The sequence below is a fragment of the Lucilia cuprina genome, chromosome 4, assembly GCF_022045245.1.
Source record: "Lucilia cuprina isolate Lc7/37 chromosome 4, ASM2204524v1, whole genome shotgun sequence".
Classification (NCBI taxonomy): Eukaryota; Metazoa; Arthropoda; class Insecta; order Diptera; family Calliphoridae; genus Lucilia; species Lucilia cuprina.
The window spans coordinates 46,565,159-46,622,056 of record NC_060952.1 but is presented as its reverse complement, the minus strand read 5'-3'; the positions used below and the strand labels follow the sequence as shown (position 1 = coordinate 46,622,056).

Sequence of the window (56,898 nt, the reverse complement as noted above, 5' to 3'; positions counted from 1 at the left end):
TCGTAAAACTTGTACTTTATAATTTCTGAACTAATAAAGATATCTTTAAATTTAGATGTATGATAAAAAAGGCATTAAATAGTGAAGTAAAAAATATCGAACATTAACAAATTTAAACTTTGCAGCGTTGCCATACAAAACATGTGTATATAATACCGGTAGATATAACCGGTTTCGGTGTTGAAAAAATCAAAAGTTCTACACATGTATAATGTATATATTAATACATAATTTAATTCATAAATTTCATTCAATTCATTTCTGAAATACAGAAATTAATAACAAAAGATTGAAATAAAGTTAGCCAATAAATTTATATTGCCTGCAGAACAATAGTTTACTATTCAGACGTATTTAAAATAAAGAACAACGTAAAAGAAAAAACACTAGTTTTAATAAAATAGAAAACAAATGAAGTCTGTCCTACTCTACTATCTTCAAAAAACTTGATTAATAGAGTTTCAGCATATTATTAATTACACGGTGACCTAGTGTAGTTCACAACACCTTATTTAAAATTAATAATATATCAAGGACTTTAAAGAATTTGTAACCGCCTCCGGCCTTTAGATCAGATTAAAGTATTTTGTTCATTAAAATTAGATTATATTCAACAGTATTCTGCATTTTAATTAAAATGTAAATTTTCTCCGTTTGGCAACTTTGGTATTCAGCACTTCGATCCGAAGCTCCGTTACTAAAATAACAACTTATAAAAGAAGAATGCAGAATTCACACAATCGTAAAGAACTGAAATAAAATGGAATTGATTCTTCTTTTTCTTACGATTAAGTTTTTTTTTTTTTTTTGTTGAAATGTCTTAATGGCTAAAAAGTTAACATTTATATTCAATTCCTAATAAGTCACTTATGTATGATCGTACAGAATTTAGTAGTAGTTTGTATATCAGATATGCCAAAGATATCGATTTTATTTGGATAGGTCTTATTTGGTTATAACAGTTTTTAAATTTTACCCCAATTGGATAAAAAAGAACCGTGTCGCAAATCAATTGAAAAGTAGAAAATTTTGTTAATAAATTTTTGAAAAATTGTGATTTTAAAATTACATTATTTTAACATCCTTCTTCTAGAGAAAATTATCTTTTCAAGATATAAAATATTAATATCGGAGCAAAGAGGAGTAGATGATATTTCCAGGATATTCTAGCGACACCTTTTGGATACTTCTGGCGATCGTTTAAGGATCGAATTCTTGAACATTCTACTTTTGTAGTAGGTAGAAACATATCTCCTGTTTTTATTTATATCAGTTAAACTTAGAGCGGATTTTTTAGTTGGCGATCAAATGCCAATTAAAATTTAGATTAATTAATCTAAAAATAAATTTAATCTAATGTCTGTCGCCTTTGATGTTTTTGAATACAATATTAAACTTTGCTGTAATTTGTACTAATAATTTTGTTTAATTTTTTTAATGTACATTATTTTTGTTTGCATCATTGCATTTCTTGCTTATTTTTAAACAACCTCCATTGGGAGCTTAACTTGCAAACAAAATTAACTGAGTACTCAAAAATAACATTCGAGGATTAACTTTAATTTAATCGCTAATCTTATACCTAAAGATTGGACCTTAGTGTTTCCATACCAAATACTATTTAAATGTTCAGAAATGTCTGTAATATAGAATTCATAGTCTAACAACCATAATAAATATTTCTGTTGAAAACAGTTTCGTGGAGTGCAAATGCAATTTACTATTGTCCCTTTAACCCTATCAAAACAAGACCATCACAAACACATCTATGCATGTGTTAGCCCTTCAAACATTTAGAAGACAAAACTATTGCGCATCACCCCAGACGTCGCGTCAGAAACTCTTCTGGACGATTGTCAGACGAGAACGCACATTTTACAAAAACAAAATACATTGATTTCGAATTTTCGTGTTCTAGAAATACACTTTTAAGTTACTTCCGGATGATAGTTAGAAGAGTGCATCCATTTAGCTTAAAAAAAAACGTTGCTGTTGAAATTTTTTCATCTGGAAGTATACGTTTTAGTTACTTCTGTATGAGAGTTGGGTGAGAACACACATTTTACAATAACAAAATACATTGTTTCCTAATTTGTATCTTCTTGATTTGTATGTTTATGTCACTTCTGGAAGACAGTTTGAAGAGTGTTCACATTAATGTTGTATTTTATTCATCTGAAGGTGTGGATTTTAGTCACTTCTGGACGATTGTCAGACGAGAGCACACATTTTATAAAAACAAAATACATTGATTTCTAGTTTTCGCCGTCTGAAAGTATAGTTTTAGGTTACTTCCGGATGAAAGTAAGAAGAGTACGAAAACAAAAAAATATAAATACGCCATTTTTTAGTGTGAACGCGAACAAAATAAAAATAAATAAAGCAGAAATTTTGCTAAGTTCAGTGATGTTTTGTGTTTTGTCCAGTCATGTTTAGTTTTAATTATTCATTGTTAAACTTAAATGAGTTATTGAATTTAATGTTCGTAGAAAAATAGTGTAATTAATATAATGTGAATCTTAAGTAATAAAAAACAATAAGACAGTGTTGTGTTAAAAGTCAACTGTTAATAAACATTTAATAAGGGTTTGTTAATTGGCGAAGTTTATTAAATATACCAAAAAGTAATTATCTTCAAGGATTATATAAATTAAATTAAAAAGTAAGTTGTCATATTTTACATTAAAATTCTATTTTAGGAATAAGTTAACAACTCTAAACGGCTTTCATTTCCATTATTTTTAAACGCTTTAAACATTTAAAGACTTTTTCAAGTTGTGCGTTTCGTCCTTCATTTGATGAACATTGCATTTTTAACCTATTTAGATTTATTTGAGTTAAATCTTATCTTTCAATATTTTTTAAACTATTAGCGCGTTTAGGTCCTGTTTCTAGATTACGTATGATCACTTTGAGCTAAAATTTTATTTGTATTTCATTATCGTAACAAAAACAAAATACATTAAAATTTTTACTTAAAGTATTCAAACGCTATCTGGAATAATTATATTGGAATTAATACTACTGTTTTATACATAAATTATTTTTTAATAAATTTTTAATAAATTTTATTTAATATTGAAATCAGATATTTTTAAACCCACCTTCTTTAAATAAATACAATTTTATTAATTTTCATATAGCTTTGGATTTAATTATTCTAATTATAGGTACTTTTTTAGTTATTAACACCAGGTCTTTCTATGACTTATCATATGATACTAATATTCTTAATATTGAGCATGCCGTTCCCAAGATATTAAACCTAAGTATATAGTTTTTGAACGTGTATAACTCCTTAATTAGAAGAGAGCAAAATAGTATTGCAGTATTAGTGTTAGTGACTGTAAATAATTTTAAAAATAATCCATGGCTCGTAATTTCCAATCATTATAGATGGTTCCAAATTATTTAAAAAATGTTCATGGAAGGCAATGTTTTTATTGATTAAAAACAATAAATTAATTAATTAAATTTTAATTATTTTATTTTTTTAGAAAGTAGTAGCTAATATTGTACCCCCTATTAAAATACTTCTAACCGAATTAAAATATAAAAAAGGGATCTGGTATGTTATATATGTCTTATTTCATCACGCGGTTCCATTAAAAATGTCGATTATTTTGCAGAAAATGTAAAAAATGGATTTGACAGTTTAAACTTTGGTGGTAAATGTATTGGACATAAGATAATCATATTTTATTGCTTCCTAAAGTATAAGAGGTAATTTCAATAAATACAAAAGTATGTATATTCAATATTAATTATAACATTATTTTTATTTATTTTGTTGAAGGATTAATGCGTTCCAAAATATAACTCTTACAATTTGATGGATTGATCATAAAATTTATGAAGAATTACAAAAATATTTTAGAGTCCAACGTTTTACAATTTTTGGAAGTATACCAGTCAGCAGTTGGAATATTAATACAGATTTCCTGAAAATTATCTTATTATAAGGTAATTATTCTTAATTTTTGATACATATGTACATTAGACCGACTCACTCTGTATGGAAAGCAAAAACGTGTTTTTGTTACCCCTCTCAAAATGTTCCTTGTTTTGTTTTATGATGATTCCCAAAATATTTAAATCTAGGGATGACCGTTCGTGAGCTGGACCAAATTAAAAAAAGGTATTTTGGAATTATTTTTTTTTAATTTTTGTTTGTTTTGAAACAAAATATCCAATACGGGGTATCGTTTAAAAGATATTTTAAAGCCGCGTCCAATGATGTATTAATCATAAATAACCGTCTGCTTATAATTGTCATATTCCAAAATATATGTATGCACAATTTTTCAAATTTTGCCCACCACTAGACTTGGCTTCAAAAAACCTTTCAACTGATAACACATACTATATATGTATATTGTTTAAGAAATACTGTATAATTTAAAACAAAATAACTAAAAAGGGACTTTTTTGTAACCGGTTCAGCTCACGAACGGCCATCGAGAGACTAGAAATATTTTGGGAACCATTATAAAACATAACAAAGATTTTTTTAAGCTGGGTTAAAATATTTTATTTAACATGAATCGTGTTCCCATACGATATTTTCTTTAAAACTGTCCAGCACACGAATGGACAACACTTAACCGAAAATATTTTGGGTAACATCATATTACATAAGTGCGAATATTATGAGGGGGGTAACTCAAGCACCATTTTTTGTGAGTAGGTCTAATGTACATATATTACATTTTTTGTTAAATCAATTATTTTTTCTACTATTTTAATTTTAATTATTTCAATAAAAACTATAAAATTTCATTTTATTTCGATTTATTTTTATAGATTTTATTTTGTTGAGTATACAAATAGAAGAAGAGAAAACTAATCTTCTAGAAGAAGAGAAAACTCATCTTCTAGAAGATAAGATAGGAACACTTCTAGATGATACTAAGTAGTCACTTCAAGAAGTGACTTTCTAGTTACATCTAGAAGAGTCTTTGGCAATACCTTACTTCCAAGAGTCATCCACAAGTTTCTTCTGTGGGTCTTCCAGAAGTATCTTCCACGTTACTCTTAGGCGTTTCCCAGCTCGGCATCAGTTGTTCCCGACTGGTGACAAGAATTCTTATACTTCCACAACATCGCTGGCGAGCTTTAAGCACGTTTGGAAGTTTCACACGGGTAACTTCCGCAATAGAAAATGTTTGTAGGGAGTGAAAAAGTAGATAACTCTACATATGTGTTAGTAACAAAAATATATATGTATTGGTGCATTCCAAACACACAGAGTTTTATAAAAGAGTTACAATTTTAAATTTGTTCGAATTTTCAATACCAAAAATTGAAACTCCGTTTGAAAATTAAAATTCAACAACAACAAAAATGAAATGTCAATAATTAGAAAAAAATATTTTTTTCCAGTTTAGGAAAATTAAACAAAATTTTGTATGAAGAGTGAGATAAAATTATTTTAAAAAATTACAGATTTTTTATGCACAACCGTAATTTCGCGTACAATCCTTAAAAGTGGCCAAAAAAGTAAGTTAAACATCTGAGGGTTTTGATAAGTTTAAATTTCTCGCAAGAGAGTCGAATTCACACGACACTCGTAGATGTGAGAGAGTAATTTCCTGTATATGAGAGTCGGACTACTTGTTATACTTTGTCAGATACAAAGTAAATTAATAAAGTAGCGACCAAAGTAAATTAATAAAGTAGCATCACTTGAAGAGCTGACTATTTTTTTTAACTATAGTTTCTATAGAAAAATAATATTAGTTGTCAAAGTTTGTTTTGAAAATTGTTAACATTGTTTATGTCGCCATTTTTAAATTGTGTTTTGCTATTTGTTAAAATTTGTGAAAAGTTGAAAAAATGAATTAAAAGTGGTTTTAAAGTAGTTTAAAATTTTATAATATATAATAATATAATTAAATCCTTAATATTTTCAACTTAAAAGTAATATTTTATATTTAGGTTTTGTTCACTTTGTTGTTAAAAGAAATTTTCTTAAATTTTATTTTGACACATTGCTGGATTATTCCAAAAACAAAATACATGTGTTTGTTGTAGATGTTGTTGTACAACAAGAGATGTCGCTACTTTATTAATTTACTTTGGTAGCGACATCTCTTGTTGTACAACAACATCTACAACAAACACATATATTTTGTTTTTGGAACAATCCAAGAATGTGTCAAAATAAAATTTAAGAAAATTTCCTTTAACAACAAAGTGAACATAAATATAACATATTACTTTTAAGTTGAAAATATTAAGGATTTAATTATATTATTATATATTATACAATTTATAACACTTTTAAACTACTTTAAAACCACTTTCAATTCATTTTATCAACTTTTCACAAGTTTTAACAAATAGCAAAACACAATTTAAAAATGGCGACATAAACATTGTTAACAATTTTCAAAACAAACTTTGACAACTAATTTTATTTTTCTATATAAACTATAGTTAAAAAAATAGTCAGCTGTTCAAGACCCTAGCCCCCATACAAACCCCCCCTTCAAAAAATGTCTTAAACGACTAAAATTGACTTGTAACCATTTGTATCGCAATGAAACTCAACAAAACTAACTGTTATTTAGAAATATATCCTTTTCCCAAATTTACCGAGGATCGCCCCATATTTGACCTATATAAAGCCTCATTTAGAAATTTTAGTTATTTCTATCAATAAATTGCTTAAATATTTTGGAATTATGGTAATATTCAACATAAAAGTTTCTTTATAAATAAAATTAAGAAGTAAAAATTTTAAAAATATATTCATGGTGTATGGTCGGCCATGCCCGACTATACTTTCCTACTTGTTTGTATTAAAAACAGAGTTTTTCTGTTGTAAACATGGTATATGTAATAGAAGGTAGTGCCAATTTTCCGTTATGTCAGTATGATTAATCATTTGACAATAAACGAGATTTGAAATTTATTAGGAAAATAAAGCTACCATATTCTTGAATAGCAATCCCACTTTTGCTTATACATACTTCAAATCTTGTTTCAAACCAAAAACAAATATTTTTATTTTAAAAATTTTAATAGCAAAATATTTTAGTCGCAATGAGCTGCCTTTTTCCGGACTGCGAGAGTACAATTCCAAAGCAAAGAACATCAATTTTTTTAGAATTCCTACACCGTATATGCGCAAAGAGTGGCTAAAGATACATTGGGGAAAATCCATGTGTTTTAATATAGATTGTTAAATTTTAAGAACATTGTCCCATTAAAAGTTTGTATTTGTTATAATATGAAAGCATGTAATGTTCAAGAGGAAGATTTATCAAAGGACCCACTGGTTTGCTCCTTACATTTTTCGAAGCAAAATTTAAAAATTAATGAGAAGAATGTCCGGTTAAGTAGATATGCGGTACCAATGTCCCTAAGGTAAAAATGGTTAATATAAATATAACATCAACACAAATGCAAGTAAGAGTATCGTCAACTGTTCTTTTATGTGTACTTGGACTCCAAGTACAGTACAGAAGGTTATTGTTATGAAGTATTGGTACATCTAACTATAAGATTAGCAAGTACTTACACGAGCGCATACAAGACTCTTCATAATCTATTTGAATAAATATATTAATAAATAACCCCACAGAAAATAAATATATTTTGTATTCGAAAGTGCTTACAAACTTTCACACACTCTGGCTTACTTTACACAGGGTATAGCACTTTAAAATGACACACTACCCCACAGAAAATTTTCAGAGTACTCGGAATTGTAACCAATGTTGTATGCCTTACTTTGTGCTACTTATAATTTGATTTACTTGTATATAAAATCTGGATATGAAGTTTAAATTTTTAATAATTTTGTTTGCTTACCTCTTAATATGTAGGTGTAGGGTATAAAAAGTATAATCTACACATAATATCGCAAACCAAGTATATCAGTTAGTGTGTCATTTTCAAGCGGCCATACCGTATATAAAGTAAGCCAGAGTGTGTGTAAGTTTGTAAGCACTTTCGAATACAAAATAAGCAACACAATATCAATGTAGTAAGCTATAAATTTTCTGTTGGGTAAGCGATATTGTGTGTAGATTATACTTTTTATATTCTACACCACTTTATACATATATTTTAATTTTTCTGTTCTCATATACAATGTTAATCAGAAGTATATTAAGATGTAATGAAAAAAAAATTATTAAAAATTTAAACTTCATATCCAGATTTTATATATAAGTAACCCCACAGAAAATTTTCAGAGTACTCGGAATTGTAACCAATGTTGTGTGCTTTACTTTGTGCTACTTATAATTTGATTTACTTGTATATAAAATCTGGATATGAAGTTTAAATTTTTAATAAATTTTTTTTGCATTACATCTTAATATACTTGTGATTAACATTGTATATGAGAACAGAAAATTAAAATATAAACAAATCAAGTGTGCTGTAATTTAATCAAAAAAAAATTTTTCATTTATCGAAAAATGTTTTTTGGATCAACATTTTTTCAATGTTTAGATGAATTTTAAGCAAAATTTGTTGCTTAAAATAAGGATCATGCTATAGTAATGATTGGAATGGCCTTTTACGTATGAATGAATTTGTAGATACATGTATTTGGATAGCATTTAAAAAAAACGTACATATTTAGATACTTCTTAATACACATGTATTTTAACTAGAAAGTTATTGTAGATACATTTTGATATACTTGTGTTCGAGCTAGGAAGGTGCTGTAGAAACAATTTTACTTACTAGGTATATCGGTAAGAATGTAGGAAAAGCTACTTTTCAACACACAAGTATATTATAAAAAAGTATAATCTACACATAATATCGCAAACCAAGTATATCAGTTAGTGTGTCATTTTCAAGCGGCCATACCCTGTGTAAAGTAAGCCAGAGTGTGTGTAAGTTTGTAAGCACTTTCGAATACAAAATAAGCAACACAATATCAATGTAGTAACCCTACAAACATTTTCTATTGCGGAAGTTACCCGTGTGAAACTTCCAAACGTGCTAAAAGCTCGCCAGCGATGTTGCGGAAGTATAAGAATTCTTGTCACCAGTCGGGAAGAACTGATGCCGAGCTGGGGAACGTCTAAGAGTAACGTGGAAGATACTTCTGAAAGACCCGCAGAAGAAACTTCTAGATGACTCTTGGAAGTAAGGTATTGCCAAAGACTCTTCTAGATGTAACTAGGAAGTCACTTCTTGAAGTGACTACTTAGTAGCATCTAGAAGTGTTCCTATCTTATCTTCTAGAAGATGAATTTTCTCTTCTTCTAGAAGAAGAGTATTCTCGTCTTTTAGAAGATGAGTTTTCTCTTCTTCTAGAAGATGAGTATTCTCGTCTTCCAGAAGATGAGTTTTCTCTTCTTCTATTTATATACTTACCAAAATAAAATCTATAAAAATAAATCTAAATAAAATGAAATTTTATAGTTTTTATTGAAATAATTAAAATAGTAGAAAAAATAATTGATTTAACAAAAGAAGTAATATATGTGCATTAGACCGACTCCCAAAAAAATGGTGCTTGAGTTACCCCCTCATAATATTCGCTCTTATGTAATATGATGTTACCCAAAATATTTTCGGTTAAGTGTTGTCCATTCGTGAGCTGGACAGTTTTAAAGAAAATATCGTATGGGAACACGATTCTTCATGTTCAATTAAATATTTTAACCCAGCTTCAAAAAATCTTTGTTATGTTTTATAATGGTTCCCAAAATATTTCTAGTCTCTCGATGGCCGTTCGTGAGCTGAACCGGTTGCAAAAAAGTCCCTTTTTAGTTATTTTGTTTTAAATTATACAGTATTTCTTAAACAATATACATATATAATATGTGTTATCAGTTGAAAGGTTTTTTGAAGCCAAGTCTAGTGGTGCGCAAAATTAGCAAAATTGTGCATACATTTTATTTTTCTTAGTGAAAAACCTAACAATTTTAAATATTTTGGAATATAACAATTATAAGCAAACGGTATTTATGATTAATACATCATTGGACGCGACATTAAAATACCTTTTAAACGATACCCCGTATTGGATATTTTGTTTCAAAAAAAAAAACAAAAATTAAAAAAAAATAATTCCAAAATACCTTTTTTAATTTGGTCCAGCTCACGAACGGTCATCCCTAGATTTAAAATATTTTGGGAATCATCTAAAACAAAGCAAGGAACATTTTGAGAGGGGTAACAAAAACACGTTTTTGCTTTCCATACAGAGTGAGTCTGTCTAATGTACATATGTATCAAAAATTAAGAATAATTACCTTATAATAAGATAATTTTTAGGAAATCTGTATTAATATTCCAACTGCTGACTGGTATACTTCCAAAAATTGTAAAACGTTGGACTCTAAAATATTTTTGTAATTCTTCATAAATTTTATGATCAATCCTTCAAATTGTAAAAGTTATATTTTGGAACGCATTAATCCTTCAACAAAATAAATAAAAATAATGTTATAATTAATATTGAATATACATACTTTTGTATTTATTGAAATTACCTCTTATACTTTAGGAAGCAATAAAATAGGATTCTCTTATGTCCAATTTAAAATTTAAACTGTCAGATCCATTTTTTACATTTTCTGCAAATAATCGACATTTTTAATGGAACCGCGTGATGAAATAAGACATATATAACTTACCAGATCCCTTTTTTATATTTTAATTCGGTTAGAAGTATTTTAATAGGGGGTACAATATTAGCTACTACTTTCTAAAAAATAAAATAATTAAAATTTAATTAATTAATTTATTGTTTTTAATCAATAAAAACATTGCCTTCCATGAACATTTTTTAAATAACTTGGAACCATCTATAATGATTGGAAATTACGAGCCATGGATTATTTTTAAAATTATTTACAGTCACTAACACTAATACTGCAATACTATTTTGCTCTCTTCTAATTAAGGAGTTATACACGTTCAAAAACTATATACTTAGGTTTAATATCTTGGGAACGGCATGCTCAATATTAAGAATATTAGTATCATATGATAGGTCATAGAAAGACCTGGTGTTAATAACTAAAAAAGTACCTATAATTAGAATAATTAAATCCAAAGCTATATGAAAGTTAATAAAATTGTATTTATTTAAAAAAGGTGGGTTTAAAAATATCTGATTTCAATATTAAATATCTTATATGGGCAATTTCGTGTCGAGTGACCCAAGTCAAAAAATAATTTATGTATAAAACAGTAGTATTAATTTCAATATAATGATTCCAGATAGCGTTTGAATACTTTAAGTAAAAATTTTAATGTATTTTATTTTTGTTACGATAATGAAATACAAATAAAATTTTAGCTCAAAGTGATCATACGTAATCTAGAAACAGGACCTAAACGCGCTAATAGTTTAAAAAATATTGAAATATAAGATGTAACTCAAATAAATCTAAATAGGTTAAAAATGCAATGTTCATCAAATGAAAGACGAAACGTACAACTTGAAAAGTCTTTAAATGCTTATAACTCCTAAACCAATTAAGATATTAGACTTCGTTTAAAAATATTGGAAATGGAAGCCGTTTAGAGTTGTTAACTTATTCCTAAAATAGTATTTTAATGTAAAATATGACAACTTACTTTTTAATTTAATTTATATAATCCTTGAAGATAATTACTTTTTGGTATATTTAATAAACTTCGCCAATTAACAAAAACTTATTAAATGTTTATTAACAGTTGACTTTTAACACAACACTGTCATATTGTTTTTTATTACTTAAGATTCACATATTAATTACACTATTTTTCTATGAACTTTAAATTCAATAACACATTTAAGTTTAACAATGAATAATTAAAACTAAACATGAATGGACAAAACACAAAACATCACTGAACTTAGCAAAATTTCTGCTTTATTTATTTTTTCGCGTTCACGCTAAAAAGTGGAGTATTTATATTTTTTTGTTTTTGTACTCTTCTTACTTTCATCCGGAAGTAACCTAAAACTATACTTTCAGACGGCGAAAACTAAAAATCAATGTATTTTGTTTTTGTAAAATGTGTGCTCTCGTCTGACAATCGTCCAGAAGTGACTAAAATCCACACTTCCAGATGAATAAAAAACAACATTAATGTGAACACTCTTCAAACTGTCTTCCAGAAGTGACATAAACATACAAATCAAGATACAAATTAGGAAACAATGTATTTTGTTATTGCAAAATGTGTGTTCTCATCCAACTCTCATACAGAAGTCACTAAAACGTATACTTACAGATGAAAAAAGTTCAACAGTCATGTTTTTTTGTTTAAGCAAAATGGATGCACTCTTCTATCATCCGGAAGTAACTTAAAAGTGTATTTCTAGAAGACGAAAATTCGAAATCAATGTATTTTGTTTTTGTAAAATGTGCGTTCTCGTCTGACAATCGTCCAGAAGTGTTTCTGACGTGGCGTCTGGGGTGATGCGCAATAGTTTTGTCTTCTAAATGTTTGAAGGGAAGCTATAAATTTTCTGTTGGGAAATCAAATTATAAGTAACATAATTAAAGCACACAACTTTGGTTACAATTCCGAGTGCTCTAAAAATTTTCATGTGGGGAAGTAAAAATATTTAAGATTAAAAACAAATTGAATAAAATCACATTTTTAACATACACTCTGGTGTAGGGTATCATATGGTCAGCCATGCCCGAACATTCATACCTTTTTTTTCAAAAAGTCTTCATATTATATTTTTCTTTTTTTTATAAAAACAAAACAATTTTGCATTAGCCGTTGCTCTTGATTTTGTTTAGCATTGCAGACCCGATGCAACTAAAGTCACGGAATGAGGTTGAATTTAGATTAGGTTGATAGGATTATGTATACTACAAAAAATCCGAAGAACACTTAGTCCAATGTCGGACCTATAATGTGCTATAATACAGATACATTTAATTTTTTTTTTTTATTTTTTATTTTTTATTCAATGTATAAAAATGCGAAATTGCATATCTTCTTGGAAAAAAGTAACAAATAACGTGAAATTTTGAAAATTATTATATGTATATGGTAATAATGGTTTAATAAGTGCTTTAGATTAAGAAAACAATTCCATCGGCTACCATTATTTGGTTGTCATCTGTCATGCGATTAACGGCTGCTTCTATTTCGCCGTCAGTGAACTGTTCTGCATTATTCTCATTAATAGCAGTAGTAATGCGAGCCAAAGACAAGCTCTGTTCTCTGGCTTCTCGGAATAAACGGTGAAGATTATTTTTGAATATTCCTAGACGGGTATCAGATATTGAGGCCGGTGCAGAAGGGGCAGCACCAACAGATGATGTGTCTAGTGAGGTTTGTGATTCCGATTGAGACGTGACATTGGAAGTCGACGGTTTTCTTGCGGGTAACGATCTTCGAGTATCTCGACGTGTTAAATCGCCTGCATCAGGCTGTGGAGTCTCAATTTCATCATCGCTCTCTCCTCCCATATTAGTAGTATCTTGACTAACCTCTGTACGAGTACGTTTGCTACGACGTGATGGTGATTTCTGAGTGTTATTTTCTTCGGTAACTGCTTCTTCATCTGAAGAACCACCATCTCTACGGCGTTTTTGACCCTTTTCTTTTTCCAAAACCTTTTTGAAGTATGCAAATTGTACTAATTCTATAGCGGCTTGAGCGTCATCAACAGTGACAGTCTTGGACATGCGAGCTCTGGCATGTGCCGTGGCCAAACGAATTAAAGTTTCCAATGTACGAGCTGTAACAGGCTGAGTGCGAGCAACATCATTCTGTACACTTTCCTGCGATCGCAGACGTGAATATTCATTCGATATGGCTTCGCAGGCCTGTTCGCTTAGTTTGGGTTTCATGCATTTTGCAATATGAATGTACTTTCTCATGAATTCCACAGAAAGAATTTTTTCATGTCGTTTGCGTGATTTGCCATGAAGTAAAGCGTCGTACTTTTCATAAACCTCTGTTTCTTTCTTTTCCTCGCTATTCGATGAGAAAGATAGCGAATCTGCATAAGAACTTCCCATTGAGAGTGGTTCTCCGTCAGCTTCTTTGGGATTACGGTAGCGGTGCATGCGAACTACATGATCAGATATCATTTGGTCAATATCGCTGTCAATGACATCCAACATTACAAAAAGCAAATCAAAACGTGACAGCAAAGAATCTTGAAGGCCAATATTCTCCATAGGAGTTTTGTATTGATCATAGCGACCATAAACTGGATTTGCTGCAGCTAACACAGAACAACGTGCATTTAATGATGCATGAATTCCAGCTTTTGAAATTGTAACGCGGCCTTGTTCCATCACCTCGTGAATAGCTGTTCTATCAATGTCACTCATTTTATCAAATTCATCAATGCACACAACACCACGATCAGCTAATACCATAGCACCAGCCTCTAAGCGTCGTTCTCCGGTTTCCTGATCTGTAGTCACGGCTGCAGTAAGACCAACACCACTAGATCCACGGCCGGTAGTTGGAATTGCACGAGGTGCGGTATTCAATACGTAACGCAAAAGTTGAGACTTTGCAACACTAGGATCGCCAATAAGCAAAACATTTATATCACCACGCAAACGTGTGCCATTCGGAAGAAGTTTCTCTACACCTCCTAAAAGAAGGCAAAGAATGGCTTGTTTTACAAAAGCATGACCATGTATTGACGGTGCCAAGCTCTTTGAAAGCAATTCGAATATATCATTGTTTTTGGCAAGTTTCTTGCACAAGATAATATCTTCGCGACTGATGTCCATATTGCTTTCCTTACTCAACAGTGAAATGTTGTTCGCCAATAGAACTGTGCGAAACGTGCCAGAAGTATATCCGCCTTGTTTGCCTGGCATGCAACGATAATTACCCACGATCTGTACACGATCACCTGGCTTACAGCGATCGACCAGATCGTCATCACATACTATATCCACTGAACGTGGTAACTGTCCAGCTGGCGCCTTTTCCGGCATTTCTTGTATAGTCAAAGACTGATGATCTTTATATACGGATAAGCCGAACTCGGTTTCTAATAAATTACCATCTTCATCTTTTGTGGGATAGGCTGCACTCGATGGGACAGCTTCAAATGAAGTCAAATCAGTATATTTCCGTTCCATTACTTTACGCGTAGCTGGGCAAAAATGTACCGAACGAACAATTTTGGGATGAATAAGAGACACTTTAGTAACAATACCTTCTACACAAACCATATTGCCTAAATATCTGAAAACAAAATTGTATCAGTAAACATTTTATCTTTTCAATTTTTTTTTACTTACATGGAGGTGAGAGAACGTGGCGTCACATGGCGATTGCCAAAACATCCCTCAAATCCCACGAAAAAGTCTTCATGTTGTTTAGCATATGATGGATCAACTGTAGATACATATTCCTTAAGAGCCCTTCCAAATGCCAGTTGTTCATCGGATGCGTTGCCCAGCAATCCCAAAGCACGTTGGGGATTTTTACGCTTCAAGTCATTAATGTTAACAATGAGACGTCTACTCTTTTCTGCTATCATATCCTTAACATGACCCGAATAAATACCCTGATCCTCTTCATCGTCCAAGAAATCAACATACTCTCTCTGTATGTCTTTGATGTATTGTTCAGCATCTGCCATTGGAGGGGATATCTCTTAGCACTTTTCAACCACTTTAAAAAAATATATATTTTAAAACTTAACAGTATGTATCTGCCAGAGTAGTTAACGCTTCAAGCGTATTATAATAATTGCAATTCGTTTGCAAGAAATACTCGACACACAACAAAATTCCTAAAAACACAATATTTTTTGCACAATGCAAACAACAGTCCGCTTGGCGGGAAACATAAATATAATGAAGTTGGTTGCAGTTGGTATTAGAGTTGATTAGGGTTCTATATATCGACTTTTTGTCGAAAAGACGAAGTCGACTATTTTGTTCCAAAAAAGTCGATAACTTGACTTTCGTCTATGAAAAAAGGTCGAAAAGTCGAATTTGTAAATAAGAGTCGAAAAGGCGGAAAAGGTCGTAAAAAGTCGAAAACTCGAAAATAGTAGAAAAAAGTCAAAAGTTGTAAATTTTAAAAAGTGGGAAAGACAAAAACTCTCGAAACTCGAAATGAGTCGAAAATAGTCAAAAAGTCGAAGTCAGAAAAAGTCGATTATTTATAAAAAAGTCGATTATTTAGAAAGTCGAAAAATCGACTTTGCATAAAAAACAAAAAGTTGACTTTTAACTAAATGCAAAAGTCGAAAAGTCGACTTTTCGTTTTAACTATTGAACCCTAGAGTTGATTCTCTGTATAAGCGGAGATGGAAAATATTTAGCATAATTATTCTGAATACTTTTGAAGTTTAAGCTACAGTGTCTCACATAAGTATTCGAATTTGGTTGTACTTTGAAAAGAAACATAATTAAATAATATATTTTTTTTGTGTGAAATGAATAATTAAATTTGTTATATTGTCTAATACCCCATTTACACATACACGAAATCTAGTAGATTAAAAAATCTTTTTTAAAATCTAGACCGTTTACACTTACTATTTTTTGACATTTAGGAAAATTTAATTTTTTCTAATATTTCTTGAAATTGTGTTTGATATAAAAAATAAGAAGGAAAAATTGAATATTTATTAATATTTTATTTATAATAAAAAATTAGATATTGAAATATAACATTACTTTTTATTTTAAATAAAGTTTTCATTCATGTTTTTTAATTTATTATAATTTTGTCGACATTTTGATTATTGTTTCTTCTTTTTGTTTTTCTCTTTTTTCTTGTACAGCGTCGTATTTTTCAGTATTATTCAGGAAAAAACAGAGTTGCATCACTAAATACTATTAGATTTTGAGTAGATTTTAACGAAATCTAGTTACGAAGTAGATTTTGTTTTGTATGGGAAATCTAGTTAAAATCAACTAGATTTCGCTCGAAATCTCATAATTACTAGATTTTGTGTATGTGTAAATGGGGTATAAGGTAAATTATCACACTCTTTAAAATTTGGAAAAATTACATTTATCTTAATTGATTTAACTTTTTTATAAAAAAAAAGTCCATAAAATTGCTTCACAAAAGTATTCGATTGTTCCCGTATTTCATATATGACCATATTATACGAAACACAAAAATTATAATCGAGTGGTTTTTTGCATAAAATTGTGTTAAGGGGTTACTATCAACCGAAATTATATGTTTTTGGCCCATTTGTTTCACAATTTTGGAGCATTTGTACAATCTTTTCATGTAATATAATTAAAATAGCGATTTTTGACTATATTTGCATTTTTTCCTTGTTTTCACTAATAAAACCAAACTTTAATATTGGGATTTAATAGACCCTTTTGTCGTGTGCACCCTGTAATAGAGCTACCGAATAGAAGAAGAAGAAACTTAAACAGGTGGCAACACAATGAAAAAGGGATTTTTTTTTTTGGAAGAAGATGAATAAAAACAAAAACAAATATCTTTAAAAAAAATTTTATGTAGGCAAACAAATTGCTGAAAATTTGTTGAAGCCATATTGGTAGCCGAGGTTTCTAGATGCCAAAAGGAAAAAATGTCGGCCTTTTTTGATTTTTGCTCGGAGAGATGAAGGAGGTGGAGTCTGTGGCCTCATCATAAAAAAAATAAATTTTTGATTTTATTTTTTATATAAATTAAATCAATTTTATTTAAAAAAAGAATTAATTAAACTTAGAGCTAAACTTAAAGCTAAACTTAAAACTAAACTTAAAACTAAATTTTTAAATTAAACCAAAGCGAAACACAAACCTGCAAAGCCACTTCAACACCGACTCCATCCAACGAGGGAGAAGCCTTTTACAAAGTAACGCGTGATTTTGAGATCTCAGGTGGTCTAAGCCATATATATTTATAACAAAAACCCTGTGAAAACAAGCAAAATTATTTATCCCCGAGCTAAATTATGAACTTTTGAAATGCAAACATAAATTTGAGCGCATATAGTTAAATCTAAATTCAAACCTAAAACTAAAGCTAAATTCTAAATTTAAACCTAAAATCAAACCTAAAACTAAAGCTAAATTCTAAATTTAAACCCAAATTCAAACCTAAAACTAAAGCTAAATTTAAATCTAAACCTAAAGCTAAATTTAAATTTAAACCTAAAACTAAAGCTAAATCAAAATTTTAAATTTTAAAACTTAAATTTAAACCTAAATCTAAAACTAAAGCTAAATTGGAATTCTAAATTTAAAGCCTAAATATAAAACTAAATCTAAATTGTAAAGCGTAGAATTAAAATTAAAACTAAACTAAATTTTTAAATCTAATATTGTTAAAGTTTGTTTGAGAATAATTTCGATAATAAAATCCAACATTTATAATGTTTAAATGAAATTTTTAAAAGTCTTAATCAATTAAAATGATCGGTTAAACAATATAAGTAGGGAAAGGAAAGTTTGCAGGGTAAATTTTGGGACATCCCTAATATTAGGATGTCATGGTGGGATTATCCAATCCCGAGTGGGAGGGTTTATCCTGGCACAACATCTGCCAGCCGTTATAGGTCGTAGGAACGTTTCATCAGGGAGACAGACAGAAACCTACTCGGTGCCCCTTTTTATTTTATTTCATTTATTTCTTTTAGCTGGTATGGTTTTTTATTTGTGTGTGTAGGTGTCTAGAGAGGTAGCAAGAACCACCCCCATCCGGTGAGCTCCAAGCCCGGCGAACGCGAGCATACCAGCGCCGCTACAACTCTGACAACACTAGTTTCATTTGTTTTGCACAACCACTACACTACACTTTAGGTATATAAAAATTATAATTTCTGTTATAAGGATTTGTACTTGAAAGTTCCAAGATGTATTTTTGGTGTCGTTATTCTGTTTCTAATTGAATTGTATGGATCTTAAGTCCCTTTTCGTGCACTAATATATTTTAAATTTTCAATACATTATATCGGTATACAATTCCAAAACATGCCTTTAAAAAACGTCATCCCATACAGTAGATTTAAGTTTTTACTATTCGTAACTTTCACTCCCATTTACAATAACACTGTAAATCCAAAATTTTGAGTTTATTTTGATTATAGTAATCAATATTAAAACAGATATCGATATTTTTGAGTTAGACCATAATGATATAGTGGCATGCAGCACTACCATATTGAATGGTGTTACTTTGAGGCATGTTTTGGAGTTGTACACTTCCACAATGCATTGAAAACTTCAAATATATAAAAACTGATATCTAAAAGAATATAAACAAGAAAACTTTCCCCGAAAATTTTTGACCCTAGTATTATGAAAATGGACTTAAGATCCAATATATTGAATTAGCGACAGAATAATGATATCAATAATATATCTTGGATCGTTTAAATACAGATTCTTGTAACAAAAAATACTATTTTTAGACCCCATTAAATCCCAATATCAAATTTTGGTTTCATCGCTGGAAAAAAGAGAAAATACTACAAATTTTGCCAAAAATCGTCATTTTAATGATATTACATAAAAAAGGTACAAATCCCCAAAAATTGTGGACCAAATGGGCCAAAAATATATCATTTTGGTTGATAGTAAACCCTTAAAACAATTTAATGCATAAAAACCATTCGATTCTAAAATTTGTGTTTCGTATAATATGATCAAATATGAAATACAGGAAAAATTCGTAATCTTTTGTGAAGCAATTTTATCGACTTTTAATAAAAAATTTTAATTTAATTTAAGTAAATGTAAATTTTTAAAGTTTTAAAAAGCGTGATATCAAACCTAAGGACTGTCTAGACACTATAACAAATTATTTTTTTTGCACACAAAATTTATTATTAAATTTGGTTTTTTTCATAGTTTACCTAAATTCGAATACTTATGAGAGACACTGTATTTTTCCACAGAGGTTTTGAGCCAATCTAGTGGATTTGGAGAAAATATGTTAAAATCATGAAGGTTTGCAAAAAATTTTTGACAAATCGAAATCCACTTAATTTAATTAAAAACACGTCGAAAATGTATTTTTTCGAATAAGATTTGCTTATACTATATATATAGTGGAAACACCTTAAAAAGCCAGTGGAAACATATTATTAATTTTTTTTTTTAATTTTTATAAATTTATCGAAAAATATTTTGCTGTAAATAAAATTGAACGTGGTAACAGCTATTTTAAATATAAATAAATATTTAAATTTTAAACTAACTTATGCTATGTATACACGGTTGTTAGATCTTACAACGTTGCAAAGAGAATTTTTAAGTCAGACGATTATCATACATTTTTTTAACATTTAACTGACAACGTTGTAATATCTGACAACCGTGTATTTTTTTTTTAATTCGCAGTAAAATGTATGGCGAATCAATAATTCAGTTCGAAAATGGAGATTGAATGAAGAATGTGAACGTAAATGAACAATAATTGCATCGTGTAAACGGGGTTTAACAATAATTTATTTTTTGGTTACCCGATTACTTCCTATTTCATCCTCTATACAGTCGAGTACAACTGTGTATTTAATTTAGAATATCTAAGAAAGCAACTCTGTTTTTTACAATATGACAGCCATCTGTAAAGAAAAAAATCTATTTCTCTGTCGTGTTCTTTTCGTCACAGTGATTTTTTGTTATTTATTGTAAGGAATATAATAAATTGCTGATATAATTTAATTAATACAAAATCATTTAAGCTTAGAAAAGTTAAATAAAACAATATGGCCTTAAATTATGAGGAGATGAGTTGGAGAGGTAAGAAAACATGACCCACGGTGGTCTATTTATTTGCTAATGCGGGTCAATGACAAGTGGAAAATTGCATTTTCTAAATTTACACCCTTGGAAAATACTAACTAGTAATTGTTTGAATTATTAACCGGATGCCTATGATGAATGGAAAAATATACATTAAAACATTCCGATTTAAATTAAGTAATTTTGTAACTTTTAGATGTACGTGATCATTTTCGCAAGTGGAGGGAAGATAACGAACGTCGCAGTGATGATGTTATTCAATTATGGGAGGCTGTACTTGATGATAAAGTAACAAAAACTGGCAACGAACGGCATCTAATTCTAGAACAGGTTATTCTGGCAGCATTAGATACTTCCCGTTTTGATATTGCGGGCAAATGTATAAAGGAATTAAGTACAGAATTTCCAGGAAGTATGAGAGTAATGAAGTTTAAAGCAATGCGTCTTGAAGCCATGGAACGTTATTCAGAAGCTATTGAGGTACTAGATGCAATAATTGCCAAAGATGAAACCAATGCAGCACCAAGAAAACGCAAAATTGCCATACTTAAAGCCAAAGGTCGTCGTGTAGATTCCATAAAGGAATTAAATGAATATTTAAAGAAGTAAGATTAATAATTAATTTGAAGAGTATAAACAAGAAACAAAAATTAAATTTAATGTATATTAGGTTTATGTCTGATCAAGAAGCATGGCAGGAATTATGTAGTTTGTATTTGTCCGAGGGCGATTATGTTAAAGCCGCCTTCTGTATGGAAGAGGTCTTATTGCACAATCCTCACAGTCACTTGGTTCATCAACGATTAGCTGAAATTCGTTATACTATGGTGAGTAAACTATTAAGTTGACGATATTTACATATAAATCTTAATAATACTGCAAAATAAGAAAATGCATTTTCTTATCATATAGATATAGGTATATGTACATATTTTCTTATGTCCAGGCGTATATTTAAATAATTAATTAGTATTTTATAAAACTAAATAAAACCAATCACCAATTAGAAACAATTATGTTACTCAATTTTCTAATTGTACTTCAGAAATTAGCATTGGTATTGAAATTTCAGAAATTTCCTTTTGTAATTCAGAATTTTCCATTTGTGTTTTTGAGGAAGTTTTAGTTGTATCTCAAACTTCAATATCTGCGGTAAAATTAAAAAAATTAAAAAAAATCGACCATTTATTTAAGACAAAGTTTGAATAGTGTGACTATAAATATATTACAATATGTAGAATGGTCAAAAGTAAAAGCTTTATGAAATTTAACTGTTTGTCACATTAATTTACTTAAAAAAGTCGAATTGTAGTAAAAAAATGATGGTATACGCACAATTGGGACGAACGACGAATTTCGTATAGTACGACGAACTAGTCGCCACCAATTAATAAATTTCAACAAATAAATTCGTCGAATGGAACACAATAAAATTATTCGTACTGCGAATTCGTTTTAAAATTTGTTCGAAATTGGAAAAAATAAGAAAAAGGAACAAAAATTATATTTTTGTGAATCTCCACGATTTTCAGATAATTTTAACATCTTTAAAATTTATTCGAACATTATTTTGAAATTAGAAAATGTAAGAAATTGGCCTCGAAAAGAACTAAAAATTTTTTCGAACATTACTTCGAATTTTCGATCTTAATTTTAAATATTTCAACATAGCATTGTAGTGTCATCAAGTGTACAGAACTGGTTTTAATGGCTTTAAAAATTTTTGGAAATAATTAGTTATTTCAGTTTATATCTTCTTATACTCTTGTTACTCAGAGCGAAATGATGTAATGATTTTTCTTGTTTTCATTATAAGTTGTAATGTCCATTATGGAAATCCAAAATGAATTTATAGGAAATATAAATATGTATCAATGCCTTCAGAAGTTAATAAGTTTCGAAAAATACTGTTAATCTCGAAAATATATTGTAATAGAGAAGTTTTGAGTTCAGATGTGGATTCAGCGCTATTCTGTACTCTGCAGTGAAAAAAATCCATGCCTAATATATACGAAAAATGTCGTACATTTCGCAACACGAAATTCTTTCGTAAAATATACGAAATTGTACGAAATATTTTAGTATAATGCAAAATATTATTGAAAAAATAAATTTACATAAATTAAAAAAAGGGAATTTTGAATAAATATGGTAAAATTTACGAAATATTAATTTATTCAAACATTTTTGTTCATTTTAAAACAAATTTTCTAATTTTAGTTCAAAATCATTCTCCACACGAATTTTTCATTTTTTTATGAAAATAATTCGAGAATAATATTATACTTTTTCTTAAATTTTATAAAAATGTTGTAGTTTCATTTAATCATTATATATTAATTATATTTAATTTCGCTAAAATTTAAGAAAAAAATATTACGAAAGGTTTTCGTACTTTCGTAAAAATAGAAAAGGGTTTTATTAAATAATATTTCGTATTATACACGAAATTTTTGTAAATATTACGAAAATAGAAGTTACGAAATTTTTTTTCGTAAAGTTGAGCATGGATTATTTTCAGTGTGGGTGACACATTTGTTTGCCTGTATTATTATAAAATTTGAGTAAACGATTTCAAATTCTTGTATACATAGTTTACATCATTTAAAACAATTATTTAATGTTGTTAAAATTTTTTTATATATTAATAAAACTTAAAACCATTTCTTATAATTTTTAGGGTGGTATGGAGAATATTGAAGTGGCTCGTACGTATTATTCACAGGCTTTGAAACTTAATCCAAACAATTTGCGTGCACTTTATGGTTTATATTTGGTAAGTTTGTTGCATTAATATTTTAGAAACACTTTAATTTATACTTGATATGTTTTTTTTAATTTTAAATAAAATAGTGCTGCAGCAGCATAGCAAACTCTAGGGCTCTTGGATCCAAGCGCAAAGAAGCCCTTAAAATGGCTCAATGGGCTTTAGAACAGGCCAATCATAGAACATCGAAATTGTCAAAGATTGAAAATAACGAAAAACTGATTTCATCCCTTGAAAGTGCTTTTGGTAATTTGGAAATAAAATCTAATTGACCAGAACGATGACTACCAGCAAGAGCATTTATTTACAGAAGCCTTTTATGTTAATGAATGTCATAATGTTAACTTGTATGTGTGTAGTCAGCGAGTCTTTAGTGATTCATTTTAACATACATTATAAAAATAAATACATATAGAATAATACGTACATGTATATGTCTAGCATAAAATAAGTAATTATATCAAGAAAAAGCCAAATGTCAGTCATATCGACATTAAGTAAATCAATCAGTCGTTCAATACAATAATCAGACATTCAAACAAAATCTACTACATCCCCCGGAGTTTCGAACTAATAATCTAGTTGGTTTTTATTTATTATGTTGTGTAAGGTGTAGTTTTAGTTAATACTTCTTTTCTAAACATTATAATTATCAAATTGAAAATTGTTAATTTCTATTATTTACGAGTGGGCCACAATCACAGCTTTTGTAATTGTATAGTAATTTTGGTTTAATGTGTATTACAAAAATAAATAAACGTGTTACTCTTCGTAATTCGTAAATTATAAAACAAATTAGTAATCGATGTAATTATTTTATGAAATAACATGTAAGTAATATATCTACTTTTGAAATGGCACAAAAAAAGGCCGATACACGTTACTTAATTTAGAATTTTTTGACAAACTCAGCTCAGATGGAAAAACAAAAAGTATATCATTAACCCTTACGATGTGATCATATTTAAAGTTTTCAAACTTTAAAACGCTATATTGCGAAAACCACGAAAGTTATAAGAATAAAAATTGGTCATTATACATGTTATATGTGAAACATTTATTAAATGGAGTTTAATATTAACTCAAAAATTAATATAATTAATTGAATATTATATTTACGATTGGTAAAATCAAGTTTTATTTTCTTAATACCCTTTATTATTTTATGCACTAAAATCAGATTTGAAATACAGTAAGCAACTTTTGTATACAATGCCAAAAAAGTTGCTTAGGTTTCGAACAATACTGTATATGAAGATGAAAGAGTTGAAATTTTAACAAAATAATTACGCCAATCTAAAAACTTTCATAAAAGGTATAATATCACAATTTCAAAAATATCGCGTAAAACCAAATACACACATGAAATACTAAAAAAATTAACTTGCTATATCCCAATAAGCCAAAGAACGATATTGTAACAAAAACGGTATTAGTTTCTTAGGGCGGTTATGATATCATATTTTTAAAACATTTTTTGAATGGGGGTTTTTATGGGGGCTAGGTCTAGTATGTTAGACGTAATTATGGCATAAAAAGCCCAAATCGGTAGGACCTATTTCAACCATTTTTTGCATTATTTAACAGTAAAATTACTGTATATTTTCTACAAAATTCAATATTTTAATAATAAATATTTTTCCTTTCTTAATTTCTTAATAGTATTTCTGTAATAAAAAAAATTGATGATTTTTATAACAGCACTTCTGATTCTTGAAAAGTATTCAAGGAAATAATTACAACACCTTTAGTTGTACAACCAATTTTTGGAACATTGCTTTGTTCTTAAGTATTTCATAGCTATCTCTCTGAAAATTTTCAGAAAAAAGTTCAAATCACAACTTGTATTTAAAATACATAATAATATTCCACATTCGAATTTTAGGAAGCAATCCTTTCGACTTCTTTTAAGCTTTGTTGGGAGGTATTATTAAAAATTATGTTTAAAAATACTAGTGATGTCCGGACCGCATTGCTGGGTCTTGATGAACATGTGGAATTTTCCCTCAAATTTTAAAATAATAATTAGTTTAGCGGTCAACTGAAAATTTGAACTACGACGCCATCTGTCGGGCAAATTAAAAATTTTACAGGAACTTTTCTAGATAGATAGATAGATAGATAGATAGATAGATAGATAGATAGATAGATAGATAGATAGATAGATAGATTGATAGATAGGTATATATAAAAATTAAAAAAAAATTTAACTATAATTTTTATACTGCATATTTCGTATGTTCTGTCTGTAGAAAACACGATAGAGCCCAAACGGGAACAGCTAGTTGATGCAGGTTGTTTGGTTTAATCTTTCTGCCAAATACTATATAAGTTCTCCTAAAATTACGAGTACATATTTCATACAAGCCAGTCTTCCATAATTGACCCTATTTCCCATGTAAGTTATTCTTTTAGCTGGCTACACACTATAATATTAAGTACGACATGTCAAAATTTTCAAATAAAATTAAAAACATTATAGTGTAAATAGACTAAAAATGAAATGAAACCTACTAAAAATACGGATGAAAAATAAAAAATCGTATGATTTTTTAACATTTGTTGAAAAATTTCAAAACGATTGAATTTTTTTGTTTTATTTTCAAGTATAAGAATAGTAACAAATTTCAAATAAAAACAGAAACAAAATGTTTTTTCTTAAACATTTTTCAAATTGAAAATATATTTTCAATTTGATTTTTTTGATAATCATACTAATTTTTATTTTATTTTGTTTTGGCAGTATAAAACAAAAATCTAACAACTTCTCTCAATGTGTAGACAGCTTTAGCAAATAATTTTAACACTCTACTGGCTTAAAAACGAGTATATCGATGCCATTGGAAATACATAAATACAAAATCTCTCTGCCAATTTTTATGAGGAACGGTCAATTATTGATCCTACTCCTATAACTTAAACGCTAACTGTCCAAAAAATACGAGTATAGCGAAGAAGTTCAACATAACTAATATTCAAGCCAAAATCTCTCTACCAAGTGAAAATCGGCTTATAATTGAAGCATGGAGCCTGATAAGGACGTATAAAACATTTGGAAAATTATACAGGAGAGCATAAAAACATCATAAAACTTTAAAATTATATAGTTTAGATAAACTTTTAAAATACATTCCCAGATATCATTTATAGCCATCCATCTGAAAAATTTCAGTAAAAAATTTTATTCACAACTTTTAAAAACTTGAAATTTTGCTAAATTGGAATAAGGGCATATATCTATATATTTTTGTTGAATATGTTCAAAATTAAATTATTTTTCATGTATTTATTTTTGACCAAATTGGATAAAACTTGGACACCATCAGCATAAAAGATCATAGTATAATTTTGCTTAAGTTTCAAGGAAGTCCTTAATTATCCTTTAATATTATTAAAGGACTAAATATCAAGTCACAATTTTGGTATATTTGTACTTTAAATTACCAATATTTTTAAGTTTGAGATCTAGATCCGATCATCATAGTATTTGACAGAGAGATTAAACTAAACAACATAAGATTTAAAAAAAACCCTTTATGATTCTGATATTTTTTTACCATAAAAAATATTACAAAAACGTGCTTTTAAGGCTAAATACTTTGTCACTTTGGATTTTTTAATTTATCTTTTCAGGAATAGATGTAATTGCGATTTGGGCAAAGTGGTCTTTATGCCCTTTTTTCGCATCCATGCTTCAGAAAAATACTTTAACACTGGCAGTGTAGTATTTTATAAAAAGAAAAATTTCCCTAAAAACCGTATTCCGAGAATCTAACGTCTATATTAATTTAGGGCACAAAATTTAATGGTGGAGAGAAGATTCGACATGGTCGAATACAACATTCTTGCTTGTTTTTATATTACATCCTTACTAAAAGTAAAATTTTGCCAATTTTTCTCAACAAAGCCCTTGAGGCGCTAAGAATTTAATGTATAGAAGGTGAACCATATGCAACTTTTTTTGAAGCGGCCTCAAATTAAAACCACAATACATATTATTTATTTTTTTCTTGGTTCGGATACTTAGATATTTTTGCTTTAGTTTTATTTCTCTCAATTTTTTTTAACTTTTCCGCACTGACCAAAAACGGCGATACCAACCCATCCATGGGGTAAATACGCCAAGGGGATGGAGCGGATTTGTCATTAGTAAAAGGAAAAAAAAATTACAAAAATTAAAACTTATTTTGCTGTTTAAAGCTTTAATTCATTAAACAAAGTATAATGAACCAGATATTTATTGTTTATTTCACAAAACTTAACAAAAAAATTAAAACAAGTTATTACTGATTTTTTCTATATTTTAACCAAATTTTGTTCTACATCACAAGCATTACATATATTTGGCTATGTACCCCACGGGCAGTTCTCTGGTTTAGGTTAGGTTGATAGGAGGATGTATACTACATCAACTCCGAAGAAATACACCTGGGCCACTATCGGGCCTGTTGTGCGCTCCAATTCAAGAACAAAAAACTGAATTTATTATTTTTTCATGTTTAGAAACTCAGTTTCCTGCATGTAATTCCTAAGAATCGTCCAATCAGTGTTGGTTAAGAATGTTATTTCCGGAATAACATCACTTCCAAGATACTTGGATCTAACTTTGACGAATGCCTAACATTGGCAAAGAAAGTGCTCCAGAGTTTCACTGTTCTCTCCACATACTCTACATTCGTCTGAATCCGCACGTCCAATTTTGTATAGATGTGCACGTAATCCTGTGTGTCCACTCAGAATACGTACCATCATACTAACCTCAGACTTGCTCATTTTGAGGATATTTCTCGTCTTGCTCTCATCAGGGTCACACCATAGAATCTTTGTGTTTCTACCCTCCGTTTCATTATTCCTAGAGGCCTTATGGGATTCTCTCATCCATATTTTTAATTCAGCTTTTGTTGCGTCGAATGGTTTTGCGTTTGTCAGGTTAATTACATCGAGCTCCCTTCCCTTTAAAGCTAATGTTTAAAATTTTCAGGGATGATAGATAATCAATAAACGAAAACAAAATTTGATAATGCATTAAAATCGATTACTCAATTTTCAAGTTATTCGCTATTGGCAGATGTGCCTATATGGGCGTATGATCCCCCTTCTACCCTAATTTAAATTTTTCTTTGATAATAAGTAAACAAAAAAATATTTTTAATTTGTTTAACAGGAAATCGATGTACCCTGGTTTAATAAAAAAATATTTTTTTAATTAAATTTAGTTTTTGTATTATAAAAACGCAATGACAAACTTATATGTATGTATAAACCCTTCATCACATGGCGGTAAACTGTCAACTGAATTCGGAATTTAACGTAAAAACGGTTTAATTCAAAAAGTAATTCAATTGGTTTTTAGAACAAGGCACTAGGCTCTAATGAATAAAATAAAGCTCTTCAAAAAAAAAAAAAAATAATAATAATAATAAAAAATTTGTAACCTTCTAAAATACATTTATATAGTTATGGTGAACTGAAATAATGTTCTAAATGGAAATAATTTAAAACAATTTAGTAGTAAACTTATAAATTATTATAATTTATATAAATTTGTAATCGATTATGGCCAATAGGCTAGGTTTAGTATGGAAAAAAATTAAAAAAATCATAACACATACTCTTTATATACATAACTAAATACAAACATACATATGTATATATTATAGTACATAGTTTATGTTCCAACTTTTAAATTAGTATGTTCTTAATAATAAGAGTATAACAAGTATTGTAGATGATAAGAATGGGTTAAATGTTTAATTAATAAAATAAAAATAATAATATGTAATGATAATAAGAATAACAATATAATGTTTAATGTAACACTGTTACTAGTAGTAGGTATCGTATGAATGGTCATCGTCGATCTGTTTCACTTTGTTTTTTAAAACAAACAACCTCGTACATTCCATGTACAACTTAACACATCCAATGATAATAAATTGGCTCTGATTGTGTCATTAATTATTAAAAAGCAAAATTTTCCATTGCATTCATACATTTGTTGTTGATTGATATTCTTCTTCTTCAACGAGATCAATTTGTAGATGAACTGGGATATGATTTTTTACGTCGTTTTAATCGAAACATATCTTTAAAGCTTAGTGAAGGTGAAATTTTTCGATTAACATTAACATTGTCATTACCATTGTCATTGCATTTTTGTCCCTGGGAAGAAGAACCATTTTCTATTGAGTTTGATGGCGATGATGATGATGTTAATGACATCAAATCATTGTAAGGACCTTGAAAAACACTTAATAGGGTGTTACGTGGTACGCCATCCAATAATTGAAGTTGTGGCAGCATTTGTAAAACGTATTCTCGATAATCCATAACAATACTTGTTGGCATTATTAACGAATCAATGTTAGTCGAATTGCTGAGCATATTCAAAGAACAATAATTGAATGGTTCTCTAATACCGGGATTTCCCATGATTGATAAATACTCTAGACTGGGACATTGTACTCGTATACGCTGGATCCACTCAACCACATTTTTAATATCACAGTTATTAATCCTAAATGTTTAATTAAACTCTTAGTGCATTTAAAGTTCTTGTTGCTTGATAATAACTTACCATAATATTTTTAAATTCTGCAAAAATGGTAAAGTGTTAACATCCAAATTTGTGTTACGATCCAATATGAGAGTGTGCAAGTCCTCAAAAAACGATAAAAATGATATATTATGAAAATTGTTATAACTCAAGTCTAAAAACTTGGTTTGTAATGCAAATTTTTCAGCTATTCTTCTCGGTATCGTTCTCAGGTTTTCATAGGCCAATGATATTCGTCCATTCTCTTCCAAAATATTGTCACCCAACGAGTCCTCGCTAGTATAACTGCTATTGGAAATATTGCCACTGATCGAATATTGATTAGTTGATATCATTTTAGGATAATTTTCAAGGTAAATATTCCCGCTACTGGTGTAATCTGCACCAAAACAAACGTCGTTAAAATCTTCGACTGGCAAACTATCGTACGACTGAAAGGCTGCACAATTTTTTAAAATTTCATACAAAGAACTGCAATGATATATAGTAAATGATAAATGAATATAAATAAGACTCTTAAACGTTTTCAGTTCTATTTGTAATATAATTAAACATTTCTGAATAGTTTCTCCTTTGCATAATTTTATAATTCAGTTTTCGAGATACACTCAAATATCTATTTCGTAAATTTTTTATACGATTTTGATTGACTTTTAAGGATTAAATTCAAATTTATAAACTTTTTATTTTCTATGGAGCTAGTGTATCGTTTTATGAGAATTTGTATTAAACAATATATGCGAAACGAGGTCTGAGTGTATATTACTTCATATGAAGTCCCTAATTTTACAATGAAAAAGTTACATTTTAAAAATTCAACATTGGGAGAAAATATGAAACTGGTTGGTTTTAGTAACATTTTATTTTTAAAGTAGGGCTCCAAAGTTAATTACATTTCAGTTAAATTAATTAATTAAGATTTTCTAAATAGCTGGCCTACGACCGTTCATACTTTCGAGTGAGGCTCTAAAGTTTAATACATTTCATTTTAATAAGAAATTGACCTCGAATAGAACTAAAATTATATTTTTGTGAATATCTCCAATTTTGAGATTATTTTAACAGCTTCAAAATTTTTTCGAACATTACTTCGAATTTTCGAACTTAATTTTAAATATTCCAACATAGCATTGTTGAGTCATCAAGTGTACTCCAAACTGCCAAATTTCAGACAATTTGGGCCACCATAACTGGTTTTAATGGCTTTAAAAATTTTTCGAACTTAAGTTCGAATTTTCGAAAATTTTATTTTTAGTTTATATGACGCAGAGATTATTTTAAGACCATAAACACATTTTTGAACATAACTTCGAATTTTCGAATATAAGTTCGAATATTCGAATATAATATTTTATTGTCATTAGTTATACTCACAACCGCCAAATTTCAGAAAATTCGAGCTTCCAGAATTGGCCTTAAAACAATTTTACCCAATTCGTCGTTCGTCTGCGTAAGAAATAGAAATAAACCTATAAAACAGTTCGTTACGTATGACGAATTTCGTCATTTGCACTGTTTGTGCGTATTTTCATATACTTTAGTGTGTTCTATATCTGACGACGAAAATTCGTCGTTCGTCCAAATTGTGCGTATAGCATTAAGCTTGAAATTGAAAAACTTTTCAAATATATTTCAAGTATTCTTTATTAGTATTTTCATGCATTTTTAAAACCCTAATTATAATGCTAACTATTGCAAATACATATATTTTTTTACATCACCTTTACTTCCAAAAGTATATTTTTGGAAAGGGCTTTAATTAATTAATTTTTTTATTTTTTTCTATAAGTCGAAATTTTGAGATAAAGAGGTTTTTGTTATTTTAAAATGAGAATTGATGTTTGGGTGCTTGCACCTGTTTGGAAATCTAAAAATCAACTCAGAAAACAATTAATATTATAAATTTTAGGACTTTCTTAATTCACTTCTTATTAGATTTTTTTTTATTTTTGGCACGAATTTTAGTATTTTTTAAATTAAAAATAAAAAAAATAAAATTTCCAAAAATTTTGGACATATTATTATTGAATTACAAACTTACGGATCTGATACTTTTCCCAAAAACTCTTAAAAGTGTGAATAATAAAAATGGCATATATTTACCATAATTTAAGATTATTGCAACGCATTTCCTTATAAAAAATAAATACATTCGTAAATATTTAAATTGTTGTAAACTAGTGTTATTAGAATTACTAAATGTATTTTTTGTATAGAATTATCAACATAAAACTTATAAAGGTGAGAAAGAAAACACTAGTAATATCCCTCAATCCATTAGAATTTTATATTTTGGTTTTGACTTTTTTACATTTTTGTTATCAGCTTTATTTGTTTTAACCGGAGTACCAAATCTTTATTTATTTATCACTCACGTTCATGCCAAAGAAAATTTTATATTTTTTTGGTTTGGTCTACACTACATATGCCAATTCATATTTTTTTTAAAGTAAATATTAATATAAACGAACAAACACGGAGCACTAATCCCTTGATAAGTTTACTTACCTGTTATCATCTATATTTGTTATTCCACATGTATCCGACATACTTAATTCTCAAATGACTCAAAGCCAGTGAGACAAGTCCAAAATAATTTAAAATATTAAAACAAATTGTTTTTATTTAATTTTAATTTATTTTTAAATATCAACAATTAATTTAATGATGAACTATTTATTGTTCTTGTCACAATCACAGCTTCTTCACAATTTTGATTTTGTATTTGTATTATTCCGGCAATTTGTTTTTAGCGCTATTACACGACGAGAGATTGATTGATGATAGTCGGTCAGTGGTGATGATGATGATGATGCTCCAACTTAATTTTTTTAACTGACAAAGAAATTCAATTCTTTTAAATTAAGTAGTAAATATTATATTCAGTATTATGTTATTTATGTACTTAGTAAAAAGAACTTAAATGAATTTTCATCTAAAGAAAAACAATCTTCTTCTTATTTGCGTTCTTATCACTTTTCAATTTGACTTTATACTTATTTTTTTTGTTGATGTTTGTTGCTATTGTTGTGTTTAATTGTTTTTCTATCAGTCTCCAAGTCGTCGTATTCCGTTTGATTGTTGTTGGTCTGTAGAAATTTCGGTTGACGGTTGTTTTAAACAAATCGTCTGGTCTGCGTGTTAAAATAGAACTGAAATGAACAGAAATAAGACAGTAAGAATAATATGCAAATGCACACATAAGTATGTATGTATGAATATGTATATGTATGTACTTTAGGGTGGCCCGTCTGAATGAAGAAAAAGTATTTTGAAATTGTGTGTATGAGATGTAATATATGTTATTACTTTAATTATTTACGACAAATAATTTTATGTAAATATTTAAAAAATCTAAACTTTTTTAATCACACATAAATCCTTCATATGTTTTTGAAAGCACATTTCACATACCTTTCATATGGTACTTTTTCATTTCCTTTGCAAGAAATATAAAAATTGTCAAAAAGGATCTATTTACTATTTGGTGCATGCAGCTCAATAAATATTGAGGACAGAACTAATATTTTGAGAAATGGTACCTATCCCAAAATGAAGTAAATGTTTAATTACGTCTGGAACATTATCAATTTCTAATTTGAGGCCACCCTAATACACATTTATTCATTCATACAAATATACAAACTTAAGTTTATCTCTCTGTGTGTCATAGAAAAAAAAAACAAATTAAAAACAAACAAGAAAATATAATCATGCCCGATAAATGATACCCTACACATGCTAAGAGTTTTTTAACGGAATTCTAGAGATAAGTTCATATCTATCAAAAAATTGACGAAAACAATAAAACACTGAAACAATAACAAATATTATTCGAAATAATCTTTTATCTATGCCGAGATTTACTTTTACCGATTATATATTTAAATTTAATTTAAATTATCCGATCTGGTTTTCATTTTTTATGTTATGAAATGGAAGCAGCAAAAAGTATTTGCATCAAAATTTCTCGTGTGCAAAACTAATGAAACTAATAAAAATTAATAAAAGTATATACCTACTTTTAGGTTTCTATTAATGTGGTCTATAGCAAAAATTGTAAGCCGTTCGAAAAAAAATATAACCACTTTGGATTTAATGCAATTTTAAAAAATGCATAAGTAAATTAAAATCCTCATAATTTTTAATCTATTAAACATAAAAAATGCATATTTTTTCTGCATTTTTTTAATGTAAATTAATGTTATAATTCATCATGTCAAATAATATATAACAAATTTGTACTTAATTTAATTTAAAAAAAAATATATATATTTTTTAAGAGGTTGAAAAAACTCTTACATTATTATTTTGGTGTAGGCTATGCTACACTGAAAAAAATCCATGACTAATATATACGAAAAATGTCGTACATTGTACGAATCGTTCGTTTACATAAATTGAAAAAAGGAAATTTTGAATAAATATGGTAAAATTTACGAATTATTAATTTATTCAAACATTTCTGTTCATTTTAAAATAAATTTTCTAATTTTAGTTCAAAATTATTCTCCACACGATTTTTTTTTATGAAAATAATTCGAGAATAATATTATACTTTTTCTTAAATTTTATAAAAATGTTTTAGTTTCATTTAATCATAATATATTAATTATATTTAATTTCGCTAAAATTTAAGAAAAAAATATTACGAAAGGTTTTCGTACTTTCGTAAAAATAGAAAAGGGTTTTATTAAATAATATTTCGTATTATACACGAAATTTTTGTAAATATTACGAAAATAGAAGTTACGAAATTTTTTTTCGTAAAGTTGAGCATGGATTATTTTCAGTGTATAAAATACATACTGCAACTAATCTGTAGTAGAAAAGCAAGAATATTTCTATTGTTATTATTTTATTTGTAATTTAAATGTTTTTGCTGCATCTTTTATTTATGTATAAATATGTAAGTATGTAAATAATGTTATTTATTTGTTTTTATGGTTGTTATTTAGGTTTGTTATCATTACGCTCGTTTGAAAAGAGAGTCTTCGAATTTTATAATAAAGAAAACAATAATAACGGTTTATCATACAATTTTAGATAATAATCATTTCAGGTTTTTTTATACCCTACACCACTTTAGTGGGGAGGGTATATTGGATTTGTGCTGATGTTTGTAACATACAAAAATATTCGTCCTAGACCTATCTTAATGTATACCAATGCTATGTCCGTCCGTACGTCCGTCCGTTTGGCTGGCTGTCCATGTAAACCTTGTGTGCAAAATACAGGTCACAATTTTCAAGATAATTGGAAGAAATTTGGTACGCACGTATTATTTGACCCTATTGAAAATGGTTGAAATCGGTCCATTATTTCGCCTAGCCCCCATAGAACAGAACATCCCGAAAATGGCTTCTGAGCTCATAATTATGTTAAATATACAGATATATCGATAAAATACGGCACAACTAAGTTATATAGAGGTCTTGATGACCCTGCCAAATTTCATAAAGATCGGGCCCTAGCACAAATTAACTTATAAACACAAATATCGCGCTGAAATTTAGCACAACAAAATATTATGTGAATATGTATAAATATATTCACAAAATTTTATCGGGCTTGGGCCATATTTGCCCCTAGCACCTATATAAAGCCACTTGCAGAAAATTAGTTTTTCATCCATAAATTGCTTAAATGTTTTGGAACAAGGGAATATTGAAGATAAATGCTTTTTTATGAAAAATAAATCACATTTAACATTCATAATTGGTATGGGGTATGATATAGTCGGCCACGCCCGACTATACTTTCTTACTTGTTTTACAACTAAATATGTATGTATAAAATATCAAAGCAAGGAATTAATGTGTTAAAAATATTTTTTTTATAAATATCAAGACAGTTATAACTTAGTTAGTTTAAAATAAATTGACTGTAAATAATAAACATATGTATATATGTGCTTTATTCGTATTTTTGTTTAAATTCTTTTAAATTGAGGTCTCTTTAAAAAAATCATGATTCGGAAAAAATAAATTCGTTGTTTAATGATAACGGTCTTTTTACTTCATGTATTTAAGCTTTTATACTACAGCTTTCTTTCTCTCCCTATTTTCATAACTCAAAAGCTTTAATCAAGTTTAATAAAAAGAGTTACCATATAAACACAAATTTGTTAACTGTATTTGGCAATTTCACAACAAATGTAGCAGCGAATTTTTGTATTTATTCAGATAATTTGAGCATGTATTCTTTTCACATTGGCATAAAAATTAAAAAAATACATATATTTTAATGGCTTATCATTAACATTTATCAAATGTTTATAGAACAATTTATAAAGCTTTGGTAAAAAATTGTATATTGGTTACCATCGTTCCATTATTTCACCTAGCCCCCATACAACTGAACCCCAGAATAGGGATTGTAAACCTTATAATCAAACTACAAGTCGCAATTTTGGAGATAATTCAATGAAATTTGGCACATGATCTTCTATGGTATCGTAGGCGGAGCCTGTTCAAAATGGCTTGGTCCGTTATTCACCTAGCCCCACACATCTGAACCCGCCGAATAGGGCTTCTAAGTTCATAATTATGTTTAAATGCTTTATTGTGAAAACTAAATCACATTTTACTTTTTATAACAGGTGTAGGGTATTACATGGTCGACCTCGCCCAACTATATTTTTTTACTTGCTTATTATTATTTTTGATATATAAAATCAATTAACAAACACATTTTAAGCATTTAAGTAAAAAATAGTCTACGTTTCCTTGTGCCTTAAATGGAGAACGGAAAACTGCTACTTTTATTTTTTACTACATATAAATGCCCTGTGGTTGCAAATCATAATGTGGAGAAAATTATTTGAAGCTCCTTTTTAATATACTTGATATTTTTAATACAAGGGATATGTTTAAGAAGAACTCTATTAGCTATTTTTCAGTTACAGTAGAGTCTAAATATATGAAACTATATAATTAAAAATATTTTTTACAATTGCGGAATTTTAGATAGCTAAATGCAAATTGGCACATGTGTAGCTTCTCCTCAGCATAGTTAGTAAGAGATTAAAGAGATAAAAGAGATATTGGAGGTTAAAGGTTACAATAATTGGTTTTTAGGGAATATTCTACACCCAAAATGTAGAAAATTAAGTCACTATAGAAATTATAATAACATAAAAATGCGTATGACGCATATTAGACAAGATATTCGCCAAAAACTGGTTTTTGTAACCGAATATTTAATTCATATGGGAGGTGCGAAGTTCAGATGAGTGTCAAAGTTTTCAAAGTAAAATTTAAAGATTCTAACTCTTATAGTTTCTAAGATAAACGAATTTTTCTAAATAATTCATATGGAGATCCCAGCCTTCCCAGACGAAAGTCCGCTTGTTTATTAAATATTTAAGTAAGTATGTAAAATTTGAAGAATCTACTTCTATTAGTTTTTCTGATAAACGAACTTTTGTATTAAATTTCTTTGGGAGGTGCCAAGCCTCCTAATGCTAGTCCTCTAACTTGTTGTTCTAAATAATCGTATTTACACTAAACTGGCTCCGACAAAATTGAAGGATCATAACTGCTATATTATTTCCAATATGCGGATTAGTTAGTTTGAAAGGAGGATGTACATATATACATCAAATCTGAAGAAATACACCTAGGCCTCTATCGGGCCTGTTGTGCGCTCCTTAACCAGTGCCTCAGGTGGGAATCGAACCCACGACCTCCGGTCTACCAGACAAGAACACTAACCACTAACCTACCGGAGGCCAATTATGCGGATTAAATATTTTCTTAATATGGGTGTGGATCCTCGCCCACTTGAAATTTAAAAATAACAAGTAGTCTATTTCCCATTCCAGATATACAGGAATACGTTCCGAAAATTAAAAAAAAATTGTTCAGCCGTTTAGTAGTCTATAACGTCTAAACAAACCCACATTAATTTTTATACCCTACACCACCTTAGTGGAAGGGTATATTGGGTTTGTGCTGATGTTTATAACGCACAAAAATATAAGTTCTATACCCACCATAAAGTATACTAATCGGCTCAGAATCATTTTCTTAGTCGATTTAGCCATGTCCGTCCATGTAAACCTAGTAATCAAACTACAGGTCGCAATTTTGAAGATAATTTAATGAAATGATACATGATTGTACAAGGGACGAAACCTTAAATCGATCCAATATTTTACCTATCCTTCATACAACTGAACCCATCGAATAGGGCTTTTAAGTTCTTAATTATGTTTAATATCCGCTCTGGTGGTATTTTATCACCTTTACTCTGGGTTAACATGGTTAAAAGCCCTTTGTAGACGGAAATCCGCTCTGGTGGCATTTTGTCACCTTTACGCTGGGTTAACACGATTAAAAGCTTCCTAACCGAGACCCTAAAAGACAAGTCATTATATGTGCCTGGTCGCATACTAGACACATAATACGTCGGAATCTTCGAAAAGCTAATCCCAGATAAAATGTTGTGGTCAAGCGGAACACTCGAGTAAATATTTATAGGAATCCTTTGCTAAACGGATGGCTCAGGATTGGAGGAAACAGAAATATACCACCGTTTACCCATTACACTTAAACGCAAAAGTCAGAGCAATAACGAAATGTGTAAAATGGATTAAAATAAATATGGCGCCCAAAGGGCTTAGTATATTTACCGAAAACCAGAATTATTTAGAACGATATCAATGATATAAATCTAAGACTGTATTGAATTGTAAGATGGGTTCAAGACCACAATGGAGTAATCTTAACTGCCGATTTAAAGGAAGGGAAGGAGCTCGTGCTAGTTAACCTTGTGAACGCGAAACCATTCAATGCAATGAAAATTGTATTAAAAATATGGGTGAGAGAATTCCATTAGTGTTTTGGAATATGGAAACGGTGGGTAAACTATAAACATCTTATGGAGTAAATACTTATAGGAATCCTTTGCTAAACGGATGGCTCAGGATTGGAGGAAACAGAAATATACCACCGTTTACCCATTGCACTTAAACGCAAAAGTCAGAGCAATAACGAAATGTGTAAAATGGATTAAAATAAATATGGCGCCCAAAGGGCTTAGTATATTTACCGAAAACCAGAATTATTTAGAACGATATCAATGATATAAATCTAAGACTGTATTGAATTGTAAGATGGGTTCAAGACCACAATGGAGTAATCTTAACTGCCGATTTAAAGGAAGGGAAGGAGCTCGTGCTAGTTAACCTTGTGAACGCGAAACCATTCAATGCAATGAAAATTGTATTAAAAATATGGGTGAGAGAATCCCATTAGTGTTTTGGAATATGGAAACGGTGGGTAAACTATAAACATCTTATGGAGGCTGAGTGGACACACAAGATTACAGACATAGCTATACTAAATTTGACCTGCGAAGTCAGACGAATGTTAAGGACAATGATATTTGGAGAAATTTTATTTTCACTGTCAAGCTTTCGACGAAGTTAGATCCATGTATCTTGAGAGTTATGTTATTCCGTAAATAACATTCCTCACGAACATTGATTGAATAATTCTTAGGAATTACGTCCAGAAAACTGTGTACTGAACATTGAAAGGTAAACAATTCAGGGGTTTTCTATTCTATGACATAGCGTTGATACACGGAGTGTGTATTCTTAGCGAAGCCGGTGTCAAATATACCCCTGAGAGGAAATATACTTGCGCAAAAGCTATCAAACATATATTTTATTAATTCGTGTGAAGAAAGTAATATAATGAAGTAACTCCCCAAGAACATTTTTTAAGATTCATTTCATTTTTGAATATTAAGAATTTAATTCATAATTAACTAAGCCCCCATTTAAATGTTAAATAATGCCTCCAAACGCTAATTAAATTCCCAAATTTCATTGTTGTTGCTTTCTAAACAAAGTTTTAGAGCATTATTTACTTTTTGTTCAGTATAGCTATTTTGTAGAGAGTTATTTCATGACGTCAAACCACTTACCGATTTCAAAATTTTAATTGATTCATTGGTCTGTCGACATTACCTATAAAATTCATAACTTTTTCCGGAACTCCGTTATAAATTTATATTTTTAGCAATTCGTTTTATTATTAGGTATGTATATATTTTAGTAAATAAAACATATAGGAATCTACTTGATGTTAATGTATATAAAATGTTGGGTGTGTTAACCCTCTATGCCTATGGTCGCAATTTAAATAATCAATATTTTAAAAGAGAGGCAGTGTGGAGGCTCGTTATGACTAAGGTCACTCACTCACCTATCCACTCACTATACTGGCTTTGTTGTGTTTTTTGTTTTGTTTTATTATTGTTCGCTGCTAACTGAATTATTAATACACACTCAGTCATATTATAAATCGATGTGGCGTGTGATTTCATTCCATATATCTGTATAAATGAATAAACTCATACCCAGCAAACATAAAATAATTAACGTTAGGTTTTAAAATTTTTAATATTATTAGCTCAATTCTGTATAAAACAATATTTTTAATACTTCAAATTCAAAATTTAAGAAAACTCAGCCCATAAAATATATAAAATCTCAACCGGTACACGTATTTCAGACAATATGAAAAAAATATTAAATCTAGTATTTCTAATGAATACCCCAGAAACCTAGTCCAGCTTCCGTTAGAGTTATCCCATAGGATACCCACCGTTACATTTTTCGTGGTTTTATGTCATTCATTCGCCTATTTTTTTTAATTCAACCCTCGTTCAGACTAAGTAATTCGAGTTCCCTTGCCTTTAAAACAAGTAGCTTTCTTACTATCTAATGGCGTCTTAAATTTAACCGTATCACCTGATTATAATTGCCTTCAACATTAAATATGTCAACCCCTCTTGGTGGTACTTGCGTCTGTAAGCTATCGTCGTGATTGGATAGACGGTTGTCGGCATATTTCTGTTTCTAGGTCTTCAATATAGAACCCCTGGTCTTTTTTGTCACACAATATATATTTATGACATCAGTTCGTCAAAATATAAAAGCCGTCTTATGTAAATGAGTATATGTTGGAGGAGGTAGTGCTCACGGTACCACTTGTATCCAAGCAGGATGTAAGCTGAACTTTATGTATTAGATGGATATTACACTTTTTGGCCAAAGAAGTCCATCAGATTGTTAAATAATAATTTAAAGTTGATCGAGATTAGATCATCTTTTATAAAGTCAATGTTTCGTAATAGGACTAAGGCCTATCCTATTTTACAAATGATTTTAAACCCTTCTACATAATTAAATTGGATCCTTATTTAGATCTTAAGAAGAAATTACAGTCGGGCGAGGCCGAAAAAAATAAAATATAGTTTAATATTCATAATAAAGCATTTTTGCTGAATTTTACCTTGCCTCAGATATACTTAAGCCATTTAATGTAGAATAAAATTGTGGACAAAAAATTTCGACCTGTAGTTTGATTACAAGCTTTACAAATACTATTCAAGGGTTCATTAACTATTTTTAAAAGGCTTCGTCCCTGGGACAATAGAAGATCATGTACCAAATTTCATTGAATTATATTCAAAATTGCGACATGTACTTTGATTACAAGGACATAGTCAGTTAGTTTGAAATCCGAAGAATCGCCAATAAAGTGGTGTAGGGTATATAAAGCGAATTTATTTTACGACAAACTTTAATTTGGCAATTTTAAAGTCGACAGATTGGACTTAAAGATGACGTTAACTACCTATATAATTAACAGGCAATGCGATTTTTGTCACCCCTTTTACTCTTACAGTATACACCCTATCTTGGCCAATAGTATATCATTTTAAAGGTTCGCAGATGTGCACAATATATACATTAATAAGATCGGTTCAGAATTTTTGGAGCTACCCTGCCAACAATTTCTATCCAAATTGTAACCATAACGTTATAGCTTTAAGTTTAAAACAATATAATTTGATATAATCTGAGTGAATGAAAAGTGACCCCGTTCGGAAGAAACTGTTCCGCCTGTTTATCTTACTTAATGTGTCGATTTCGTTTCAGTTTCAAGTCACTTTTTTATAACATAAAAGTGCGTAAAAGTAGTAAATTTTCAGCTTAGCCATAACAATAGAGAAACTGGAAAGTGTTACGATATTATACTCTTTTATCTTATAATAGCGACTTTATAATAATTTTTTTTTATTTTTCCTTTTTTATATAGTTTTACACTCAATAATATCTCACTGATGCTTATTATATATTAAACAATGTTTTTGATACATTGAATTTTGAATTAACACAATTTATTACAAAATCTAAATTTTACAATGTTTCACACAACTGATCATAATGAAATAAATATATTTACTGAAATGTGCAAACACCTTTCCTTCTGAATTTTGAGAGCAAGAATGATTCTACATTAAACTATTTTCTTATTAAATTAAAAAGTGTTCGTTTTTGAAATTTTTATTCTATTTACTTATTATCATTTAATTTTCCTTTTGGTATATTAAAACGCATTAAAATTTAACAAAATTATGATCAAAATTAGAAAGTATGTATTTTGTTTTTGTAATTTTTTTAACTTAGAACTGAGAAACATAAAATTGAGCCTTTATAGTGACTATTTAGTTCATGTATTTAAAATTAAACTAATACATAGAATCAAAAGTCACACGTACGTATGCTTCAACTAAAAAACAATCAAAGCAAGAAACAAAACATAAAAAGTAAAAAAACACAGCTTCTATATGATACTCATTTTACATATGCTTACATATTTCTATAATCTGATAGGTTAGGGAAACGGAGCTCCCTTTATGTACTCTAGTTTTTATAAATAAAAATTAGAACAACTTTGGATTTAGCACAGTCCTTTAGAAAAGTAAATCTTGGGTTCTGGGTTTCGACTTCTTTAAATTTTTGTTTGCCCCGGTAATTGTCGTTCGTTTTGAAAGTTTAATTTTTAAACCTATTGTTTGTTGGGTATTTCCTAGTACTGTGTTATTGTGTTGGTGAGCAGTTGGTTTCAACTAGACAACACGCTACCGAGTGAGCGTGAGTACACCAGAACAAGCAAGGTCTATTACGCTGCTCCAAAGGGGGGCTCAACTAGATTTTTGCAAATATTTACTTTATTTTAGTGTGTTTTTATGCCTAGACCAAGATAGTTGTCATCGTCCATCGATCGCAACAGAACGAAACGCAACGTCAGTTAAAAGTGTATAAATTGTTCAAATATTTTTATTATTTCTTTTGTGTGTTATTAATGCTAAAATAAAATAATAATATAACGGAGTTTTTTTTAATCTATGTACAAAGATAAATAAAAAATTATAATTAATAATAACAACATAATAAAAAAATAACATTAATTAATAAATACTACAACTACATACTTGTCGTACTACAACTACAATAGTTGCAGCGTTTCAAAAGCAGCAGAGAGAAGTTTATTCGCGTTTTCTTATTTTTGTTGTGACGACGTCCGACTATATTCAATAGTCAAATAACAAAAATTAAAAAAGATACTTTTTGGATATTCATTTCTGCACTCCCCATTTCGGAATAAACATGTACGTGTGCAAAATATCAAAACAAATCACTATTATTTTTGTATTAATATTATTATTTGTATGTTTTGTTTATTTTCATTTCTCACTTCTAACGTACGATCACATTGAACAAATATTTGACGACAAAGAACACGTAACAAATATTTATTTGAACTTACATGACTTTTGTAAATATCATTAAGTTCTAATGTAATAATGACCTTCTACTGTGATAATGTACAAACTAAAATGTTTTTAAATATTTTAGCAAATGTTAAAAAGAAAAACAATGGTTACGTTTTTTTTCGGCAAATATTTCATCAATGTGAATCTTACGTATGCATGTATTTTTCAGATTTTTGTAATCATCTGTAGTGGTATTGTAGAATATTAAGTTTATTTAAATCTGGAAATGTTATTGAAATTCTGATCATTTTTGAAGGTCTTTTTATGGCTTTTTCAATTATTAATAATTTGTTTTTATACCCAATTCACGATTACCATTAAAAATAGCAAATATTAATGTTTTCGACTTTCAACAGATCAATATTTATTAATGAAAAAATATATACATATGTATGTTATACATACATACATACATACACATATCATAAATTATCGAAATATTTGCAATGAAAACAAAGAACGGAAATTAGCAAATGGTCACTACTATCAATTAATCAACAAAAATATATTAAAAACCCGCATTTTTATCTAATCAGGACTGAACTGAATTGTCGATATTCAACATACAAAACCACGCGCACACCCACACACAGGCCATTGGTTATTTCGAATATCTTTAATAAACATTTGTAAAACAATGATTGATTTATTTGTGGGGAAATTTTTATTATCTGGGTTTAATTTTTTATGGAAAAGTGATATTTTTAAATTTGTAAGGAAATTTTTAACACTTGCCATAAGGATTCTAAAGTTTGAAACTAAAAAAGTATTTACGTAGGTATTATACATCTAAACACAATTATTTTTTAGTCAAAAATGTCGATGACATTATTTTGATATAGCGATAATAAAATCATATCAGGACTTCCACATACAAACAATTAAAATTTTTTCATTAAAAACTGACTTTGATTATTTTTTAAAATAAAAATCATAGTTTTATCGAAGGCATTATTTTTTTAGTGAAACCAATAACTTCAAAAAATCAATTTCTTTAAACGTATTCGATCCGAAAAGAACGGCATAATACCGACATAATTTCGCTTTTAATCGTAATGTAATTCTGTGGTACTTTATATGAATTTAAATTTTGAACAAGTTATGTTCAAAGTCTAATAGCGGTCTTAAAAAGGGGACCGAAAAAAAACTCAGTATAAAAATGAGTTCTATAAAATTCAGACAAATTCTGTAGGGATATTTTCAGTATAAAGTCATATTAGAACTGCCATTTGATGAATTTATGTTTTCAAAACGAAAAAGATCAAATAACTTATATGAAAATCTTAAAAATATTAATTGTGTTGAAATGAATATTGTTTAGCAATTATGTATAAATTTTAAATTTATGTTCACCATGACCTGCTCGTAGGTGTCGATTGCTTAATTAAAAATTTTAATCACATCCCGAAAAACTAGGGGTTTAATCGGGTCAAATATCCCGAACCCATAGCCGCCCAGGTGACTAGCCGCCCATGTACTACCACTATGTAATCCATAGATTAGGCAATAAGAAAGCTAGCCCAAAAGAGTCAATGCACTCAAATGAAATTTTTGTTCAAGTTTGTTTTAATGAATATAAATGAATTACATATCATATTTTTTAAATTGTTGGCGAAAAATAAAATTACAACATATCGAAAAATAATATTTTTTGGTATGTGGTGCCACTGAATTAATTTAGCTATAAACTTTAATTTAAGCGCTACATTGACAAAAATTCAATAATCATCTTGAAACACCGGTCCAATACACGTTACTTTGGGACTGTATAATGTTGACTCTCACTTACAAAGGGACATTAGATTAGGTTGATAGGAGTATGTATCTACATCAAATCCGAAGAAAAATATCTAGGTAACTTCGGGCCTGTTGTACGATCCGGAATAACATCAAACCCAATATATCTAGATCTAATTACAGCAAAAAATATGACAAGAAAGTGCCCAAGGTTTCACAGTCTGCTCTAACTTTTTCTGAATCCGGATGGTTTGATTTTAGTGTAAATAACTGCTTAAAAGAATGATTTTATCATATTTCCAATTTGTAGCGCGAATTTTATAATATTTTTTTAAACAAAATTTACTTTTACTGATTGAAAAAATAATTTCTCGTTGAAACCTCCTTTTAAAAAATTAGCAAAAACAAAACCACTAACAAGATACATTGATAATATGAATGCACTCAAATATAAAATAAAAAACGTGTTCAAATACCGAATTTGGTCACCTAGATGGCCTTGGTTTAAATTGTTGTCTTACTTTTTTCGAACAAACCAAAATGTATCTAATCGTTTCTAATGAATTTTCTACACCATAATAATTTTTTTAAATTAATCTCAGATGTTTTGATGATGGAATAAAAGCTCTGTTAGTTTAAAAATCTAATGCTAAATAAATTGCGAAATCTTAAATGACTTCTAATTAATTTATATTAAAAAATAATGAAAAATAAATAAAATAATTGACACATATTAAAAAAGCCTATTCTTTTTGTTTTCCTAAACAAAGACTTCAATACGGCAAATTTATTATTATTATTTTCTTTGTAAAATACTGTTGTTGTATAAAATAAAATTTATAGAAAATGTTTTTTTTTATTTTGTATTTATTAAAATGTGTGCGTTAAAATGCTTACATTATTAACATTTTATTCAAGTGTTTGTAGTTCATTGATTTTTCAAAGTGGGTTCAATTGATTAAATTAATCAACTTTGCGCAAAAACAATTTCTGTAGAAATCAAGAAATAATTAAAATGCATGAATTCTATTTTACACACGTATGTACATACATATGTTAATTTCAATACGTTCAGTTACTAGGCAGTGTTAGTACTCAATATCAGTTACTACTTACCCTTTTAACATAAAGTAATGCAAGAGGTGTTATAAGCCATATTTTGTACAATAATTCATCATTTGATAATTATGTCTGTACCAAGAACAAGAATCTGTTTTTTAAATTTGCCAAACACTTCCAAAATCTTAAGATGCGGGTAAAAACCGGGTTTTTGAAGCTTTAAGTACTTATATACTGCTGATTCTTTCAACTTATTTGAACATAATCCTCATACAAACCCTCCTTCAGATAATGATTGTAGGTGTTTAACAAATTTCAGAAAAATAGAAGAACTTCCCAGATATTTATTTTTTTCGCATAGTGTAATATATGTACATAAACAAATAATATTCCCTAATGATTTTACTATAGAATGGCAATGCAAAAGTTAATTCACAACTATCATTGTAGTGTAATAATTAAAATTTTGATTAGTAAAGCATTAAGTGATTTTAAAAATAATTTCCTATAAAAATATTCTATCAACAACAAAGTACATAATATATTATTGATAATACATGAAAGTGTATTCAATTCAATCAATTACTCGTGTCAAAGGAAAAAAAAAAACAAATTGAATTTAAAATTAAAAACAAACACAAAAAAGTAGAACAACAAAAGAATATATTCTAGTAAAACATAATTATTTTTGGTTATACATAAAATGTTAAAATAATAAAAATAAAATGCATAATGCAATACTATTACCCAGTTGACCAAATTGTATTTGACCAGGGCAATGACTTTCATGCGCTAAAAAAATAAAAATAAGCGCCTATAATATGCACTATAAAATGGGAAAATATGCACTAAAAACATTTCTTTGTGAAGGTACATATTAATAGATATTCAGAACATAGGTTTTTGACAACAAATATACAGGATTTTAAGTACTGCTTTATGTGCTATAATACCACTTTAACGAAACCACGACCTCGAGAATGAAAAATATAAAGACTAAGAAACAACTTTAAATAGTATATATTTAATTTCTGAAAGTTGAAAGCTTGATAACAATTCTAATAGAATTTGGTGAATGAATGTATTTTTGTATAAATTATATTAACTCCGAATTTTAACGTTTGGTATTTAATTTATTTTAAGTGAATTATTGACGTGAGATAGATGTAAGAACAAAATTTCATCAAGTTATATTTTTATATGGACACACGATGGACATATTCAGAAAACGATACTGAACCGATACTTTAAGGACGAATATTTTGGACGTTACAATTAGCAGCACAAACTCAAAATACCTTCCGCACTATTGTGGTTTTAAAAATTAAATAAAACTACATATATAAAAATCGTATTTCATAGAACCTAGTGTTGTTAAATCGAAATTTGATGATATTAATTTAAAAAATTCTTAATTTGTAAATACCAAATTTGTTGTAAAAATATAAAATACAGAGAAATCAAAATAATTTGTTTCAGACAAATTAAAAAATATGCAAAATATGCTATAAAAATGTTGGAAATATCCAAAATATATTCAATTTAAAGCATTTATAACAAAATATGCAAAAATATGCAACAACAAATCGATGCCATTTTGTAGCAAATTTTTTTGATTCGAAAAGAAAAGTTATTTTGAGTTGCTGACTACAAACATGCATTTGCATAGAAATCCTTGCCCTAGTAATAGCTATTGATAAAATATCAATTAATTGACTTCGGAAAAGGAAGTTAAATTAACACGGAAAATATTGATTTCCAAAAAATATAATGTAACGTTTTACCTTTAAAAACATTTATTTATTTTCCTTTGTCATTAACCGGATTCTTTTTATTACAAATAATAGACGCTATTATCAGTTAAAAATTAGAACAACTCTTTTTACACAGTTTTATACATAAACACCTTTGTAAACTATAAAATTTATATAATCCCAAAATATATAGAAGACCAAAAAGATTTTGTTTTTAAGTCGAGAATTGCTGGTGCAATTATCGAATAATTTGGCAAGAAGAAGAACTAATGTATATTTTTATGGTATAAAGAAATAATGTTTCGTTGGTTTTACCGTAAGGAGTCAATAAAAAAAAATTGCATTTTAAAAAATATACATACTCACTGCGAGATCGGTATAACATAATATTCGCGCTTTTTGAAAAATCTGAATATTATATGAAATATATTTTAGGATTAGTAAAGTGCCATAAAAACATGTTTTTGTCGAAACAACTTTGAATTACGCCAGACCTATAGTAAATGAGCGATATGTACTCATTTACTCTGTTACAATGTAAATACACATAGAAAAACATTAAAGTAGAACAAAAATAAACAAACATACATATGTATGTATAATATAGTCACACATTGCCTTTGTTTTTGTTCAAAGTTCCCAAGTCCACAATATCAATTACTTTATCAGGAAATATATTAAATAACAACAAAAACAATAATAGCACAAAACAAAAGGCAGTAGGAAATTTTTAAAAAAACAATAAATAGAAATTGATATTATTTACACTAACAAATACAAAATATATGAATTTCACATGGTCTTACTCTCTATTGAAAAAACATAATGGTAAAAGTTATCAAAAAAAATCATAGGACCCCTTGGTTGGCTTTTCTACGCATTGGAAATCGTACGAGGTGCGTGAGCCTCCAAAATTAAATATTAATTAATGGTAGTTGAAGCAAAAAGTTATCAGCTGAAAAACACACATTGATAAGTGCGTTAACATTTGTAGTTTTATTAGTTTTTTTTTTTTTTTTTTTTGCAAAGCAAACTTATATTTAAAGTGTTTACAAGATTTAAATATAAGTCAAATAAAATTTTATCAATTTTGTACACTGCTCTACAAAAACAACTAAAATGGAAATTATTTTAATTTGTAAAACCTTCTTAGGGAATTTTCATGTTGTGCGTGTACTCGCGAAAAACAAGAAAAAATTTAGGAGGCTAGTAAATCGGTCTAGGGGTAGATTGTACGATTCCCACCAGAGAATCTGGCTTGCTTCATTACAACGGTTGTACGGTCATCGTCACTCTGCTCAATAAATTAGGTTAGATTACAATTTGTAATAGACAAATAAATAACAACATTTTAATCCAGATGCGTCGGGAAAAAATCAATGTTGGAATTTTAAGGCTATACCGGATTAGCCTTAAAATTTCAACATTGATTTTTTCCCGAAAATACCTTTTGAATTATTTAAAATCTGCATTAGTTGTTGAGATATCATCCGTTGAAGTTGACGGACGGGCAGATATCGTTTAATCAAGAAGGTGATTTTGAGACTTTTGGAACATTCTCAGCTTCGTATGGATTTAATATTATTTATAAACAATATTTACAAAGCATATTAAATAAATAAATAAAGATTTCCTCACGAACAATATATAAATACCAGATGTCGATTTCTACTTGCGATATGATTTGTATTAACTAGTTTGTGTTTAAGGCTTTTGGCGTAGGGCTTCTATTTCATTCTCAACATAATCAGATGACATTTTCCGATGCTTATTGGTAATCGTCATGACGCCGTACATTATTTAAATTTTAAACACTTTATATAAACAATAACAACATTCTGATTCGATTTTGTTATCATTTAGTGTCAAAGAAGTTTAAAAATATTTAATCTTGAATAAATAATGTGACGTCAATTTGTTGACACATATTTTGTTGATATTTTTCGAAAAATGTACTATTTACAAAAAAAAAAAAAACACATAGAACAGTAAATATTTGAAATAGACAAATACTAAGTCTTTAATTCGATTTTTAATCAGATTATAATTACATACATACATAAGTATATTTTTAAATATTTTCTGAATCCTAGTTTTGATTTATGTATTTCAAATGTTTATGTTTTTAAAACATATTGTTTTGAGATGAAGATTTTTACAATATACAGTCATAGACATTTCTATTTAGACATACTGAAAATGTAAGTATGCTTCAAATTAAAGACAAATTTTGATACATACTTTATTTGTAAAAATAAATTCAATACCATTTTTCACATTATAATGACCACATATCAAATAGAATATTCCTCATTACATCAACTCGTGCCTCGATTGGAATTTCAACTATTATTTCTATTCCTTAAGTTTAAAGGATTTTTATTACATATTGGTGATCACAATCACTTCAAGATTAAATTTAACGAAAACACTGGTTGCATTCATAAAGATGAGATACATATGTATGTGTAGTCAAACCCTGTGAATAAAGTCTTTAGAGCCCATAAATGTGAAAAATATAATAGAATGTTTACAAAAAGGCAATCTATGTTAAGCCGATTTTCGTAATACTCGGCCCTGAATTGACCGTAGCTTCCATAAAAAGACTCCAACATTTTTTATTTTAGTTTTAAAATAATTGTCTTAAAATGTTAGTATCGTGACGAAATTTCACAAAATTATATGTGGATCGATATATTTTAGTTTTTAACGTCGAAATAAATGCTCTTTCAGAAAATTGAGCACTTATAGTCCCGAATATCGTATCCAAATTCTACAAAAATATGTTTACTATTAGTAATAAAATCGTTATAATAAATTCTGTTCATAATTTATCCAATACCCAAATTTTCGAAATAAAACATTTAAATTAATTTACCTATGAATTACTCTATCAAATTTTGTGGGATAATATACAATATAGTTTAACTACTAGGTAAGCATACCTACGAGTAGAAATTATCAAATTTTATAATTTGTTAAAATTACGGGCATAATACAAATAAATATACTATCCGGAAATAAGTCCAGGAATTCCCGCACGTATATACATACATATATATAAAGTAATGCTTAAGAAATTCTAAATTATAAAAAGAATTATTAAATGTGGTATATACTGTAAGTTTATAATAAACGTAAAATAAGTATTAAAAAAAACCCAATTAATTTAAATTATACATTCAAACGATTTGTTTACTAGTGCCTGGTCTGCGCTAATTAAATTTCTATTTTTAAAACCTACTTATTCTGCTAGTGCAAATAATATAATTAAGAAATTTCGGGCTGAATTTTAAGTTATCGCTTCAAAAGACCTGTCTAAACTTGAAGTTGAATTTTTTTGAGAGAGAATTTTATTATATGCAGACATCAACGAATATATTTTTCTGATTCACAAATCAACAACCAACGTATTGCATAGAAAAAATAAAAAACAACCTTTGGTCTTAAAATTACGTTGTTATTAACAATTATAAATAAAAAAACAATAAATAAATATTATATAATATCCCAGCAAAAACATGGTAATGATTTATACTTACTCAACAACGTACTTTCGTAAGATTAAAACTACTTACTTTATTCCTTATTTGTAGGCAAACGTAGTAAGTGCTTAACTTAATTATAATGACTTAAAATGAAGTTGTTAGTATTTTTTAGCATTTTTACCTGTTACTTTTTGCTTGGATGTATGTATATACATACTTATTACGATTTTATTTGCACAAATACGGTAAATGGATACGTAATAAATTGTGTGTTAATAGCAACTATATTCCAGGGCGGGGCAATAAATAATGTTAAGCAGAAGGATCAAAATTGAACGAAAATTAGCTTAACGATTAAATAGAATTGAGTCAAATAAAATAAAAGCAAAATTTATCACAAAGATTTGATAGGACGAATTTTTAAAAATTTTATTTCTACAACAAACATGCGGTCATTTAATGCCCACTCCGAAATAGTATAATAATTATTTTGCAATTGTGTTTGTTTTTTTTTAATTTTACCAAATTAGTAACGCGATAAAATTAAACAAAAAATTATATAAATAAACTTCTGTATGTATGTGTAAAATGATAAGACCTGTAAAATTAAACACTCGTTTGATATTGTTGCTAAATATTCGTTAAGCTTATAAAAATGTGACACGATTATTATTTTTTAGTGACAATTTATAACAATGTCATGGACAAACCAACCTTAAGTACATATTAGAGTTGTTTGGCAAAGATTTGTATTACATACATATAATGTCATCTGCAACGTGTAAGTGAATAACTACACTTTTTATAATTTTAAATGAGAGACAAAAAACTAAATTAAATTAATAAACAAAACTAAAATTCTTAAATGTGTTATCTCCCAACATCAATAAACATAAAAACATATTATTGTTACCCCCTAAAATATTACCTCGCTTTGTTAAAAGATGATTTCAAAAATATTTTATGTCTAGCAATGGCTTTTCCTTAGCTGGCCCAAATAAAATTTTATACATATGATACCCCATATATTTAATATGGAGTATTATCTGATAGAGATTTTAAAACGGCATTCAACGATGTATTGATCATATATTAACAGTCTCCTCATAATTGTCACATTCCAAAATATTTTTTTGCTACAAAAACCCTTTCAGATGATATCACATATTGTATATATTTAAAAAAAAATTGTAATATATATAAAAAAGCTGAAAAGGTCCGTTTTGTAAACATCTTAGCTCACGAAATGCACTCGATAGACTCAAAATATTTTGGAACCATCATAGAACAAAATAAAGACTTTTTATAGTTGGGTAAAATTTTATTTAAAACTGTCCAGCTCACGAATGGGCAACACATGACAACTGTTTTAAGGAAATGCATAATCTTCAATTAATAACTAAATTTCCATATTTTTTGACTGTCACGCCTGGTTTGTTATTTACCCTCATTACGGGTCCTTAGAAAACAGGTGCTACCAGTACTAGGATTTGGTCTTTCCTTTGAAACATATGACATGGGGTCGTACTAGAGAAGCACATAATCTGGGAACAAGGTTATCGGTAGGGCGGTTATTGGAGAGGTTTTTTTGGGAAGTACGTGGTCACTACGTCACGATGATTATGGTTTAAACGAATTTTGAAAGAAGATAATGCTCGTTAAAAACGAATTCACATAAAGTCTACAATACTAGATAACATCAGTTTTGAATGGTATCTTAAGCAAGTAATAACATTGAATATTCCTTCTTTGTCCTGGTATATACAGGGTTTACTCTGTTCATTTACCACAGTGTGTTCTCTGTAAGTAAAAAGAAGGCCTCGGCTTATTTGATGGATTCGTCTAGGTGCTGATGCCGTCTCAACAGAGTCGGCGTATTTGTAAACAAAAGTGATGTTTTTGCATATCGGAAGTTAAGCAATGGTCAGAGATTAGATGGACGGCAGAACCATGTGCAAAAATTGGCACTAATTTGTCTAATCAGCTTACCCTGTGGTTAAAAAAGTACCACCGTAAAATAAGGCCCTTAGTCTTTTTACACAATAGAGAAATTGTTTAATAGGAAACCTATAATTTGTTATGATCAGAAAATCCGAAAATATGCTCCTAAAAAGATTTTTAGGCGCTAAAAATATGCAGTAAAAACTCAAAATATGCTTTTAATTTTTTACAAACATACACAACAATGTAATGAAATGTTCAATATTTAATGTCATTTTGATAATTGATTCATCTCATAGTTACTACTTTAATATAATTCCGTTTTACGTTCAAATGACAAATAAAATACAGTAGTGTCATAAAACCGATTACTTTAGATTCATGAGGATCCACGAGTAATCGGTTTTATGAGACTAAAATGAGTATTTTTTGCTGTTCAAGTTTTACAAACAAAAGTGAAAAATTTTAAAGAAATTAAAAAAAATACAGTAGTCTGTATTTTTAAGATTTTGAAAAAATGTTTTAAAAATATATCATTATGAAAAAATTAAAGGGAAAAAAGCGAAAAAATATGCTATAAAAGTCAAATCATGCTAAATTGCGTTCTTATGGGTAAAATATGCAGAATATGTATATATCTTATTCATAAGTAAATTGGACTTTTAACCTTTAACATTTTAATGTTTTTGTAGGTAGTACTTTTGTTGTTTGTTAATAAAATTTGTTAGGGATCCAATATTGAATATATTTTCGATTCAATACATTGAAATCAACAATAAAATCGTTTTGAATTTTTAACTGCTTTTCGGGTAACAATATGTATCTAAGAAGAAAGGGTTGCACTACATTTCAGCTACATTCTGTCAATTTTTTACCATCGATATCTGTTGACAGTTTAAATATAAAACTTAACCTAACACGTATGTATTTGTAAGTATATACTATTTTTTTAAATCACGCCACGATGACACACCTTTTAGAATGTGTATGTGAGTATGTATGCATTATGAAGTCACTTGTATATAAAGCTGAAACCCGTAAAAGATAATAAATGATGGGCTGACTCTATATTCTGGTTTGACCACTACTAAATATAGTACGTTAATATGTATGTACATTGCTAGTCACAAGCTTAATTGATATACAAGTGTTTGGGTTCTTGGAAAGTTTTAAAACGATTTATTTATCCGCTATTCATTTAAAATCATTTTTTATACAATGGTGTGAATTTTCTATGACTATAAATAAATATATAATTGTTAGATAAATATTTGCACTAACTAAATAAAATCAATATTGTTGTGTTGCAAATAGATCATTAAGATTATTTTTTAGTTTAACATTGAAATAGCAGTCTAAGTGAATGAAAACTAAATATGTATGTACAATGTACAACATTGTATATATATTTTTGCATAGAAACTGATTATTAAAATAACGTTACAAAAACATTTTCTTCGTCTATAGGTCGGTCAACATTAATTTCTTTTCATATTGTTTAAATTCGGTATAAAATTTATATTGTTATAAATTTCAAAATTAACAAAAAATATTTAGTGCATGCAAAAATTTAACAAAAATACATGTTGTTGTAACTAACATTTACTATTTAAAATATATAAATATTTTTACTGAAAAATAATTCCTTTAATTGCAGATTTTTTCATTCTTCTAAAAAAAATGGATATGGCTGGCGGTATACATGATCCAAAATGGAGTTTGGAACGTAGGGAATCATCGGGTTTCTTAGTTTGGCGCAAAGAATCACCCAGTTCTAGAATACGTTTTCGCTTGGATGTTGAAGTCTTGGAATTTGAAAAACATCCACATGAAGATAACGATTATCATGACAATAATGCTCTTACAATTGGAAATATATCATCAACTGTAATGCTGTGTGCCACCTGTGTTGCAGCAGTTGCAGTCAGTGTATTTCTGCCCTGGTATTTAATGGAAAAGGCAGCCAATTTTTGAATATAAAACATCCAGCTGAAGTTGATTTCAGAACTGTGTATTTAAAAAAATAAAATGGAAAAGAACTGATATTTGTTACGTGTGAAAAAAAGTTCGACTGGAACATGGTTTTTGCCTTAAAATCTTATTGTAGAAATATTTATATGTTTATACATTTACTTACAATCTGAACAAGTTATTATTGCCTCAATGGCTTAAAAAGCAGGAACATTTTGTAGTGTATTTGTATTTTATTAGTATGAACGTGTGATGTGTCTGTGATGGAAGTAACCTAGTTATGATTAGTCAGTAATATTATTTAGTTATAAACGTTATATCTTATACATATGTTTGTACATTCATTTATATACTTACTTATTAATTAATAATAATTGTAAATGTAATGGCAATTAAATATTTGTTAAAAAAAAGTTTTGTAAATTTTCTATTGAAATTTAGTAAGTAATTTAAGCTAAAACTGCCCCAGTTGTAAAATATTTATCAAAAAATGTATAAAGTTAACAACAAATAAAGAAGATTTCATATACTTACATATAAAATCTGTAGTTATATTATTTAATTGGGAAATACTGTATTCACAAACGATTATCAAACATAAATATGATTTATTTAACACATATTTATTTAATAACACAGGCCAACAAAATGAAATTTTATGAAAAATATTTCAATGTATTTTTAGCTTCTGAAACCGAATATGATATCTGTTTTTGTCTATGACCCTACAAAATGGTATTGAATATTTTGTTCATATATTACGAATATGTTATATACTTAATTATAAAAATATACATATCTACATTAAAGCAGAGGCAGTAATTGTTATTATTTTTATTTAAAAAAAATGTAAATTAAAAATTTTATTTGGTTTGTATTTGATTTTTCAGAAAATACAAGTTGCTTTTGATTTGTATTTTTAATATTTTCCGTAAAAATTACTGAGAACTTTTTCAAATAAAAATCAATAATAAAAAACACAAATTTTTTTTAAACCATAAGACACACATATTTTTTTTTGAAATTAATTATATTTTCCTTTAAAACATAGTAAAAATTATTGGGTTTAAACAGAGATTAATAGAAAATTGGTAAAATTTCTTTACTATATTTAATATCATCTACCAAATTTGCTGAAATTGTGCAGAAATTACATTCGAAAATTGGAAAATTAAAATTCTTTAGGTGATTTTTATACTTTGTTTTAAAAAATAAAAATTATTGATTGATTTCTATTTTTTGTTAAAATAAATAAAAATTACCAAGTGAGTATTATTAAAAAATCATAAATATTTTTTTTTTCGAAACAAATAGAATAAAAATCAATAATAATTATATT

The 56,898-nt window shown here is 28.4% G+C and overlaps 4 protein-coding genes across 8 annotated transcripts; 2 read left to right on the top strand and 2 right to left on the bottom strand.

Annotated features, from left to right (window-relative positions):
• Positions 1-12,956: 12,956 nt before the first annotated feature.
• Positions 12,957-15,787, bottom strand: LOC111677187 (DNA replication licensing factor Mcm3). The gene is made up of 2 exons (XM_023438276.2): positions 15,210-15,787; positions 12,957-15,153 (listed from the first exon to the last, which is right to left on the bottom strand). The coding sequence occupies exons 1-2, from the start codon at positions 15,551-15,553 to the stop codon at positions 13,005-13,007; spliced, it is 2,493 nt and encodes an 830-aa protein (XP_023294044.2). The 5' UTR covers positions 15,554-15,787; the 3' UTR covers positions 12,957-13,004.
• A 4,669-nt stretch (positions 15,788-20,456) lies between these two features.
• Positions 20,457-24,207, top strand: LOC111677193 (ER membrane protein complex subunit 2-like). The gene is made up of 5 exons (XM_023438281.2): positions 20,457-20,642; positions 20,842-21,250; positions 21,316-21,472; positions 23,326-23,421; positions 23,499-24,207. The coding sequence occupies exons 1-5, from the start codon at positions 20,609-20,611 to the stop codon at positions 23,682-23,684; spliced, it is 882 nt and encodes a 293-aa protein (XP_023294049.1). The 5' UTR covers positions 20,457-20,608; the 3' UTR covers positions 23,685-24,207.
• Positions 24,208-28,924: 4,717 nt separating this feature from the next.
• LOC111677188 lies at positions 28,925-33,108 on the bottom strand. 3 transcript variants are annotated; one of them, XM_046948552.1, is made up of 4 exons: positions 32,874-33,108; positions 32,477-32,822; positions 29,990-30,439; positions 28,925-29,929 (listed from the first exon to the last, which is right to left on the bottom strand). In XM_046948552.1, exons 2-4 carry the CDS (start codon positions 32,515-32,517, stop codon positions 29,443-29,445), a joined length of 978 nt encoding a protein of 325 aa, XP_046804508.1. In that variant the 5' UTR covers positions 32,518-32,822; positions 32,874-33,108; the 3' UTR covers positions 28,925-29,442. The 3 variants fall into 3 exon arrangements, with proteins under 3 accessions (XP_046804508.1, XP_046804509.1, XP_023294046.2); XM_046948553.1 differs by having other exon boundaries at positions 32,477-32,803; XM_023438278.2 differs by having other exon boundaries at positions 32,477-32,803; positions 32,965-33,106.
• Positions 33,109-43,006: 9,898 nt separating this feature from the next.
• On the top strand, positions 43,007-56,373 carry LOC111677190. Of its 3 annotated transcripts, none has more exons than XM_023438280.2 (2): positions 43,007-43,444; positions 55,246-56,373. In XM_023438280.2, the coding sequence occupies exon 2, from the start codon at positions 55,269-55,271 to the stop codon at positions 55,560-55,562; it is 294 nt and encodes a 97-aa protein (XP_023294048.1). In that variant the 5' UTR covers positions 43,007-43,444; positions 55,246-55,268; the 3' UTR covers positions 55,563-56,373. The 3 variants fall into 3 exon arrangements, with proteins under 3 accessions (XP_023294048.1, XP_046804510.1, XP_046804511.1); XM_046948554.1 differs by lacking the exon at positions 43,007-43,444 and adding an exon at positions 54,475-54,809; XM_046948555.1 differs by lacking the exon at positions 43,007-43,444 and adding an exon at positions 54,906-55,055.
• Positions 56,374-56,898: the final 525 nt, after the last annotated feature.

Excerpts from the sequence above, each read along its gene's own strand:
- LOC111677187 (XM_023438276.2), bottom strand. The coding sequence starts at position 15,553 with ATGGCAGATGCTGAACAATACATCAAAGACATACAGAGAGAGTATGTT. Across the intron at positions 15,154-15,209 it reads CCACGTTCTCTCACCTCCAT|ATATTTAGGCAATATGGTTT; the intron begins GTAAGTAAAAAA and ends TTTTGTTTTCAG.
- LOC111677193 (XM_023438281.2), top strand. The coding sequence starts at position 20,609 with ATGGCCTTAAATTATGAGGAGATGAGTTGGAGAG. Across the intron at positions 21,251-21,315 it reads TTAAATGAATATTTAAAGAA|GTTTATGTCTGATCAAGAAG; the intron begins GTAAGATTAATA and ends AATGTATATTAG. Across the intron at positions 23,422-23,498 it reads CACTTTATGGTTTATATTTG|TGCTGCAGCAGCATAGCAAA; the intron begins GTAAGTTTGTTG and ends TAAATAAAATAG.
- LOC111677188 (XM_046948552.1), bottom strand. The coding sequence starts at position 32,517 with ATGTCGGATACATGTGGAATAACAAATATAGATGATAACAG. Across the intron at positions 30,440-32,476 it reads ACAAATATAGATGATAACAG|TTCTTTGTATGAAATTTTAA; the intron begins GTAAGTAAACTT and ends ATATCATTGCAG. Across the intron at positions 29,930-29,989 it reads CAGAATTTAAAAATATTATG|GATTAATAACTGTGATATTA; the intron begins GTAAGTTATTAT and ends TTAAACATTTAG.
- LOC111677190 (XM_023438280.2), top strand. The coding sequence starts at position 55,269 with ATGGATATGGCTGGCGGTATACATGATCCAAAATGGAGTTTGGAACGT.